This window comes from Chiloscyllium plagiosum, unplaced genomic scaffold, assembly GCF_037043375.1.
Source record: "Chiloscyllium plagiosum isolate Xiang-an unplaced genomic scaffold, Cpla_swu_hap1 HiC_scaffold_12, whole genome shotgun sequence".
Lineage (NCBI taxonomy): Eukaryota > Metazoa > Chordata > Chondrichthyes > Orectolobiformes > Hemiscylliidae > Chiloscyllium > Chiloscyllium plagiosum.
In genome coordinates, this window is record NW_028270150.1 from 1,402,886 (window position 1) to 1,474,974 (window position 72,089).

The 72,089-nt window shown below is 50.2% G+C and overlaps 1 pseudogene; it reads left to right on the plus strand.

The window, feature by feature from the left end:
- Window positions 1-18,187: 18,187 nt before the first annotated feature.
- Window positions 18,188-22,715, plus strand: LOC148148476 (putative G protein-coupled receptor 139; annotated as a pseudogene).
- The last annotated feature ends 49,374 nt before the right edge of the window (window positions 22,716-72,089 follow it).

Consider the following 72,089-nt stretch of genomic DNA (forward strand, 5'->3'; position numbering starts at 1 on the left):
TGTTTGTGAGAGAAGGATATCAGACAGGGTTTGTGTGTGAGAGAGAGGGATATCAGACAGTATTCTTGTGTGAGAGAGATGGATATCAGACAGGGTTTGTGCGTGAGAGAGAGGGATATCAGACAAGGTTTTAGTGTGAGGAATAGGGATATCGGACAGGGTTTTTGTTTGAGAGAGAGGGATATCAGACAGGGTTTGTGTGTGAGAGACAGGGATATCAGATCGGGTTTGTGTGCGAGGAAGAGGGATATCAGACAGGGTTTTTGTGTGAGGAATAGGGATATCGGACAGGGTTATTGTGTGTGAGAGTTGGACATCAGTCATGATTTGTGTGAGAGAGTGTGGGATATCTGACAGGGTTTGTGTGTGAGAGAGAGGGATATCAGACAGGGTCGGTGTGTGAGGGAGAGGGTTATCTGACAGTGTTTGTGTGTGAGAGAGAGGTATATCAGACTGGGTTTGTGTGTGAGGAAGAGGCATATCAGACACGGTTTTTGTGTGAGAGAGAGGGATATCAGACAGTGTTTGTGTGAGAGAGAGTTGGACATCAGACAGCGTTTGTGTGTGAGAGCGAGAGATATCAGACAGGGTTTGTGTGTGAGAGATGGATATCTGAGAGCGTCGGTGTGTGTGAGGGAGGGATATCAGACAGGATTTGTATGAGAGAGAGCGTTATCAGACAGCGTTTGTGTGTGAGTGAGAGGGATATCAGACGGGGTCGGTGTGTGAGAGGGAGAGATATCAGACATGGTTTGTGTGTGAGAGAGAGGGATATCAGGCAGGATTTATGTGTGAGAGTGGGATATCAGACAGGGTTTGTGTGTGAGAGAGAGGGATATCAGACAGGGTTTGTGCGAGAGAGAGAGGGATATCAGACAGGGTTTGTGTGTGATAGAGAGGGATATCAGACAGGGTATGTGTGTGTGAGAGAGGGATATCAGACAGGGTTTGTGTGTGAGAAAGATGGATATCAGACGGGGTTTGTGTGTGTGAGAGAGGGATATCAGACAGGGTTGGTGTGTGAGAGAGAGATATCAGACAGGGTCGGATTGTGTGAGAGAGGGATATCAGACAGGGTTGGTGTGTGTGAGAGAGGGATATCAGACAGGGTTTGTGTGTGAGGAAAAGGGTATCAGACAGGGTTTGTGCGTGAGAGAGTGGGATATCAGACAGTGTTTGTGTGTGAGGAAGAGGGATGTCAGACCGGGTATGTGTGTGTGAGAGAGGGATATCAGACAGTGTTTGTGTGTGAGAGAGTTGGACATCAGACAGGGTCGGTGTGTGAGAGAGAGGGATATCAGAGAGGGTTTGTGTGTGAGAGCAAGGGATATCAGGCAGCGTTTGTGTGTGAAAGAGAGGGATATCAGACAGAGTTTGTGTGTGAGAGAGGGGTATCTGAGAGGGTCTGTATGTGAGAGAGAGGGATACCAGACAAGGTTGGTATGCGTGAGAGAGATATCAGACAGGGTTTTGTGTGAGAGAGAGGGAGATCAGACAGGGCTGGTGTATGTGAGAAAGATATCAGACAGGATTTGTGTGTGTGAGAGAGATATCAGACGGGGTTTGTGTGTGAGAGAGGGATATCAGACGGGGTTTGCGTGTGAGAGAGGGATATCAGAGAGGGTCGGTTTGTGTGAGGGAGCGATATCAGACAGGATTTGTATGAGAGAGAGGGTTATCAGACAGGGTTTGTGTGTGAGGAAGAGGGATATCAGACAGGATTTTTGTGTGAGAGAGAGGGATATCAGACAGTGTTTGTGTGTGAGAGAGAGGGATATCAGACAGGGTTCATGTGTGAGGAAGAGGGATATCAGACAGGATTTTTGTGTGAGAGAGTGATATCAGACAGTGTTTTTGTGTGAGAGAGTTGGACATCAGACAGGTTCGGTGTGTGAGAGAGAGGGATATCAGACAGAGTTTGTGTGTGAGAGAGGGGTATCTGAGAGGGTCTGCATGTGAGAGAGAGGGATATCAGACAATGTTGGTATGCGTGAGAGAGATATCAGACAGGGTTTGTGTGTGAGTGAGAGGGATATCAGACAGGGTTTGTTTGTGAGAGAGGGGTGTCAGAGTGGGTCTGTATGTGAGGGAGAGGGATATCAGACAAGGTTGGTATGCGTGAGAGACATATCAGACAGGGATTGTGTGTGAGAGTGAGGGTTATCAGACAGGATTTATGTGTGAGAGAGGGATATCAGACATGGTTTGTGTGTGAGAGAGAGGGATATCAGACAGGGTTTGTGTGTGAGAGAGAGGGATATCAGACAGGGTTTGTGTGTGAGAGAGTGGGATATCAGACAGGATTTATGTGTGAGAGAGGGATATCAGACATGGTTTGTGTGTGTGAGAGAGGGATATCAGACAGGGATTGTTTGTGAGAGAGAGGGATATCAGACAGGGTTTGTGTGTGAGAGAGAACGATATCAGACTGGTTCGGTGTTTGGGAGAGAGAGATATCAGACAGGGATTGTGTGTGTGAGAGAGGGATATCAGACAGGGTTTGTGTGTGTGAGAGAGGGATATCAGACAGGGTTGGTGTGTGAGAGAAGGATATCAGACAGGGTTTGTGTGTGAGAGAGAGGGATATCAGACAGGGTTCTTGTGTGAGAGAGAGGGATATCAGACAGGGTTTGTGCGTGAGAGAGTGGGATATCAGACAGGGTTTGTGTGTGAGAGAGAGCGTTATCAGACAGGGTTTGTGTGTGAGTGAGAGGGATATCAGACGGGGTCGGTGTGTGAGAGGGAGAGATATCAGACATGGTTTGTGTGTGAGAGAGAGGGATATCAGGCAGGATTTATGTGTGAGAGAGGGATATCAGACATGGTTTGTGTGTGAGAGAGAGGGATATCAGACAGGGTTTGTGTGTGAGAGAGAGGGATATCAGACAGGGTTTGTGTGTGAGAGAGAGGGATATCAGACAGGGTATGTGTGTGTGAGAGAGGGATATCAGACAGGGTTTGTGTGTGAGAGAGATGGATATCAGACAGGGTTTGTGTGTGAGAGAGAACGATATCAGACTGGTTCGGTGTTTGAGAGAGAGGGATATCAGGCTGGGTTTGTGTGTGTGAGAGAGCGATATCAGACAGGGTTTGTCTGTGTGAGAGAGGGATATCAGACAGGGTTGGTGTGTGAGAGAGAGATATCAGACAGGGTCGGTGTGTGTGAGAGAGGGATATCAGACAGGGTTGGTGTGTGAGAGAGAGATATCAGACAGGGTCAGTGTGTGTGAGAGAGGGATGTCAGACAGGGTTTGTGTGTGTGAGAGAGGGTTATCTGACAGGATGTGTGTGTGAGTGAGAGGGATTTCGGACAGGGTTTGTGTCTGAGGAAGAAGGATATCAGATAAGGTTTGTTTGTGAGAGAAGGATATCAAAAAGGGTTTGTGTGTGTGAGAGAGGGATATCAGACAGGGATTGCGTGTGAGAGAGGGATATCAGACAGGGTTTGTGCATGAGAGAGTGGGATATCCTACAGGGTTTTTGTGTGAGATAGAACGATAGCAGACAGAGTCGGTGTGTGAGAGAGAGGGATATCAGACAGGGTTCATGTGTGAGGAAGAGGGATATCAGACAGGATTTATGTGTGAGAGAGTGATATCAGACAGTGTTTTTGTGTGAGAGAGTTGGACATCAGACAGGGTCGGTGTGTGAGAGAGAGGGATATCAGACAGGGTCGGTGTGTGAGAGAGAGGGATATCAGACAGGGTTTGTGTGTGACAGCAAGGTATACCAGGCAGCGTTTGTGTGCGAAAGAGAGGGATATCAGACAGAGTTTGTGTGTGAGAGAGGGGTATCTGAGAGGGTCTGTATGTGAGAGAGAGGGATACCAGACAAGGTTGGTATGCGTGAGAGAGATATCAGACAGGGTTTGTGTGTGAGTGAGAGGGATATCAGACAGGGTTTGTTTGTGAGAGAGAGGGAGATCAGACAGGGTTTGTGTGTGAAAGAGAGGGATATCAGACAGAGTTTGTGTGTGAGAGAGGGGTATCTGAGAGGGTCTGCATGTGAGAGAGAGGGATTTCAGACAACGTTGGTATGCGTGAGAGAAATATCAGACAGGTTTTGTGTGTGAGTGAGAGGGATATCAGACAGGGTTTGTTTGTGAGAGAGGGGTATCAGAGTGGGTCTGTATGTGAGGGAGAGGGATATCAGACAAGGTTGGTATGCGTGAGAGAAATATCAGACAGGGATTGTGTGTGAGAGAGAGGGATATCAGTCAGCACTTGTGTATGAGAGAAAGATATCAGACAGGATTTGTGTGTGAGAGTGGGATATCAGACGGGGTTTGTGTGTGAGAGAGGGATATCAGAGAGGGTCGTTGTGTGTGTGGGACCGATATCAGACAGGATTTGTATCAGAGAGAGGGTTGTCAGACAGGGTTTGTGTGTGAGTGAGAGGCATATCAGACAGGTTCGGTGTGTGAGAGGGAGGGATATCAGACATGGTTTGTGTGTGAGAGTGAGGGATATCAGACAGGATTTATGTGTGAGAGAGGGATATCAGACATGGTTTGTGTGTGAGAGAGAGGGATATCAGACAGGGTTTGTGTGTGAGAGAGAGGGATATCAGACAGGGTTTGTGTGTGAGAGAGAGGGATATCAGACAGGATTTATGTGTGAGAGAGGGATATCAGACATGGTTTGTGTGTGTGAGAGAGGGATATCAGACAGGGATTGTTTGTGAGAGAGAGGGATATCAGACAGGGTTTGTGTGTGAGAGAGAGGGATATCAGACTGGTTCGGTGTTTGAGAGAGAGAGATATCAGACAGGGATTGTGTGTGTGAGAGAGGGATATCAGACAGGGTTTGTGTGTGTGAGAGAGGGATATCAGACAGGGTTGGTGTGTGAGAGAGAGAGATATCAGACAGGGTCAGTGTGTGTGAGAAAGAGATATCAGACAGGGTCGGTGTGTGTGAGAGAGGGATATCAGACAGGGTTCTTGTGTGAGAGAGAGGGATATCAGACAGGGTTTGTGCGTGAGAGAGTCGGATATCAGACAGGGTTTTTGTGTGAGAGGGAACGATATCAGACAGAGTCGGTGTGTGAGAGAGAGGGATATCAGACAGGGTCGGTGTGTTTGAGAGAGGGATATCAGACAGGATTTTTGTGTGAGAGAGAGGGATATCAGACAGGGTTTGTGCGTGAGAGAGTCGGATATCAGACAGGGTTTGTGCGTGAGAGAGTCGGATATCAGACAGGGTTTTTGTGTGAGAGGGAACGATATCAGACAGAGTCGGTGTGTGAGAGAGAGGGATATCAGACAGGGTCGGTGTGTTTGAGAGAGGGATATCAGACAGGATTTTTGTGTGAGAGAGTGATATCAGACAGTGTTTTTGTGTGAGAGAGTTGGACATCAGACAGGGTCGGTGTGTGAGAGAGAGGGATATCAGACAGGGTTTGTGTGTGAGAGCAAGGTATATCAGGCAGCGTTTGTGTGTGAGAGAGGGGTATCTGAGAGGGTCTGCATGTGAGAGAGAGGGATATCAGACAATGTTGGTATGCGTGAGAGAGATATCAGACAGGGTTTGTGTGTGAGTGAGAGGGATATCAGACAGGGTTTGTTTGTGAGAGAGGGGTGTCAGAGTGGGTCTGTATGTGAGGGAGAGGGATATCAGACAAGGTTGGTATGCGTGAGAGACATATCAGACAGGGATTGTGTGTGAGAGTGAGGGTTATCAGACAGGATTTATGTGTGAGAGAGGGATATCAGACATGGTTTGTGTGTGAGAGAGAGGGATACCAGACAGGGTTTGTGTGTGAGAGAGAGGGATATCAGACAGGGTTTGTGTGTGAGAGAGAGGGATATCAGACAGGATTTATGTGTGAGAGAGGGATATCAGACATGGTTTGTGTGTGTGAGAGAGGGATATCAGACAGGGATTGTTTGTGAGAGAGAGGGATATCAGACAGGGTTTGTGTGTGAGAGAGAACGATATCAGACTGGTTCGGTGTTTGGGAGAGAGAGATATCAGACAGGGATTGTGTGTGTGAGAGAGGGATATCAGACAGGGTTTGTGTGTGTGAGAGAGGGATATCAGACAGGGTTGGTGTGTGAGAGAGAGAGATATCAGACAGGGTCAGTGTGTGTGAGAAAGAGATATCAGACAGTGTCGGTGTGTGTGAGAGTGGGGTATCAGACAAGGTTTGTTTGTGAGAGAAGGATATCAGACAGGGTTCTTGTGTGAGAGAGAGGGATATCAGATAGGGTTTGTGCGTGAGAGAGTGGGATATCAGACAGGGTTTTTGTGTGAGAGGGAACGATATCAGACAGAGTCGGTGTGTGAGAGAGAGGGATATCAGACAGGGTCGGTGTGTGTGAGAGAGGGATATCAGACAAGGTTTGTTTGTGAGAGAGTGATATCAGACAGGGTTTGTGTGTGAGAGAGAGGGATATCAGACAGTATTCTTGTGTGAGAGAGATGGATATCAGACAGGGTTTGTGCGTGAGAGAGAGGGATATCAGACAAGGTTTTAGTGTGAGGAATAGGGATATCCTATTGTCTGAGAGAGAGGGATATCAGACAGTGTTTGTGTGTGAGAGAGGGATATCAGACAGTGTTTGTGTGTGAGAGAGTTGGACATCAGACAGGGTCGGTGTGTGAGAGAGAGGGATATCAGACAGGGTTTGTGTGTGAGAGCAAGGGATATCAGGCAGCGTTTGTGTGTGAAAGAGAGGGATATCAGACAGAGTTTGTGTGTGAGAGAGGGGTATCTGAGAGGGTCTGTATGTGAGAGAGAGGGATACCAGACAAGGTTGGTATGCGTGAGAGAGATATCAGACAGGGTTTGTGTGTGAAAGAGAGGGAAATCAGACAGGGCTGGTGTATGTGAGAAAGATATCAGACAGGATTTGTGTGTGTGAGAGAGATATCAGACGGGGTTTGTGTGTGAGAGAGGGATATCAGACGGGGTTTGTGTGTGAGAGAGGGATATCAGAGAGGGTCGGTGTGTGTGAGGGAGCGATATCAGACAGGATTTGTATGAGAGAGAGGGTTATCAGACAGGGTTTGTGTGTGAGGAAAAGGGATATCAGACAGGATTTTTGTGTGAGAGAGAGGGATATCAGACAGGGTTTGTGTGTGAGAGAGAGGGATATCAGACAGGGTTTGTGTGAGAGAGAGAGGGATATCAGACAGGGTTTGTGTGTGATAGAGAGGGATATCAGACAGGGTATGTGTGTGTGAGAGAGGGATATCAGACAGGGTTTGTGTGTGAGAAAGATGGATATCAGACAGGGTTTGTGTGTGAGAGAGAGGGATATCAGACAGGGTTTGTGTGTGAGAGAGAGGGATATCAGACTGGTTCGGTGTTTGAGAGAGAGGGATATCAGGCTGGGTTTGTGTGTGTGAGAGAGGGATATCAGACAGGGATTGTGTGTGACAGAGGGCTATCAGACAGGGATTGTGCGTGAGAGAGTGGGATATCAGACATGGTTTGTGTGTGAGAGAGAGGGATATCTGACAGGATTTGTGTGTGAGGAAGCGGGATATCAGACAGGGTTTTTGTGTGAGAGAGAGGGTTATCGGACAGTGGTTGTCTGTGAGAGAGTTGAACATCAGACATGGTTTGTGTGTGAGAGAGAGGGATATCTGACAGGATTTGTGTGTGAGAGCGAGGGATAACAGACGGGGTTTGTGTGTGAGAGAGGGATATCAGAGAGGGTCGGTGTGTGTGAGGGAGGGATATCAGACAGGATTTGTGTGAGAGAGAGGGTTATCAGACAGGGTTTGTGTGTACGTGAGAGGGATATCAGACAGGGTCGGTGTGTGAGAGGGAGGGATATTAGACAGGGTTTGTGTGTGAGAGAGAGGGATATCAGACAGGGTATGTTTGTGTGAGAGAGGGATATCAGACAGGGTTTGTGTGTGAGAGAGAGGGATATCAGACAGGGTTTGTGTGTGAGAGAGAACGATATCAGATTGGTTCGGTGTTTGAGAGAGAGGGATATCAGGCTGGGTTTGTGTGTGTGAGAGAGGGATATCAGACAGGGTTTGTCTGTGTGAGAGAGGGATATCAGACAGGGTTGGTGTGTGAGAGAGAGATATCAGACAGGGTCGGTGTGTGTGAGAGAGGGATATCAGACAGGGTTGGTGTATGTGAGAGGGGGATATCAGACAGGGTTTGTGTGTGAGGAAAAGGGTATCAGACATGATTTTTGTCTGAGAGAGAGGGATATCAGACAGTGTTTGTGTGTGAGAGAGGGATATCAGACAGTGTTTGTGTGTGAGAGAGTTGGACATCAGACAGGGTCGGTGTGTGAGAGAGAGGGATATCAGACAGGGTTTGTGTGTGAGAGCAAGGGATATCAGGCAGCGTTTGTGTGTGAAAGAGAGGGATATCAGACAGAGTTTGTGTGTGAGAGAGGGGTATCTGAGAGGGTCTGTATGTGAGAGAGAGGGATACCAGACAAGGTTGGTATGCGTGAGAGAGATATCAGACAGGGTTTGTGTGTGAGAGAGAGGGAAATCAGACAGGGCTGGTGTATGTGAGAAAGATATCAGACAGGATTTGTGTGTGTGAGAGAGATATCAGACGGCGTTTGTGTGTGAGAGAGGGATATCAGACGGGGTTTGTGTGTGAGAGAGGGGTATCTGAGAGGGTCTGCATGTGAGAGAGAGGGATATCAGACAATGTTGGTATGCGTGAGAGAGATATCAGACAGGGTTTGTGTGTGAGTGAGAGGGATATCAGACAGGGTTTGTTTGTGAGAGAGGGGTGTCAGAGTGGGTCTGTATGTGAGGGAGAGGGATATCAGACAAGGTTGGTATGCGTGAGAGACATATCAGACAGGGATTGTGTGTGAGAGTGAGGGTTATCAGACAGGATTTATGTGTGAGAGAGGGATATCAGACATGGTTTGTGTGTGAGAGAGAGGGATATCAGACAGGGTTTGTGTGTGAGAGAGAGGGATATCAGACAGGGTTTGTGTGTGAGAGAGTGTGATATCAGACAGGATTTATGTGTGAGAGAGGGATATCAGACATGGTTTGTGTGTGTGAGAGAGGGATATCAGACAGGGATTGTTTGTGAGAGAGAGGGATATCAGACAGGGTTTGTGTGTGAGAGAGAACGATATCAGACAGGGTTGGTGTGTGAGAGAGAGAGATATCAGACAGGGTCAGTGTGTGTGAGAAAGAGATATCAGACAGGGTCGGTGTGTGTGAGAGTGGGGTATCAGACAAGGTTTGTTTGTGAGAGAAGGATATCAGACAGGGTTTGTGTGTGAGAGAGAGGGATATCAGACAGGGTTCTTGTGTGAGAGAGAGGGATATCAGACAGGGTTTGTGCGTGAGAGAGTGGGATATCAGACAGGGTTTTTGTGTGAGAGGGAACGATATCAGACAGAGTCGGTGTGTGAGAGAGAGGGATATCAGACAGGGTCGGTGTGTGTGAGAGAGGGATATCAGACAAGGTTTGTTTGTGAGAGAAGGATATCAGACAGTATTCTTGTGTGAGAGAGATGGATATCAGACAGGGTTTGTGCGTGAGAGAGAGGGATATCAGACAGGGTTTGTGTGTGAGAGACAGGGATATCAGATCGGGTTTGTGTGCGAGGAAGAGGGATATCAGACAGGGTTTTTGTGTGAGGAATAGGGATATCGGACAGGGTTATTGTGTGTGAGAGTTGGACATCAGTCATGATTTGTGTGAGAGAGTGTGGGATATCTGAAAGGGTTTGTGCGTGAGAGAGAGGGATATCAGACAGGGTCGGTGTGTGAGGGAGAGGGTTATCTGACAGGGTTTGTGTGTGAGAGAGAGGTATATCAGACAGGGTTTGTGTGTGAGGAAGAGGGATATCAGACACGGTTTTTGTGTGAGAGAGAGGGATATCAGACAGTGTTTGTGTGAGAGAGAGTTGGACATCAGACAGCGTTTGTGTGTGAGAGCGAGAGATATCAGACAGGGTTTGTGTGTGAGAGATGGATATCTGAGAGCGTCGGTGTGTGTGAGAGAGGGATATCAGACAGGGTTTGTGCGTGAGAGAGTCGGATATCAGACAGGGTTTTTGTGTGAGAGGGAACGATATCAGACAGAGTCGGTGTGTGAGAGAGAGGGATATCAGACAGGGTCGGTGTGTGTGAGAGAGGGATATCAGACAAGGTTTGCTTGTGAGAGAAGGATATCAGACAGGGTTTGTGTGTGAGAGAGAGGGATATCAGACAGTATTCTTGTGTGAGAGAGAGGGATATCAGACAGGGTTTGTGCGTGAGAGAGAGGGATATCAGACAAGGTTTTAGTGTGAGGAATAGGGATATCGGACAGGGTTTTTGTTTGAGAGAGAGGGATATCAGACAGTGTTTGTGTGTGAGAGAGGGATATCAGACAGTGTTTGTGTGTGAGAGAGTTGGACATCAGGCAAGGTTTGTGTGTGAGAGACAGGGATATCAGATCGGGTTTGTGTGTGAGGAAGAGGGATTTCAGACAGGGTTTTTGTGTGAGGAATAGGGATATCGGACAGGGTTTTTGTGTGAGAGAGAGGGATATCAGACAGTGTTTGTGTGTGAGAGAGTTGGACATCAGGCAAGGTTTGTGTGTGAGAGACAGGGATATCAGATCGGGTTTGTGTGTGAGGAAGAGGGATTTCAGACAGGGTTTTTGTGTGAGGAATAGGGATATCGGACAGGGTTTTTGTGTGAGAGAGAGGGATATCGGACAGGGTTTTTGTGTGTGAGAGTTGGACATCAGTCATGATTTGGGTGAGAGAGAGTGGGATATCTGACAGGGTTTGTGTGTGAGAGAGAGGGATATCAGACAGGGTCGGCGTGTGAGGGAGAGGGTTATCTGACAGGGTTTGTGTGTGAGAGAGAGGTATATCAGACAGGGTTTGTGTGTGAGGAAGAGGGATATCAGACACGGTTTTTGTGTGAGAGAGAGAGTTGGACATCAGACAGCGTTTGTGTGTGAGAGCGAGGGATATCAGACAGGGTTTGTGTGTGAGATGGATATCAGAGAGCGTCGGTGTGTGTGAGGGAGGGATATCAGACAGAATTTGTATGAGAGAGAGGGTTATCAGACAGGGTTTGTGTGTGAGCGAGAGGGATATCAGACATGGTTTGTGTGTGAGAGAGAGGGATATCAGGCAGGATTTATGTGTGAGAGAGGGATATCAGACATGGTTTGTGTGTGAGAGAGAGGGATATCAGACAGGGTTTGTGTGAGAGAGAGAGGGATATCAGACAGGGTTTGTGTGTGAGAGAGAGGGATATCAGACAGGGTATGTGTGTGTGAGAGAGGGATATCAGACAGGGTTTGTGTGTGAGAGAGATGGATATCAGACAGGGTTTGTGTGTGAGAGAGAGGGAAATCAGACAGGGTTTGTGTGTGAGAGAGAGGGATATCAGACAGGTTCGGTGTTTGAGAGAGAGGGATATCAGGCTGGGTTTGTGTGTGTGAGAGAGGGATATCAGACAGGGTTTGTCTGTGTGAGAGAGGGATATCAGACAGGGTTGGTGTGTGAGAGAGAGATATCAGACAGGGTCGGTGTGTGTGAGAGAGGGATATCAGACAGGGTTGGTGTGTGAGAGAGAGATATCAGACAGGGTCAGTGTGTGTGAGAGAGGGATGTCAGACAGGGTTTGTGTGTGTGAGAGAGGGATATCAGACAGGGTTTGTGTGTAAGAGAGAGGGATTTCGTACAGGGTTTGTGTGTGAGGAAGAAGGATATCAGATAAGGTTTGTTTGTGAGAGAAGGATATCAAAAAGGGTTTATGTGTGTGAGAGAGGGATATCAGACAGGGATTGTGTGTGAGAGAGGGATATCAGACAGGGTTTGTGCATGAGAGAGTGGGATATCCTACAGGGTTTTTGTGTGAGATAGAACGATAGCAGACAGAGTCGGTGTGTGAGAGAGAGGAATATCACACAGGGTTTGTGTGTGAGAGAGAGGGATATCAGACATTGTTTGTGTCTGAGAGAGTTGGACATCAGGCAAGTATTGTGTGTGAGTGCAAGGGATATCGGGCAGGGTTTGTGTGTGAGAGAGGGATATCAGACGGGGTTTGTGTGTGAGAGAGAGGGTTTTATCAGACAGGGCTTGTGTGTGAGTGAGAGTGATATCAGACAGGGTCAGTGTGTGAGGGGGAGAGATATCAGACAGGATTTGTGTGTGAGAGAGAGGGATATCAGACAGGATTTGTGTGTGAGAGAGGGATATCTGACGGGGTTTGTGTGTGAGAGAGAGGGTTTTATCAGACAGGGTTTGTGTGTGAGTGAGAGTGATATCAGACAGGGTCAGTGTGTGAGGGGAAGAGATATCAGACAGGATTTGTGTGTGAGAGAGAGGGATATCAGACAGGATTTGTGTGTGAGGGAGAGCGTTATCTGACAGTATTTGTGTGTGAGAGGGAGGGATTTCGGACAGGGTTTGTGTGTGAGGAAGAGGAATATCAGACAAGTTTTGTGTGTGAGTGAAGGATATCAAAAAGTGTTTGTGTGTGTGACAGAGGGATATCAGACAGGGTTTTTGTGTGAGAGAGAACGATATCTGACAGAGTCGGTGTGTGAGAGGGAGGGATATCACACAGGGTTTGTGTGTGAGGAATAGGGATATCAGACAGGGTTTTTGTGTGAGAGAGAGGGATATCGGACAGGGTTTTTGTGTGAGAGAGAGGGATATCAGACAGTGTTTGTGTGAGAAAGAGTTGGACATCAGACAGCGTTTGTGTGTGAGAGCGAGGGATATCAGACAGGGCTTGTGTGTGAGAGATGGATATCAGAGAGCGTCGGTGTGTGTGAGGGAGGGATATCAGACAGAATTTGTATGAGAGAGAGGGTTATCAGACAGGGTTTGTGTGTGAGTGAGAGGGATATCAGACGGGGTCGGTGTGTGAGAGGGAGAGATATCAGACATGGTTTGTGTGTGAGAGAGAGGGATATCAGGCAGGATTTATGTGTGAGAGAGGGATATCAGACAGGGTTTGTGTGTGAGAGAGAGGGATATCAGGCAGGATTTATGTGTGAGAGAGGGATATCAGACATGGTTTGTGTGTGAGAGAGAGGGATATCAGACAGGGTATGTGTGTGAGAGAGATGGATATCAGACAGGGTTTGTGTGTGAGAGAGAGGGAAATCAGACAGGGTTTGTGTGTGAGAGAGAGGGATATCAGACAGGGTTTGTGTGTGAGAGAGATGGATATCAGACAGGGTTTGTGTGTGAGAGAGAGGGATATCAGACAGGGCTTGTGTGTGAGAGAGATGGATATCAGACAGGGTTTGTGTGTGAGAGAGAGGGAAATCAGACAGGGTTTGTGTGTGAGAGAGAGGGATATCAGACAGGTTTGGTGTTTGAGAGAGAGGGATATCAGGCTGGGTTTGTGTGTGTGAGAGAGGGATATCAGACAGGGTTTGTCTGTGTGAGAGAGGGATATCAGACAGGGTTGGTGTGTGAGAGAGAGATATCAGACAGGGTCGGTGTGTGTGAGAAAGGGATATCAGACAGGGTTGGTGTGTGAGAGAGAGATATCAGACAGGGTCAGTGTGTGTGAGAGAGGGATGTCAGACAGGGTTTGTGTGTGTGAGAGAGGGATATCAGACAGGGTTTGTGTGTAAGAGAGAGGGATATCAGACAGGGTTTGTGTGTGAGGGAGAGGGTTATCTGACAGGATGTGTGTGTGAGAGAGAGGGATTTCGGACAGGGTTTGTGTGTGAGGAAGAAGGATATCAGATAAGGTTTGTTTGTGAGAGAAGGATATCAAAAAGGGTTTATGTGTGTGAGAGAGGGATATCAGACAGGGATTGTGTGTGAGAGAGGGATATCAGACAGGGTTTGTGCATGAGAGAGTGGGATATCCTACAGGGTTTTTGTGTGAGATAGAACGATAGCAGACAGAGTCGGTGTGTGAGAGAGAGTAATATCACACAGGGTTTGTATGTGAGGAAGAGGGATATCAGACAGGGTTTGTGTGTGTGAGAGAGGGATATCAGACATTGTTTGTGTCTGAGAGAGTTGGACATCAGGCAAGTATTGTGTGTGAGTGCAAGGGATATCGGGCAGGGTTTGTGTGTGAAAGAGAGGGACATCAGACAGGGTTTGTGTGTGAGAGAGGGGTATCTGAGAGGGTCTGTATGTGACAGAGAGGGATATCAGACAAGGTTGGTATGCGTGAGAGAGATATCAGACAGGGTTTGTGTGTGAGAGAGAGGGATGTCAGACAGGGCTGGTGTATGAGAGAAAGATATCAGACAGGATTTGTGTGTGAGAGAGGGATATCAGACGGGGTTTGTGTGTGAGAGAGAGGGTTATCAGACAGTGGTTTATATGAGAGAGAGGGTTATCAGACAGGGTTTGTGTGTGAGTGAGAGTGATATCAGACAGGGTCGGTGTGTGAGGGGGAGAGATATCAGACAGGATTTGTGTGTGAGAGAGAGGGATATCAGACAGGATTTGTGTGTGAGGGAGAGCGTTATCTGACAGTATTTGTGTGTGAGAGGGAGGGATTTCGGACAGGGTTTGTGTTTGAGGAAGAGGAATATCAGACAAGTTTTGTGTGTGAGTGAAGGATATCAAAAAGTGTTTGTGTGTGTGACAGAGGGATATCAGACAGGGTTTTTGTGTGAGAGAGAACGATATCTGACAGAGTCGGTGTGTGAGAGGGAGGGATATCACACAGGGTTTGTGTGTGAGGAATAGGGATATCAGACAGGGTTTTTGTGTGAGAGAGAGGGATATCGGACAGGGTTTTTGTGTGAGAGAGTGGGATATCAGACAGGGTCTGTGTGTGAGGGAGAGGGTTATCTGACAGGTTTTGTGTGTGAGAGAGAGGGATTTCGGACAGGATTTGTATGTGCGGAAGAGGGATATCAGACAAGATTTGTGTGTGAGAGAAGGATATCAGACAGGGTTTGTGTGTGTGAGAGTTGACATCAGTCATGATTTGTGTGAGAGAGAGTGGGATATCTGACAGGGTTTGTGTTTGAGAGAGAGGGATATCAGACAGGGTCGGTGTGTGAGGGAGAGGGATATCAGACAGGGTATGCGTGTGAGAGTGGGATATCAGACAGGGTTTTTGTGTGAGAGAGTGGGATATCAGACAGGGTTTTTGTGTGAGAGAGAACGATATCAGACAGGGTTTGTGTGTGAGAGAGGGGTATCTGAGAGGGTCTGTGTGACCCTCTCAGAGGGATATCAGACAAGAGAGAGAGATATCAGACAGGGTTTGTGTGTGAGAGAGAGGGATGTCAGACAGGGCTGGTGTATGAGAGAAAGATATCAGACAGGATTTGTGTGTGAGAGAGGGATATCAGACGGGGTTTGTGTGTGAGAGAGGGATATCAGAGAGGGTCGGTGTGTGTGAGAGAGAGGGATATCAGACTGGATTTGTATGAGAGAGAGGATTATCAGACAGGGTTTGTGTGTGAGTGAGAGTGATATCAGACAGGGTCGGTGTGTGAGGGGGAGAGATATCAGACAGGATTTGTGCATGAGAGAGAGGGATATCAGACAGGATTTGTGTGTGAGGGAGAGGGTTATCTGACAGGATTTGTGTGTGAGAGAGAGGGATATCAGACAGGGTTTGTGTGTGAGAGAGAGGGATATCAGACAGGGTATATGTGTGATAGAGATGGATATCTGACAGTGTTTGTTTGTGAGAGAGAGGGATATCAGACAAGGTGTGTGTGTGAGAGAGGGTTATCAGACAGGATTTGTGTGGGAGAGAGAACGATATCAGACTGGTTCGGTGTTTGAGAGAGAGGGATATCAGGCTGGGTTTGTGTGTGTGAGAGAGGGATATCAGACAGGGTTTGTCTGTGTGAGAGAGGGATATCAGACAGGGTTTGTCTGTGTGAGAGAGGGATATCAGACAGGGTTGGTGTGTGAGAGAGAGATATCAGACAGGGTTTGTGTGTGAGAGAGAGGGATATCAGACTGGGTTTGTGCGTGAGAGAATGGGATATCTGACAGGGTTTGTGTGTGAGAGAGAGGGATATCAGACAGGATTTTGTGTGAGGGAGAGGGATATCAGACAGGATTTGTGTGTGAGAGAGAGTTATATCAGACAGGGTTTGTGTGTGAGGGAGAGGGATATCAGACAGGATTTGTGTGTGAGAGAGAGGGATTTCGGACAGGGTTTGTGTGTAAGGAAGAGGGATATCAAACAAGGTTTGTGTGTGAGAGAGAGGGGGATATCATAGAGGAGTTTGTGTGTGAGAGAGGGGAATGTCAGACAGGATTTGTGTGTGAGAGAGAGGGATATCAGACGGGGTTTGTGTGAGAGAGAACAATATCAGACAGAGTCGCTATGTGCGAGAGAGGAATATCAGACAGGGTCAATGTGTGAGAGAGAGGGTTATTAGACCGGGTTTGTGTGTGAGAGAGAGGAATATCAGACTGGGTTTGTGTGTGAGAGAGAGGGATATCAGACAGGGTTTGTGTATTAGAGAGAGGAATATCAGACAGGGCTTGTGTGTTAGAGTGTGTTATCGGACAGGGTTTCCGTGTGAATTAAAAATACCCAGCAGGTTTTTTTTGGCTTGTGGAGAAAGTGAAGTCGGAGTGGGTCCATGGTGTTCTAGTTAGCTGGGCAGAATCCTGGCTGGACTGCAGGAGACAGAGAGTTGTAGTGGAAGGGAGCTTCTCAAAATGGAGCCCTGTGACCAGTGGTGTTCCACACTGATCCGTGTTGGGACCACTGCTGTTTGTGATAGACATAAATGGTCTGGAGGAAGGTAAAGGTGCTCTGATTAGCAAGTTTGCAGATGGCACTAAAACTGGTGGAGTAGCAGATAGTGAAGACGACTGTCAGAGAATGCAGCAGAATATAGATAGATGGGAGAGTTTAGTGGAGAAATGGCAGATGGAGTTCAATTTGGGCAAATGTGAGGTGATGCATTTTGAAAGATGCAATTCAAGAACAAATGACAAGATAAGTGGGAATGTCCTGGGGAAAATTAATATACAGAGAGATCTGGGTGTTCAGATCCCTGAAGGTGGCAACAGAGATCAGTAAAGTGGTCAAGAAGGCATACGGCATGCTGTCCTTCATTGGACGGGGTATGGAGTACAAGAGCTGGCAGGTCATGTTACAGTTGTATAAGACTTTGGTTTGGCCACATTTGGAATACTGCGTCCAGTTCTGGTCACCACATCACCAAAATGATGTGGATGCTTTGGAGAGGGTGCAGAAGAGATTCACCAGAATGTTGCCTGGAATGGAGGGTGCTAGCTATGAGGAGAGGTTGAGTAGATTAGGTTTATTTTCATTAGAAAGTCGGAGGTTGAGGGGGAAACCTGATTGAGGTCTACAAAATCATGAGATTTTATATAGATAGGGTGGATAGCAAGAAGCTTTTTCCCAGAGAGGGGTCATAATTACTAGGGGTCACGAGTTCAAGGTGAGAGGGGAAAGGTTTAGGGGAGATATGTGTGGACAGTTCTTCACTCGGAGGGTGGTGAGTGTCTGGAATGCGTTGCCAGCGGAGATGGTAGAGGTGGGCACGATAGCATCGTTTAAGATGTATCGAGACTGATACATGAATGGGCAGGGAGCAGAGGGACACAGCTCCTTAGACAATAGGAGATAGATTTAGATAGAGGATCTGGATCAGGGCAGGCTTGGAGGGCTGAAGGGCTGAAGGGCCTGTTCCTATGCTGTAATTTTCTTTGGTCTTTGCTCTTTGTGTGTGTGTGTGAGAGAGAGAGATATCAGACAGGGTTTGTGTTTGAGAAGGTGCCCCCCCCCCGACACACATGCCCCCTCACCACCACCCCACCTTCACACACACACACACACACACACACATCAGTTGGTGAATTAGTGTCTGATGCTGCACTGTGAAGTTGGTAATGCACCTTCATCACTTCACTGAATGCCCACAGCAGAACCACATGGAATCTAACTCCTGCCTAGTCATCATCACAATGAATGACTTCAATAAAGGGACATGAGACCTTGAGGTATGTCAATGCTCTTTACAATAACATTCTAATTTCTCGGAGGATGTAGCTCAATTTTGTTTGGAAACCAAAAATTTCCAGCGTTGGGAATTATTTACCTCAATTTCTCAACTAAACACTTGAGCACAAACTTCACTCCAGTTTGAAATCTGTTTTTTTTTAAATGGAAGTGTAACTCTCTCATCCCAGAGGAGGTCCACCAGCCTAGAAATTGATTTCAGTGGGAATGCACAGCCTCCGAGATTAATCGGGAGAGATTCTCTGCAGCTAACTGATTGTCTCGTACAGGACAGCATGGAAACATTCTATACCATCAAGAAAATCTATTATCCAATTCTTGCTATTATTGGGATACCTGGTGAGTAACTTTAACTAAAGAACGTGTATAAGTCCATGTGTGAGGAGCGCTCTGAGTGCATTCTGTGAATGTCCGTGTTACAGATTGGCCAGAGTTTTCCGTTCTACCAGTGTCCGCTCAGTGAGTTACTTTCCTGAATCCTGAATTTATTCTTATGACTTAAAATGGGGCTGGAGGCTTCAGATTTGTGTTTGCTTTTGTGTTTTTTGTTCGGATTCTTATGACCCCAACAAATCATACACCTACGTTTGTAACCTACCGCCTCTCTGAATGTGAGCTATTCATTCACTAATGGAACAAAGTGTGCAAATGAATAGAAACCAGTAGGAGGTCTGGCAGCATCTGTGGACTGAGAAACAGTTTGGTGCTCAGTAGAACTCTCCTTCAGGGCTGAAGTGTACAGAGAGCTCAGAAAGAGAAGTTCTTATTTGAAATCATTTGTGGGATGTGAGCATTGTAGCTGGACCCGACATTTATTGCCCATCCACAGTTACCCTTGAGAAAGTGGGGGTGAGCTGCTTGTGGAACCACTGCAGTCCATGTGCTGTACGTAGACCCACAATCAGGAAGGAAAGTCCAGAATTCTGACTCAGTGACACTGAAGGAACATGGATATGTATTCACATCAGGATTGGGAATGGCTTGGATGGGAACTTGCAGGGGCGGTGTTCCCATGTACTGTATCTGCTGCCCTTGTCCTTTAGAAGGAAGGGGCTGTGAGACTGGAAGGTGTATGACAATGTTGCACAGGAGTTGTGCTGTAGCTGAAAACACTGATGTACTGCCATTTACAAAGGAGAAATATTCACTGCATTAATGGGCCTAACAGAGAGCCTCTGGTCACTGCCAAAGAACATTGAGCCTGGCATCAACAATGACAGAGGCCTTTGTAAAGAAGTTGGAAGCAGGGTTTCCACATGTGACAAAGTGGTGATAAACCCATGTAGACCCAGTCATGATTGTTATGGGCCAGATCAAACCCCATCAAAACATATAAAGGATACAACCGACGCCCTAACTTTGATCTTATTTAAAGGTAAGTGGAAGGCGTTGCGTTCCAGGTGTGATTTGTTTGGTAAGACTATTGGCTTTAAGCAAAACACTCTTTATGATTATCCTACAGTTGAAATACAAATAAAAAAGAATTGGTATACCTTTAACTCTTTAAAAGGCTTAATACAACGGTATACTATTTCACTAAGACTCATCTACTGTTCCAATGTTGCAGTAGCCCATAAACACAGCCTTGGCAAAGGCAAATTCAGTACAACAGATTTCCCTCACTTGCTGTTTCCATTTCAGTCCAAGAGAAAGGAAAACCAGACAGAATGAATTTAGCAATAGAGAATTCAAACTTTTTGCAGCAGCAGAGAGAGAGAGAGAGAGACAGAGACAAACAGACAGATAGAGAGAGTGCGAGAGACAGAGAGAGAGAGAGAGAGAGTGAGAAACAGACAGAGAGAGAGAGTGCGAGAGACAGAGACAGAGAGAGAGAGACAGAGACAGAGAGAGAGAGAGAAACAGACAGAGAGAGAGAGTGCGAGAGACAGAGAAAGAGACAGAGAGAGAGAGGGAGAGAGCTGTATCTCACAGCTTCAACTCCAAAAAGACCAACTACAACAAATTAAAGTAAAAATTAAAACCCTCGAACTGTGATAGGCTGACTGCACCCACTCATTCTATTTTGTCCAAGTTTAAAAAGCCCAAAGCTATTCATTCTGCTTTTCATAGAGCAGACACCAGGGCACGAGGTTGATTACATCTCTATTCAAGAGAAACTGGAAAGAACAAATCTTCTATAAACCCACATCTTGTCACATGCTGTATGTCTGATGATCACGTTAAACTTCAAGTGGGAGTGTGGGGAAGGCAATGATTAGGAACATTTGTCACTGAGTATGGTTTGGTGGGTAATTTCTGGGAAGTGATGTTGCTATTCATCAGCTGCAGGGATCCTTCTTGGTGGTAGAGCTGGTGGGTTTGAAAAGTACTTTCAGAAGACTGTTGCTGGTTTGCATCTATAAATGGTGGAAGCAGTATGCATCATCAGTGTGTGCGGTGAATGATTGAGGATCTAGTGTCTCTCTAGCTGGCTGCTTTGTCCTGAATGGTGTCATGGCTCTTGAATGTTGTTGGAGCTGCCCCCATCCAGGCCAATGGGGAGTATTCCATCACACTCCTGGCCTGTGCCTTGTAGATGGTGGACAGGCTTTGGGGAGTCAGGAGGTGAGTTACTTGCTGCAGGATTCCCAGCCTGTGATCTGCTCTTGACACCACAATTTTGAGTGACTGAGAAAAGTGAAAGACAATATTTCGGCGTCAATGTATTACTGGGAACATCCATCAGCTCTACAGGATTCCACTGGAGTGAATCAAATTTGTTTTTTTTTCTGAAATGTGTGTTTCAGATGGATGCTCCCTGTATCCCATTGTGCTTTCTTTATTTTATGAATTCGATCAGTTGAGAAGTCTTTATGCTGATTGTTGACTTTATCATGTCATGAGTCACTGGGATAGAGTACAGAAATCAAGCATTGCTGTTCATGTCATTGTTATAAAAGTTAAAGAATTTATAAAAGCACACAAAATTAAATACCTTTATATTTTTCAGGTCTGATGAATTCCCAGGGAAACATTTATTTACTATTTACTAAAAATTATACTGCTGGACAATCTGTATACAATTCTCTTTAGTGCAAGGTCTCAGTACTATAGTGTGATTTGAAATGTGTTGTTTATTTATTGCTAATTTGCTTTCCTCCCAAAACAAAGTCTTGTAGCTCTGTGGATCAGGAATGCTGCCTTTGCTTCTGGTGCTTTTACACAGACAATTGGTTATGGTTATAGAATCATACAGTTCTAGTACAATTCAATGTGGATCCCTGATTAAATGTCCTAGCGGTAGTAACTGGTACTAATCTCGGCACTTTGATGAATGAATCCAGACTCTGCTCACAGTCATAGTAACTGCAATTATACTGAACATGTGAAAACCTGTGGATGAGCTAATTTCTGATTTTACTCCATAAATTTGTGGTTCCATGGGCATCTACAGGTCTCTCATTTTTTTATGTCCCCTTGCTTACAATAACTGCATATTTGTCATTGTGTATTAATCATTTTTATACAGGGAAGTTATAACTGAAACATTTCCCACAATGAATCATTGTGTACAGGACTCCATTCGAAAAATTTGTAAAAAAAACTCAGCAAGGCAAGATTCATGATTGAATCTCATAGTGGGGAGTGAACCAGAGCAAAAAGAGAAAGGAGGATCATATAAGCAGCAGCACAATGTAATGCTCCATAATATGATAATAAAACATGTTCTTGTTGGAACTCCTGTCACCATGAACTTCCTTGGTTTGGGTTAGGGTTAGGATTGAGATTCAAAACACTATCCTTCAACAACAAAAAATATACTAATTGTTTTTTGAAAAGTCATGGCATTGCTGTCTGGTTCAGGCATCATTAATTTCCAGTCTGTAAACCTTTCTTTTTCTTACAGTTAACATAGTGGCTATTGTGATCCTGTCTCATCGAAAGTGTGGCCTCTCATCATGCACCACCTGTTACCTGGTGGCCATGGCAATGGCTGATCTATTACTCATTATCACAGAAGTCTTCCTGAGCCAGATCAATTATTATTATTTCCCAGGATCTTTCCTGAACATCACACCTGTATGCAGTATTATGAGCATGCTGATTCGTGCAGCCACAAACTGTTCAGTCTGGTTTACTGTGACTTTCTCCTTTGACCGATTTGTGGCCATTTGTTGCCAGAAGCTAAAAACCAAATATTGCACTGAGAAAACTGCAACACTGGTTCTAGCAACAACCTGCATTATGCTCTGTTTAAAAAATGTCCCCTTCTACTTTATATATAAACCTGGACAGATAATTGATAATGTACCATGGTTCTGAGATGTAAAACCAAATTGTTTCACTGATCCTGAATGGGTGGTATTTGGCTGGTTTGATAAAATCTTGACCCCATTGTTACCATTCACTTTAATTCTGTTGCTCAATGCTCTGACAGTCAGACATATTTTAGTTGCTAGTCAGGTTCGTCAGGGACTGAAGGGTCAGAACAAGGGAGAGAATCACAATGACCCAGAAGTGGAGAGCAGGAGGAAGTCTGTGATTTTACTCTTCACCATATCTGGCATCTTTATACTTCTGTGGTTGGTGTATATTATCGAATTCTTATATTACATCACTGCAGGAACAGATCCTGGAGGTTACAATAATTCTGAATACATATTTCAACAAGTTGGATACATGCTGCTGAATTTAAGTTGCTGCACAAACACATTTATTTACATGGCAACACAGTCCAAGTTCAGAGAGCAACTCAGTAGCATTTTGAAATATCTACCAAGTTCAATTCTTGGATTTTTTGCTGAAGGAAGTATCCGAGAGATCATTGACTCACCAGAACGAAGGACCCGATACCCAACATGAGCAAAACTAATGTAGTGTACAAAATACCATGCAAGGACTGCACAAAACACTACATAGGACAAACAGGAAGACAGCTAACAATCCGCATACATGAACATCAACTAGCCACGAAATGACACGACCAGCTATCCTTAGTAGCCACACACGCAGACAACAAGCAACATGAATTTGACTGGGACAACACTACTATCATAGGGCAAGCCAGACAGAGAACAGCCAGGGAATTCCTAGAGGCATGGCATTCATCCACAAACTCCATCAACAAACACATCGACCTGGACCCAATATACCAACCACTACAGTGGACATCTGAAACTGACAACCGGAAGCGGCAGGGACAGACCCCTATAAACACCGGAGGAAACATCAAAGAAGCGCTTCGCAGGAGGCTCCCAAGCACTGATGATGTCGCCTAGCCAGGGGACGAAACGTTTGCAACAAAAACTTCCAGCTCGGCGAACAGAACCACAGCAAAGGAAGGATGAAGTCCTCATCCTAGACTTCCATACACTGCATGAGGCCAGGAACTACAGTGGGACAGCCAGAGAGCTCAGGGCATTGTGCTTGGAAGAAACGTTTGGGGATTTCAAAGAAAGGAAGGGAGCAGTTAACAAGGAAGGTTGCCTCAAATAATGGTGCAATGGGAAGAGTAACGCGTGCTGATCGTGAATGCATGAACCTGGATGACATGGAGAGATTGATTCCTTCAGGAGGTTCCCAGAGATTCCAGGAGAGTGGATGTGTTTACTGATTGAAGCCACAATGGATGTGAGGGAAATGCTGGAAGATGTGATGCTGTATAGTGAGGCTGTTCAGGCAGAGTTTGAGAACAAGGGGATCTGTATCATAAATACGAGGTGTTTGGCGTTTTATGTCTGCATCGGACAGGAAGGATGATTGATCACAGATTTCCAGATACGTTTCCTTCCTTCCCTTTGGTATAGTTAATGAGTAAGCTAATGTTAATGGGATCGGAGTAGAGGTGATATGTCCATAAAGGAGTCCACAATGAAAAGGAAGGTAGTAAGGGAGAAAGAGAGAAACATCTGGAGTTTGATGCTGCACAGAGAGTGCCAGAAAGTTAGATAAAAACAGGCCACAGTTTGCTTTTGCAAATGGACATGAGGGATACGGTGAATTAACACTGATGTGCATGTTTGGAAAACTAAGCCTCTGCTCCCATTAGTTACCTAATACCAGCTCATTACTCAATCTTAATTCCATCAGGGAACTTCAAACCAATGGAATCCAGATGAATAAAGTCAAGTGCCCACAAAGAGATGGAAAGTAAGATTATTGGCAGGTTGAAAATATATAAGTGGAGAGTCGTTCATTTCTTGTTTGTTTAACACACTGTAACAATCTTCAAAAGTGGATTAGATTAGATTCCCTACAGTGTGGAAATAGGCCCTTCAGCCCAACAAGTCCACACTGACCTCTGAAGAGTAACCCACCCAGACCCCTACACTCACCCCTGGCTAATCCACCTAAAGCTACAGGTAATTTAGCATGGCTAATTCATCTGACCTACACATCTTTGGACTATGGGAGGAATCCGGAGCACCTGGGGGGAACCCACACAGACACGGGAAGAATGTGCAAACTCCACACAGTCGCCCAAGGCAGGAATTGAACCTGGGTTCCTGGCACTGTGAGGCAGCAGTGCTAACCACTGAGCCACCGTGCCACCCCATGGAGTTAGTTTGTCTGAACCGTGAGGTTCTTCTGAACCTGTGGACAGTGCATTAAATAGAGGTTTAGAGATGCAGGAAGAACAGCTGTTTACAATAGTACATGGATTACAACTGGATTCACAATTAGATTTTGCTTCTCCCTTTCACAGAATTCAATAAACATGAATGCGCCTTCAACTCTTACAATACTGAATCGCACCTTTCTGATTCTACCTTTCAGAGAAGTCCCAAGTGAGCTCCTCCACCATTTCCATCCAATTCACTACCCTTATTCTCCAATCAAATAACTTAACTCAGACACACTGATCTTAAAGAACAATAAAACACAAATAAAACATTTATTTCATTTCTGTTTCTGAATACTCAATGACACCGAGTTGGTGTTCCAATACCTAAACCATGAGACATCATCTGCTTCTGGTGAGTGTCTTTGTTCTGTGAGAAGGAGCAGCATGAGCCTATGGGACCTCATCATTGTACTTTGGGTATACTTTCTGCTCAGTCTGTAGCATCCCAGCCTGTGGGAGCAGTGCAGTGGGAAAGATTCCTCTTGTGGATTGGAATTGTCCTTTCAACACACTGTTCCAGGTTAGTCACAGAGCAACAGGAATTCTGAATTCGACCCTGAAAAGTACATTCATTGAAGGAGGAAGAACGAGAAAACAGTTGAAAGCTGATGAGGACAGCAGTGTTTCTGTCCTTAACTCGGCACCACATTTTATTCTGTGCTTCATAAAACTACAAACTGCAGCTCAACCCAGTCCTTCTGTCCCACCATACAACGGGAAAATCTGACACCTTCTCAGAAGTACAATGAGAATTCACTATGAACAACTACAGGCAGATCAGTTTGACACCAGTCCTGTGTACATTTGGAATAAACTTAGAGCAGATCAACACTAATCCAACTAGAGAGGGCAGATCTGTTCAAAGAGAGTGAGTGTAGATTTAGACAAATGTGAAGGGTTCTGATGAGATAAAAGTGTTTCAGAAGTTGTTACATAAGAGGCTGGATAAAAAAACTGAAGCTATTGTAATAAATGGGTCAAGGTCACCGTGGAGAAATAATGTGTTCGGACAGAAAATGCTGAATGATCATAAACTACTGCAACTTGCAGTTTAACAGAACGGAGACCAAGAACTTTTGGCAGGATGAGTATTTTATTATTGTTTTTTTTCTGTGTACAAATGAAACAGACCTTCAAGTATCAAGACAAAACAAAAATCAACATTTCTTTTGACACCAAACTTGGAATTGACTTAGATACTGAGGATGATACCGGACAACAGCATTGATACACGTACAGGCTGTTAGTAATATACCCAGTAAACAGCAGGAAGTAGCGGGAGAATTGTACAGACTGAAGGCTGTTCAGGCAGAGTTTGGGAACAAGGGAATCTGTATCATAAACACGAGATGTTTGGTGCTTCACGTCTGCATTGGAAAGAAAGAATGATTGATCACAGATTTCCAGATACTTTTCCTTCCTTCCCTTTGGTATAGTTAATGCGACAGCTAATGTTAATGGGATCGGAGTAGAGGTGATATGTCTATAAAATAGTCCACAATGAAAAGGAAGATAGTAAGGGAGAAAGAGAGAAACATCTGGAGTTTGATGCTGCACAGAGAGTGCCAGAAAGTTAGATAAAAACAGGCCACAGTCGATGGGACCAGGCAGCTCTGTGATGCAGGACTCTGTACACCAAAGTCTGTTCCCCAGGACACACACCGAAAACAAACATCACCTGCACCTGAAGGACCATCAATTCAATGAAAGACACTCTGGTTTGAGCGAAATTTGTTGGTCTTTGGCTTTCAAAGATAGATTAAAGATAGTGCAGGATAGGCATGTCCCGGTGAAGGCAAAGGATAGGAAAGGCAAGATTTGTGAACCATGGATGACAGGAGAAATTGTACGACTAGCCAAGAGGAAAAGGGAAGTGTACATAAGGTCGAGGCAGCTAAGAACAGAACGGGCCCTGGAGGAATATCGGAAGAGGAGGACAAGTCTTAAACAAGGAATCAAGCGGGCGAAAAGGGGTCATGAAATAGCTTCAGTGAGCAGAGTAAAGGAGAATCTCAAAGCATTTTATTCATATATAAGAAGCAAGTGGGTAACTAGAGAAAGGATTGGTCCACTAAAGGATAATGAAGGAAGGCTGTGTGTCAAACCTGAGAGAATTGGTAAGATTCTGAATGATTACTTTGCATCAGTGTTCACTGAGGAGAGGAACATGATGAATGTTGAGATTAGAGACAGAAGTTTGATTAATCTGGATCACGTTGGCATAAGTAGGGAAGATGTGTTGGGTAGGCTACAGGTTATTAAGGTGGACAAATCCCTAGGACCAGATGGGATCTATCCCATGTTGATGAGGGAGGCGAGAGAGGAAATAGCTGGGGCTCTGAGAGATATCTTTGTGGCGTCCTTAAATACAGGTGAGGTGCCAGAGGACTGGAAGGTTGCTCATGTTGTCCCCCTGTACAAGAAGGGTAGTAGATATATTCTGGGTAAGTACAGACCAGTGAGCCTGACGTCGGTGGTGGGGAAGTTGCTGGAGAAAGTACTGATGGATAGGATCTATTTATATTTAGAAAAGAATGGGCTTATCAGTGATAGGAACATGGTTTTGTGTGTGGGGAGATCATGCCTTACCAACTTGATAGAGTTCTTTGAGGAAGTGACCAAGTTGTTAGATGAAGAAAGGACTGTTGATGTCATATACATGGACTTTAGTAGGGCGTTTGATAAGGTTCCCCATTGTAGACTAATGGAGAAAGTGAAGTCACATGGTGTGCAGGGTGTTCTAGCTAGGAGGATAAAGAACTGGTTGAGCAACAGGAGACAGAGAGTAGTAGTTGAAGGGAGTTTCTCGAAATGGAGAAAGGTGACCAGTGGTGTTCCACAGGGGTCAGTATTGGGGCCACTGTTGTTTGTAATATACATAAATGATCTAGAAGAGGGTACTGTTGGTATGATCAGCAAGTTTGCAGATGTCACAAAGATTGGTGGAGTAGCAGAAAGCATAAGGGACTGTCAGAGAATACAGGAGGATATAGATAGACTGGAGAGTTGGGCGGAAAAGTGGCAGATGGCTTTCAATCCAGACAAATGTGAGGTGATGCATTTAGGCAAGTCTAATTCTAGAGCAAATTATACAATGAACGGAAGAGCCTTGAGAAAAGTTGATGAGCAGAGAGATCTGGTAGTGCAGGTCCATTGTACTCTGAAGGTCGTTGCACAGGTGGATAGAGTGGTCAAGAAGGCATATGGTATACTTGCCTTTATTGGACGGGGTATTGAGTATAAGAGCTGGCAGGTCATGTTAACATCGTACAAGACATTGGTTCGGCCGCATTTAGAATATTGCATTTAGAATTTGTCGCCACATTACCAAAAGGATGTGAATGTTTTGGAGAGGGTGCAGAGAAGGTTTATGAGGATGTTGCCTGGTATGGAAGGTGCAATAGACAATAGACAATAGGTGCAGGAGTAGGCCATTCTGCCTTTGAGCCAGCACCACCATTCAATATAATCATGGCTGATCATCCTTAATCAGTATCCTGTTCCTGCCTTATCTCCATAACCCTTGATTCCACTATCTTTGAGAGCTCTATCCAACTCTTTCTTAAATGAATCCAGAGACTGGGCCTCCACTGCCCTCTGGGGCAGAGCATTCCACACAGCCACCACTCTCTGGGTGAAGAAGTTTCTCCTCATCTCTGTCCTAAATGGTCTACCCCGTATTTTTAAGCTGTGTCCTCTGGTTCGGGACTCACCCATCAGCGGAAACATGTTTCCTGTCTCCAGAGTGTCCAATCCTTTCATAATCTTATACGTCTCAATCAGATCCCCTCTCAGTCTTCTAAACTCAAGGGTATACAAGCCCAGTCGCTCCAGTCTTTCAGTGTAAGGTAATCCCGCCATTCCAGGAATTGACCTCGTGAACCTACGCTGCACTCCCTCAATAGCCAGAATATCTTTCCTCAAATTTGGAGACCAGAACTGCACACAATACTCCAGGTGTGGTCTCACCAGGGCCCTGTACAGCTGCAGAAGAACCTCTTTGCTTCTATACTCAATTCCTCTTGTTATGAAGGCCAGCATGCTATTAGCCTTCTTCACTACCTGCTGTACCTTCATTGACCGGTGTACAAGAACACCCAGATCTCTCTGTACTGCCCCTTTACATAAATTGATTCCATTGAGGTAGTAGTCTGCCTTCCTGTTCTTGCCACCAAAGTGGATAACCATACATTTATCCACATTAAACTGCCTCTGCCATGCATCTGACCACTCACCTAACTTGTCCAGGTCATCCTGTAATCTCCTAACATCCTTCTCACATTTCACCCTGCCACCCAGCTTTGTATCATCAGCAAATTTGCTAATGTTATTGCTGATACCATCTTCTATATCATTAACATATATTGTAAAAAGCTGCGGTCCCAGCACGGATCCCTGCGGTACCCCACTGGTCACCACCTGCCATTCCGAAATGGAGCCGTTTATTTGTTTCCTGTCTTTGTTTCCTGTCAGCCAACCAACTTTCAATCCAAGTTAGTACTTTGCCCCCAATACCAAGCGCCCTAATTTTGCTCACTAACCTCCTATGTGGGACTTTATCAAAAGCTTTCTGAAAGTCCAGGTACACTACATCTACTGGATCTCCCTCGTCCATCTTCAGAGTTACATCCTCAAATAATTCCAGAAGATTAGTCAAGCATGATTTTCCCTTCATAAATCCATGCTGACTCTGACCTATCCTGTTACTACTATCCAGATGTGTCGTAATTTCATCCTTTATAATAGACTCCAGCATCTTTCCCACCACTGAGGTCAGACTAACTGGTCTATAATTTCCTGCTTTCTCTCTCCCACCTTTCTTAAAAAGTGGTACAACATTAGCCACCCTCCAATCCACAGGAACTAATCCCGAATCTATCAAACTCTGGAAAATAATCACCAACGCATCCACGATTTCTCGAGCCACCTCCTTCAGTACCCTGGGATGCAGACCATCAGGCCCCGGAGACTTATCAACCTTCAGACCTAACAGTCTCTCCAACACAAATTCCTGGCACATATAAATTCCCTTCAGTTCAGGTCCTTCAGCCACTGTTACCTCAGGGAGATTGCTTGTGTCTTCCCCAGTGAACACAGATCTGAAGTACCAATTCAACTCTTCTGCCATTTCTTTGTTCCCCATAATATATTCCCCTGTTTCTGTCTTTAAGGGCCCAATTTTTGTCCTAACCATTTTTTTGCCTTGCACATACCTAAAAAAACTTTTACTATCCTCCTTTATATTCTTGGCCAGTTTACCTTCGTGCCTCATTTTTCCTCTGCGTATTTCCTTCTTAGTAATCCTCTGTTGTTCTTTAAAAGCTTCCCAGTCCTCCGTTTTCCCACTTATCTTTGCTATGTTATACTTTTTCTCTTTTAACTTTATATGTTTCTTAACTTCCCTCGTCAGCCACGGCCGCCCATGCCTCCTCCTGGGATCTTTCTTCCTTTTTGGAATGAACTGATCCTGCACCTTCTGCATTATACACAGAAATATCCGCCATTGTTCCTCCACGGTCATCCCTGCTAAGGTATTGCACCATTGAACTTTGGCCAGCTCCTCCCTCATAGCTCCATAGTTCCCTTTATTCAACTGAAATATTGTCACTTCCGATTGTACCCTTTCCCTCTCAAATTGCAGATTGAAGCTTATTGTATTATGGTCACTACTTCCCAATGGCTCCTTCACTTCGAGGTCTCTGACCAATTCTGGTTCGTTACACAATATCAGATCCAGAATTGCCTTCTCCCTGGTTGGCTCCAGCACCAGCTGCTCTAAGAATCCATCTCGGAGGCACTCCACAAAGTCTCTTTCTTGTGGCCCAATACCATCCTGATTCTCCCAGTCTACCTGCATGTTAAAATCCCCCATAACAACTGTAGTGACATCTTTGCGACAGGCCAATTTCAGCTCCTGATTTAACTTACATCCGACATCCAGACTACTGTTTGGGGGCCTGTAGATGACTCCCAAGAGGGTCTTTTTACCCTTAGAATTTCTCGGCTCTATCCACACTGACTTTACATCCCCTTACTCTAGGTCCCCCCGCGCAAGGGACTGAATATCGTCCCTTACCAACAAGGCCACCCCACCCCCTCTGCCCGTCAGTCTGTCCTTACGATAGCACGTGTATCCTTGAATATTCATTTCCCAGGCCCTGTCCACTTGAAGCCACGTCTCAGTTATCCCCACAATATCGTAACTGCCAATTTACAAAAGAGCCTCAAGCACATCCATCTTATGTCTAATGCTTCGTGCATTCATGTATAGTATTTTTAATTTGTTACTGCTCTCACCCTTCGCATCAACTCCTATTTCACTCAACCTTACAGCATGATCCCTTTCCGAGTTTTCTGCCTTGTTGATATAGTTGTCGTTCTTGACTTCTCTTGTTCTAACTTTCCCTTCAATTTCCTTCTTAAACATCCAGCTTGTCCCCTCCCCCCCGCTACTTAGTTTAAATGTAGCGGTGTTGCTGTAGAAACCCTGCCTGCCAGAATGCTGGTCCCTAACCTATTAAGGTGCAAACCGTCTCTCTTGTAGAATTTATGTTTACCACAAAACATACCCCAGTGATCCAAGAACTTAAATCCTTGCTTCCTGCACCAGTTCCCCAACCACACATTCAAGTCCATTATCTCCCTGTTTCTGGCCTCTCCAGCCCGAGGAAGTGGAAGCAAACCGGAGATAACCACCCTGGACGTCCTGCTTTTCAGCCTTCTTCCTAGTTCTCCGAAGACCCGCTGTAGTATGTTCCTCCTCTTCTTCCCGACATCATTTGTGCCGACATGTACCACCACCTCTGGCTCTTCACCTTCGTCCTTGAGGATTTCCTGCACTCTGTCTGTGATGTCTTTAACCCTGGCACCAGGGATGCAACACACCATCCTTAAATCCCGTCTGCTGCCACAAAAACCCCGGTCAGTTCCTCTCACGATGGAGTCCCCTATTACCACGGCTCTGTGCGATGTCCGACTCTTCCGCTTTGCCTCCACGCCAACTTTTGATTGACAGACCTGGCACCTCGCGGACTGGCAGTGTCATCTGTTTCCAAAAGATTCAACTTGTTCCTGACAGGTACTTCTCCCAGGGTCTCTTGCACCTGTCTCCTCTCCGCCTTCCTCATCGTCTGCTCTCTTCTGCTCTCTTCTGGCATGATAGGTGTAATAACATCGCTGAAGGTCTTGTCCAGAAAGATCTCGTTCTCTCGGATGAGCCTAAGGTCCTCGAGTTCTTTCGTCAGCGGTGCAATATGCTCTGTCAGTAGCTGAACGTGCACACACTTTCCACACTTATACGAGCCAGACACACCAGAGTCGTTGACCTCCCACATCAAGCACGTAGCGCACTGAACCAGCTGGGCAGTCATGTCTTCACCCTCTTCAACTGTGGCGTGATCACTTCACTCAACCTCCTTGTCAAAGAGTCCTGAGCTGAAGCCTCATTCTTCAATCCACAGGAACCTCCATGGACCCTCTTTTTGGGGCAAGTCTATGGACTTTTAATTTAGGTTAGAGGAGGAGGGAGGGAGGGAGGCCCTACTTTGTAGGACCTGGGGTCTAGAACACACCCACTCAAATAACAATCACTTACCTTCCCGACTGGCTTTGCGCTCTGCCTTCAGTTCCGCCCAGCTCCCACCGCTCTGTGATGTGAAAAGCCTCATGCTCAATGTTAGCAGTCAAAGTCATAGATATACAGCACCGAAACAGACCCTTCATTCCAGATAACCCAAACTAATCTAGTCCCACCTGCCAGCACCTGGCCCATATCCCTCCAAACCCTTCCTATTCATGTACCAATCCAGATGCCTTCTGAATGTTGCAATTATAGTAGCCTCCACCACATCCTCTGGCAGCTCATTCAATACACGCACCACCCTCTGCGTGAAAAAGTTGCCCCTTAGGTCTCTTTTATCTTTCCTCCTCACCCTAAAACAATGTCTTCTAATTCTGGACTCCCCCATCCCAGGTAAAAGATTTTGTCTATTTATCCGACCCATGCCCCTCATGATTTTATAAACTTGTATAATGTCATCCCTAGCTAGCTATGAAGAGAGGTTGAGTAGGTTCGGTTTATTTTCATTAGAAAAAAGGAGATTGAGGGGGGACCTGATTGAGGTTAATAAACTCATGAAGGGTATAGACAGGGTGGACAGAGACAAGCTTCTTCCCAGGGTGAAGGATTCAATAACCAGAGGTCACACTTTCAAGGTGAGAGATGGAAAGTTTAAGGGGGATACACACAGTAAGTACCTCACACAGAGGGTGGTAGGTGTCTGGAACGCGTTGCCAGCAGAGGTGGTAGAGGCAGGCACGGTAGATTCATTTAAGATGCGTCTGGACAGATGTATGAGTAAGTGGGGATCAGAGGGATACAGATGCTTAGGAATTGGGTGACAGGTTTAGACGGTGGATTTAGATCGGATCAGGCTTGGAGGGCCGAAGGGCCTGTTCTTGGGCTGTAAATTTTCTTTGTTCTTTGTTCATTGTCTCCCAAAACAAAGTGGTGGCCAACCAAGTGTTGCAGTCTGGTTCATTCCAAGGTCTGCGAGAACATAATGAGAGATGCACTTCAGTTTGGGACAGCTGCTGCCAAGGCACAGTGGGGAACAACCACTGTTTGAGGTCTTTCTGACAAAGTTAAATGGGAGCCTGTTGATGACATCAATCTCATTGGCTGGGACCACGAGAAGGAATTCGCACACGGGATGTGCTCTCCATAATGGGCTTGGGAGGGGGTGGAATTGGGATTGGATTCTGCATATGGATCAGACTGCTCTACATCAACAGAAAGGGTCCTGATCAGATCTGGAGTCAGGCTGGGCAGACCACACTCTCTTGCCTTGTTTGCATGTTGTAAAGAGATTTTTCCTAAGTCCATCAGGAAGGTTGGCAGCCTGAGTGGGGTGAATATTCCAGGTAATAGAGGCCTGCAGGTCAAAACATTCCTGTGCATGGATGACGTCACTGTTTTCTGTTCAGATCCACTGTCATTGCACAGACTCATGAGCATCTGCGACCTGTTTGAACTGGCCACAGGCACCAAGGTAACTTGAGGCAAGAGCGAGGTCTTGTTCTTTGGGAACTGGGCTAACTGATCCTTTATTTCCTTCATTGTCCGAACAGATGACCTAAAGGAGCTGGGAATATGGTTCCGAGAGACTGGGGAGTGCGCAAAATCTTAGGAGAAGTACCTTGACAACAAACAACACAAAGTTGTCTTTTAGCGCCCTGCTCCCTCTACATTGCAGTGAAAATCGTGGGCCCCAGGCGTGAGGGATTCTCTCTGTTACTGTACATGGTGCAGATCTGGCCAATCCCACAACACAGTGACCACATCTACCTTCCACTTCATCTCAACATTGCATTGGATATTCATTATTGTGGTAGGCATTCACCGTCGCTTGTACATAAGCACCGTTCATATTAACTTATAATTAATTAAATCAAAAAAGACAAGTTAAAGAGAGTCCAACTTCTCTTCTCTACTACAAAAGCCCAGTTCCACCAGATTCCTGCTCTGGGCTTTCACAGCCCACTCCCTGCTGCAGAGACAGTGTCCCACTCCGGGCTTTCCCAGACCTCACTGTGCTGCAGAGACTGTGTCCCATTCCGGGCTTTCCCAGACTTCACTGTGCTGCAGAGACTGTGTCCCATTCCGGGCTTTCCCAGACTTCACTGTGCTGCAGAGACAGTGTCGCACTCCGGGCTGTCCCAGACCACACTGTGCTGCAGAGACTGTGTCCCACTCTGGGCTTTCCCAGGCCACACTGAGCTGCAGAGGCAGAGTCCCACTCCGGGCTTTCCCACCCACACTGTGCTGCAGAGGCTGTGTCCCACTCCGGGCTTTCCCAGACCACACTGTGCTGCAGAGACTGTGTCCCATTCCGGGCTTTCCCAGACCACACTGTGCTGCAGAGATAGTGTCCTACTCCGGGCTTTCCCAGACCACACTGTGCTGAAGAGATAGTGTCTCACTCTGGGCATTCCCACACCTCACTGAGCTGCAGACATAGTGTCCCACACTGGGCTTTCCCAGACCACACTGTGCTGCAGAGACTGTGTCCAAATCCGGGCTTTCCCAGACCACACTGTGCTGCAGAGTCAGTGTCCCACTCCGGGCGTTCCCAGACCACTCTGTGCTGCAGAGTCAGTGTCCCACTTCGGGCTTTCCCAGACCACTCTGTGCTGCAGAGTCAGTGTCCCACTTCGGGTTTTCCCAGACCACTCTGTGCTGCAGAGTCAGTGTCCCACTTCGGGCTTTCCCAGGCCACACAGTGCTGCAGAGACAGTGTCCAATTCCCAGCTTTCCCAGACCACTCTGTGCTGCAGAGGCAGTGTCCCACTTCGGGCTTTCCCAGGCCACACTGTGCTGCAGAGACAGTGTCCAATTCCGGGCTTTCCCAGAGCACACTGTGCTGCAGAGACAGTGTCCCACTCTGGGCTTTCCCAGACCACACTGTGCTGAAGAGACAGTGTCCCACTCTGGGCTTTCCCAGACCACACTGTGCTGCAGAGACAGTATCCCACTCTGGGCTTTCCCAGACCACACTGTGCTGCAGAGACAGTATCCCACTCCGGGCTTTCACAGACCACACTGTGCTGAAGAGACAGTGTCCCACTCTGGGCTTTCCCAGACCACACTGTGCTGCAGAGACAGTGACCCACTCTAGGCTTTCCCAGACCACACTGTGCTGCAGAGACAGTGTCGCACTCCGGGCTTTCCCAGACCACACTGTGCTGCAGAGACAGTGTCCCACTCTGGGCTTTCCCAGACCACACTGTGCTGCAGAGACAGTGTCCCACTCCGGGCTTTCCCAGGCCACACTGTGCTGCAGAGACAGTGTCCCACTCTCTGCTTTCCCACACCACACTGTGCTGCAGAGACAGTGTCCCACTCCGGGCTTTCCCAGACCACACTGTGCTGCAGAGACAGTGTCCCACTCTGGGCTTTCCCAGACCACACTGTGCTGCAGAGATAGAGTCCCACTCTCTGCTTTCCCACACCACACTGTGCTGCAGAGACAGTGTCCCACTCCGGGCTTTCCCAGACCACACTGTGCTGCAGAGACAGTGTCCCACTCTGGGCTTTCCCAGACCACACTGTGCTGCAGAGATAGAGTCCCACTCTGGGGGTTCCCAGACCACACTGTGCTGCAGAGACAGTGTCCCACTCCGGGCTTTCACAGACCACACTGTGCTGCAGAGACAGTGTCCCACTCTGGGCTTTCCCACACCACACTGTGCTGCAGAGACAGTGTCCCACTCTGGGCATTCCCAGACCACACTGTGCTGCAGAGACAGTGTCCCACTCTGGGCTTTCCCACACCACACTGTGCTGCAGAGACAGTGTCCCACTCTGGGCATTCCCAGACCACACTGTGCTGCAGAGACAGTGTCCCACTCTGGGCTTTCCCACACCACACTGTGCTGCAGAGACAGTGTCCCACTCTGAGCTTTCCCAGGCCACATTGTGCTGCAGAGAGAGTGTCCCACTCCGGGCATTCCCAGTCCACACTGTGCTGCAGAGACAGTTTCCGACTCTGGGCTTTCCCAGATCACACTGTGCTGCAGAGACTGTGTCCCACTCCGGGCTTTCACAGACCACACTGTGCTGCAGAGACAGTGTCCCACTCCGGGCTTTCCCAGACCTCACTGTGCTGCAGAGACTGTGTCCCATTCCGGGCTTTCCCAGACTTCACTGTGCTGCAGAGACTGTGTCCCATTCCGGGCTTTCCCAGACTTCACTGTGCTGCAGAGACAGTGTCGCACTCCGGGCTGTCCCAGACCACACTGTGCTGCAGAGACTGTGTCCCACTCTGGGCTTTCCCAGGCCACACTGAGCTGCAGAGGCTGTGTCCCACTCCGGGCTTTCCCAGACCACACTGTGCTGCAGAGACTGTGTCCCATTCCGGGCTTTCCCAGACCACACTGTGCTGCAGAGATAGTGTCCTACTCCGGGCTTTCCCAGACCACAGTGTGCTGAAGAGATAGTGTCTCACTCTGGGCATTCCCACACCTCACTGAGCTGCAGACATAGTGTCCCACACTGGGCTTTCCCAGACCACACTGTGCTGCAGAGACTGTGTCCCATTCCGGGCTTTCCCAGACCACACTGTGCTGCAGAGACAGTGTCCCACACCGGGCTTTCCCAGACCACACTGTGCTGCAGAGACAGTGTCCCACTCTGGGCATTCCCAGACCACACTGTGCTGCAGAGACAGTGTCCCACTCTGGGCTTTCCCAGACCACACTGTGCTGCAGAGACAGTGTCCCACTCCGGGCTTTCCCAGACCACACTGTGCTGCAGAGACAGTGTCCCCCTCTGGGCTTTCCCAGACCACTCTGTGCTGCAGAGTCAGTGTCCCACTTCGGGCTTTCCCAGACCACTCTGTGCTGCAGAGTCAGTGTCCCACTTCGGGCTTTCCCAGGCCACACAGTGCTGCAGAGACAGTGTCCAATTCCCAGCTTTCCCAGACCACTCTGTGCTGCAGAGGCAGTGTCCCACTTCGGGCTTTCCCAGGCCACACTGTGCTGCAGAGACAGTGTCCAATTCCGGGCTTTCCCAGAGCACACTGTGCTGCAGAGACAGTGTCCCACTCTGGGCTTTCCCAGACCACACTGTGCTGAAGAGACAGTGTCCCACTCTGGGCTTTCCCAGACCACACTGTGCTGCAGAGACAGTATCCCACTCTGGGCTTTCCCAGACCACACTGTGCTGCAGAGACAGTATCCCACTCCGGGCTTTCACAGACCACACTGTGCTGAAGAGACAGTGTCCCACTCTGGGCTTTCCCAGACCACACTGTGCTGCAGAGACAGTGACCCACTCTAGGCTTTCCCAGACCACACTGTGCTGCAGAGACAGTGTCGCACTCCGGGCTTTCCCAGACCACACTGTGCTGCAGAGACTGTGTCCCATTCCGGGCTTTCCCAGACCACACTGTGCTGCAGAGACAGTGTCCCACACCGGGCTTTCCCAGACCACACTGTGCTGCAGAGACTGTGTCCCATTCCGGGCTTTCCCAGACCACACTGTGCTGCAGAGACAGTATCCCACTCTGGGCTTTCTCAGACCACACTGTGCTGCAGAGACTGTGTCCCATTCCGGGCTTTCCCAGACCACACTGTGCTGCAGAGACTGTATCCCACGTTGGGCTTACCCAGACCACACTGTGCTGCAGAGACAGTGTCCCACTCCGGGCTTTCACAGACCACACTGTGCTGCAGAGACAGTGTCCCACTCTGGGCATTCCCAGACCACACTGTGCTGCAGAGACAGTGTCCCACTCTGGGCTTTCCCAGACCACATTGTGCTGCAGAGACAGTGTCCCACTCTGGACTTTCTGGCACCACACTGTGCTGCAGAGACAGTGTCCAAATCCGGGCTTTCCCAGACCACACTGTGCTGCAGAGTCAGTGTCCCACTCTGGGCGTTCCCAGACCACTCTGTGCTGCAGAGTCAGTGTCCCACTTCGGGCTTTCCCAGACCACTCTGTGCTGCAGAGTCAGTGTCCCACTTCGGGCTTTCCCAGACCACTCTGTGCTGCAGAGTCAGTGTCCCACTTCGGGCTTTCCCAGGCCACACAGTGCTGCAGAGACAGTGTCCAATTCCCAGCTTTCCCAGACCACTCTGTGCTGCAGAGTCAGTGTCCCACTTCGGGCTTTCCCAGGCCACACTGTGCTGCAGAGACAGTGTCCAATTCCGGGCTTTCCCAGAGCACACTGTGCTGCAGAGACAGTGTCCCACTCTGGGCTTTCCCAGACCACACTGTGCTGAAGAGACAGTGTCCCACTCTGGGCTTTCCCAGACCACACTGTGCTGCAGAGACAGTGACCCACTCTAGGCTTTCCCAGACCACACTGTGCTGCAGAGACAGTGTCGCACTCCGGGCTTTCCCAGACCACACTGTGCTGCAGAGACAGTGTCCCACTCTGGGCTTTCCCAGACCACACTGTGCTGCAGAGACAGTGTCCCACTCCGGGCTTTCCCAGGCCACACTGTGCTGCAGAGACAGTGTCCCACTCTCTGCTTTCCCACACCACACTGTGCTGCAGAGACAGTGTCCCACTCCGGGCTTTCCCAGACCACACTGTGCTGCAGAGACAGTGTCCCACTCTGGGCTTTCCCAGACCACACTGTGCTGCAGAGATAGAGTCCCACTCTGGGGGTTCCCAGACCACACTGTGCTGCAGAGACAGTGTCCCACTCCGGGCTTTCACAGACCACACTGTGCTGCAGAGATAGAGTCCCACTCTGGGGGTTCCCAGACCACACTGTGCTGCAGAGACAGTGTCCCACTCTGGGCTTTCCCACACCACACTGTGCTGCAGAGACAGTGTCCCACTCTGGGCATTCCCAGACCACACTGTGCTGCAGAGACAGTGTCCCACTCTGGGCTTTCCCACACCACACTGTGCTGCAGAGACAGTGTCCCACTCTGGGCTTTCCCAGACCACACTGTGCTGCAGAGACAGTGTCCCACACCGGGCTTTCCCAGACCACACTGTGCTGCAGAGACTGTGTCCCATTCCGGGCTTTCCCAGACCACACTGTGCTGCAGAGACAGTATCCCACGTTGGGCTTACCCAGACCACACTGTGCTGCAGAGACAGTGTCCCACTCCGGGCTTTCACAGACCACACTGTGCTGCAGAGACAGTGTCCCACTCTGGGCATTCCCAGACCACACTGTGCTGCAGAGACAGTGTCCCACTCTGGGCTTTCCCAGACCACATTGTGCTGCAGAGACAGTGTCCCACTCTGGACTTTCTGGCACCACACTGTGCTGCAGAGACAGTGTCCAAATCCGGGCTTTCCCAGACCACACTGTGCTGCAGAGTCAGTGTCCCACTCCGGGCGTTCCCAGACCACTCTGTGCTGCAGAGTCAGTGTCCCACTTCGGGCTTTCCCAGACCACTCTGTGCTGCAGAGTCAGTGTCCCACTTCAGGCTTTCCCAGACCACTCTGTGCTGCAGAGTCAGTGTCCCACTTCGGGCTTTCCCAGGCCACACAGTGCTGCAGAGACAGTGTCCAATTCCCAGCTTTCCCAGACCACTCTGTGCTGCAGAGTCAGTGTCCCACTTCGGGCTTTCCCAGGCCACACTGTGCTGCAGAGACAGTGTCCAATTCCGGGCTTTCCCAGAGCACACTGTGCTGCAGAGACAGTGTCCCACTCTGGGCTTTCCCAGACCACACTGTGCTGAAGAGACAGTGTCCCACTCTGGGCTTTCCCAGACCACACTGTGCTGCAGAGACAGTGACCCACTCTAGGCTTTCCCAGACCACACTGTGCTGCAGAGACAGTGTCGCACTCCGTGCTTTCCCAGACCACACTGTGCTGAAGAGACAGTGTCCCACTCTGGGCTTTCCCAGACCACACTGTGCTGCAGAGATAGAGTCCCACTCTGGGGGTTCCCAGACCACACTGTGCTGCAGAGACAGTGTCCCACTCCGGGCTTTCACAGACCACACTGTGCTGCAGAGACAGTGTCCCACTCTGGGCTTTCCCACACCACACTGTGCTGCAGAGACAGTGTCCCACTCTGGGCATTCCCAGACCACACTGTGCTGCAGAGACAGTGTCCCACTCTGGGCTTTCCCACACCACACTGTGCTGCAGAGACAGTGTCCCACTCCGGGCATTCCCTGACCACACTGTGCTGCAGAGACAGTGTCCCACTCTGGGCTTTCCCACACCACACTGTGCTGCAGAGACAGTGTCCCACTCTGAGCTTTCCCAGGCCACATTGTGCTGCAGAGAGAGTGTCCCACTCCGGGCATTCCCAGTCCACACTGTGCTGCAGAGACAGTTTCCGACTCTGGGCTTTCCCAGACCACACTGTGCTGCAGAGACTGTGTCCCACTCCGGGCTTTCACAGACCACACTGTGCTGCAGAGACAGTGTCCCACTCTGGGCTTTCCCAGGCCACACTGTGCTGCAGAGACAGTGTCCCACTCTGGGCATTCCCAGACCACACTGTGCTGCAGAGACAGTGTCCCACTCTGGGCTTTCCCAGGCCACACTGTGCTGCAGAGACAGTGACCCACTCTGGGCTTTCCCAGACCACACTGTGCTGCAGAGACAGTGTCCCACTCCGGGCTTTCCCAGACCACACTGTGCTGCAGAGACAGTGTCCCCCTCTGGGCTTTCCCAGACCACACTGTGCTGCAGAGACAGTGTCCCAATCTGGGCTGTCCCAGACCACACTGTGCTGCAGAGACAGTGTCCCACTCAGGGCTTTCCCAGACCACACTGTGCTGCAGAGACAGTGTCCCACTCCGGACTTTCTGGCACCACACTATGCTGCAGAGGCAGAGTCCCACTCTGAGCTTTCCCAGACCACACTGTGCTGCAGAGGCAGAGTCCCACTCTGGGCTTTCCCAGACCACACTGTGCTGAAGAGACAGTGTCCCACTCTGGGCTTTCCCAGACCACACTGTTCTGCAGAGACAGTGACCCACTCTAGGCTTTCCCAGACCACACTGCTGCAGAGACAGTGTCCCACTCCGGGCTTTCCCAGACCACACTGTGCTGCAGAGACAGTGTTCCACTCTGGGCTTTCCCACACCACACTGTGCTGCAGAGACAGTGTCCCACTCCGGGCTTTCCCAGACCACACTGTGCTGCAGCGACAGTGTCGCACTCCGGGCTGTCCCAGACCACACTGTGCTGCAGAGACAGTGTCCCACTCTGTGCTTCCCCAGACCACACTGTGCTGCAGAGACAGTGTCCCACTCTGGGCTTTCCCAGACCACACTGTGCTGCAGAGACAGTGTCCCACTCCGGGCTTTCCCAGGCCACACTGTGCTGCAGAGACAGTGTCCCACTCTCTGCTTTCCCACACCACACTGTGCTGCAGAGACAGTGTCCCACTCCGGGCTTTCCCAGACCACACTGTGCTGCAGAGATAGAGTCCCACTCTGGGGGTTCCCAGACCACACTGTGCTGCAGAGACAGTGTCCCACTCCGGGCTTTCACAGACCACACTGTGCTGCAGAGACAGTGTCCCACTCTGGGCTTTCCCACACCACACTGTGCTGCAGAGACAGTGTCCCACTCTGGGCATTCCCAGACCACACTGTGCTGCAGAGACAGTGTCCCACTCTGGGCTTTCCCACACCACACTGTGCTGCAGAGACAGTGTCCCACTCTGGGCATTCCCAGGCCACACTGTGCTGCAGAGACAGTGTCCCACTCTGGGCTTTCCCACACCACACTGTGCTGCAGAGACAGTGTCCCACTCTGAGCTTTCCCACACCACACTGTGCTGCAGAGACAGTGTCCCACTCTGTGCTTCCCCAGACCACACTGTGCTGCAGAGACAGTGTCCCACTCTGGGCATTCCCAGACCACACTGTGCTGCAGAGACAGTGTCCCACTCTGGGCTTTCCCACACCACACTGTGCTGCAGAGACAGTGTCCCACTCTGAGCTTTCCCAGGCCACATTGTGCTGCAGAGAGAGTGTCCCACTCCGGGCATTCCCAGTCCACACTGTGCTGCAGAGACAGTTTCCGACTCTGGGCTTTCCCAGACCACACTGTGCTGCAGAGACTGTGTCCCACTCCGGGCTTTCACAGACCACACTGTGCTGCAGAGACAGTGTCCCACTCTGGGCTTTCCCAGGCCACACTGTGCTGCAGAGACAGTGTCCCACTCTGGGCATTCCCAGACCACACTGTGCTGCAGAGACAGTGTCCCACTCTGGGCTTTCCCAGACCACACTGTGCTGCAGAGACAGTGTCCCACTCCGGGCTTTCCCAGACCACACTGTGCTGCAGAGACAGTGTCCCACTCTGGGCATTCCCAGACCACACTGTGCTGCAGAGACAGTGTCCCACTCTGGGCTTTCCCAGACCACACTGTGCTGCAGAGACAGTGTCCCACTCCGGGCTTTCCCAGACCACACTGTGCTGCAGAGACAGTGTCCCCCTCTGGGCTTTCCCAGACCACACTGTGCTGCAGAGACAGTGTCCCAATCTGGGCTGTCCCAGACCACACTGTGCTGCAGAGACAGTGTCCCACTCAGGGCTTTCCCAGACCACACTGTGCTGCAGAGACAGTGTCCCACTCCGGACTTTCTGGCACCACACTATGCTGAAGAGACAGTGTCCCACTCTGGGCTTTCCCAGACCACACTGTTCTGCAGAGACAGTGACCCATTCTAGGCTTTCCCAGACCACACTGCTGCAGAGACAGTGTCCCACTCCGGGCTTTCCCAGACCACACTGTGCTGCAGAGACAGTGTTCCACTCTGGGCTTTCCCACACCACACTGTGCTGCAGAGACAGTGTCCCACTCCGGGCTTTCCCAGACCACACTGTGCTGCAGCGACAGTGTCGCACTCCGGGCTGTCCCAGACCACACTGTGCTGCAGAGACAGTGTCCCACTCTGTGCTTCCCCAGACCACACTGTGCTGCAGAGACAGTGTCCCACTCTGGGCTATCCCAGACCACACTGTGCTGCAGAGACAGTGTCCCACTCTGGGCTTTCCCAGACCACACTGTGCTGCAGAGACAGTGTCGCACTCCGGGCTGTCCCAGACCACACTGTGCTGCAGAGACAGTGTCCCACTCTGGGCTATCCCAGACCACACTGTGCTGCAGAGACAGTGTCCCACTTCGGGCTTTCCCAGGCCACACAGTGCTGCAGAGACAGTGTCCAATTCTGGGCTTTCCCAGACAACAATGTGCTGCAGAGATGGTGTCACACTCTGGGCATTCCCAGACCACTCTGTGCTGAAGAGACAGTGTCCCACTCTGGGCTTTCCCAGACAACAATGTGCTGCAGAGATGGTGTCACACTCTGGGCATTCCCAGACCACTCTGTGCTGAAGAGACAGTGTCCCACTCTGGGCTTTCCCAGACCACTCTGTGCTGAAGAGACAGTGTCCCACTCTGGGCTTTCCCAGACCACACTGTGCTGCAGAGGCAGAGTCCCACTCTGGGCTTTCCCAGACCACACTGTGCTGAAGAGACAGTGTCCCACTCTGGGCTTTCCCAGACCACACTGTGCTGCAGAAACAGTGTCCCACTCTGGGATTTCCCAGACCACACTGTGCTGCAGAGACAGTGTCCCACTCCGGGCTTTCCCAGACCACACTGTGCTGCAGAGATAGAGTCCCACTCTGGGCATTCCCAGATCATACTGTGTTGCAGAGACAGTGTCCCACTCTGGGATTTCCCAGACCACACTGTGCTGCAGAGACAGTGTCCCACTCCGGGCTTTTCCAGACCACACTGTGCTGTAGAGATAGTGCCCCACTCTGGGCATTCCCAGGCCACACTGTGCTGCAGAGACAGTGTCCCACTTCGGGCTTTCCCAGGCCACACTGTGCTGCAGAGACAGTGTCCAATTCCGGGCTTTCCCAGAGCACACTGTGCTGCAGAGACAGTGTCCCACTCTGGGCTTTCCCAGACCACACTGTGCTGCAGAGACAGTGTCCCACTCTGGGCTTTCCCAGACCACACTGTGCTGCAGAGACAGTGTCCCACTCTGGGCTTTCCCAGACCACACTGTGCTGCAGAGACAGTGTCCCACTCTGGGCTTTCCCAGACCACTCTGTGCTGCAGAGACAGTGTCCCACTCTAGGCTTTCCCAGACCACACTGTGCTGCAGAGACAGTGTCGCACTCCGGGCTTTCCCAGACCACACTGTGCTGCAGAGACAGTGTCCCACTCTGGGCTTTCCCAGACCACACTGTGCTGCAGAGACAGTGTCCCACTCCGGGCTTTCCCAGACCACACTGTGCTGCAGAGACAGAGTCCCACTCCGGGCTTTCCCAGGCCACACTGTGCTGCAGAGACAGTGTCCCACTCTCTGCTTTCCCACACCACACTGTGCTGCAGAGACAGTGTCCCACTCCGGGCTTTCCCAGACCACACTGTGCTGCAGAGACAGTGTCCCACTCTGGGCTTTCCCAGACCACACTGTGCTGCAGAGATAGAGTCCCACTCTGGGGGTTCCCAGACCACACTGTGCTGCAGAGACAGTGTCCCACTCCGGGCTTTCACAGACCACACTGTGCTGCAGAGACAGTGTCCCACTCTGGGCTTTCCCACACCACACTGTGCTGCAGAGACAGTGTCCCACTCTGGGCATTCCCAGACCACACTGTGCTGCAGAGACAGTGTCCCACTCTGGGCTTTCCCACACCACACTGTGCTGCAGAGACAGTGTCCCACTCTGGGCTTTCCCAGGCCACACTGTGCTGCAGAGGCTGTGTCCCACTCCGGGCTTTCCCAGACCACACTGTGCTGCAGAGACTGTGTCCCATTCCGGGCTTTCCCAGACCACACTGTGCTGCAGAGATAGTGTCCTACTCCGGGCTTTCCCAGACCACAGTGTGCTGAAGAGATAGTGTCTCACTCTGGGCATTCCCACACCTCACTGAGCTGCAGACATAGTGTCCCACACTGGGCTTTCCCAGACCACACTGTGCTGCAGAGACTGTGTCCCATTCCGGGCTTTCCCAGACCACACTGTGCTGCAGAGACAGTGTCCCACACCGGGCTTTCCCAGACCACACTGTGCTGCAGAGACTGTGTCCCATTCCGGGCTTTCCCAGACCACACTGTGCTGCAGAGACAGTATCCCACTCTGGGCTTTCTCAGACCACACTGTGCTGCAGAGACTGTGTCCCATTCCGGGCTTTCCCAGACCACACTGTGCTGCAGAGACAGTATCCCACGTTGGGCTTACCCAGACCACACTGTGCTGCAGAGACAGTGTCCCACTCCGGGCTTTCACAGACCACACTGTGCTGCAGAGACAGTGTCCCACTCTGGGCATTCCCAGACCACACTGTGCTGCAGAGACAGTGTCCCACTCTGGGCTTTCCCAGACCACATTGTGCTGCAGAGACAGTGTTCCACTCTGGACTTTCTGGCACCACACTGTGCTGCAGAGACAGTGTCCAAATCCGGGCTTTCCCAGACCACACTGTGCTGCAGAGTCAGTGTCCCACTTCGGGCTTTCCCAGACCACTCTGTGCTGCAGAGTCAGTGTCCCACTTCGGGCTTTCCCAGGCCACACAGTGCTGCAGAGACAGTGTCCAATTCCCAGCTTTCCCAGACCACTCTGTGCTGCAGAGTCAGTGTCCCACTTCGGGCTTTCCCAGGCCACACTGTGCTGCAGAGACAGTGTCCAATTCCGGGCTTTCCCAGAGCACACTGTGCTGCAGAGACAGTGTCCCACTCTGGGCTTTCCCAGACCACACTGTGCTGAAGAGACAGTGTCCCACTCTGGGCTTTCCCAGACCACACTGTGCTGCAGAGACAGTGACCCACTCTAGGCTTTCCCAGACCACACTGTGCTGCAGAGACAGTGTCGCACTCCGGGCTTTCCCAGACCACACTGTGCTGCAGAGACAGTGTCCCACTCTGGGCTTTCCCAGACCACACTGTGCTGCAGAGACAGTGTCCCACTCCGGGCTTTCCCAGGCCACACTGTGCTGCAGAGACAGTGTCCCACTCTCTGCTTTCCCACACCACACTGTGCTGCAGAGACAGTGTCCCACTCCGGGCTTTCCCAGACCACACTGTGCTGCAGAGACAGTGTCCCACTCTGGGCTTTCCCACACCACACTGTGCTGCAGAGATAGAGTCCCACTCTGGGGGTTCCCAGACCACACTGTGCTGCAGAGACAGTGTCCCACTCCGGGCTTTCACAGACCACACTGTGCTGCAGAGACAGTGTCCCACTCTGGGCTTTCCCACACCACACTGTGCTGCAGAGACAGTGTCCCACTCTGGGCATTCCCAGACCACACTGTGCTGCAGAGACAGTGTCCCACTCTGGGCTTTCCCACACCACACTGTGCTGCAGAGACAGTGTCCCACTCTGGGCATTCCCAGACCACACTGTGCTGCAGAGACAGTGTCCCACTCTGGGCTTTCCCACACCACACTGTGCTGCAGAGACAGTGTCCCACTCTGAGCTTTCCCAGGCCACATTGTGCTGCAGAGAGAGTGTCCCACTCCGGGCATTCCCAGTCCACACTGTGCTGCAGAGACAGTTTCCGACTCTGGGCTTTCCCAGATCACACTGTGCTGCAGAGACTGTGTCCCACTCCGGGCTTTCACAGACCACACTGTGCTGCAGAGACAGTGTCCCACTCTGGGCTTTCCCAGGCCACACTGTGCTGCAGAGACAGTGTCCCACTCCGGGCTTTCCCAGACCACATTGTGCTGCAGAGACAGTGTCCCACTCTGGGCTTTCCCAGGCCACACTGTGCTGCAGAGACAGTTTCCGACTCTGGGCATTCCCAGACCACACTGTGCTGCAGAGACAGTGTCCCACTCCAGGCTTTCCCAGACCACATTGTGCTGCAGAGACAGTGTCCCCCTCTGGGCTTTCCCAGACCACACTGTGCTGCAGAGACAGTGTCCCAATCTGGGCTGTCCCAGACCACACTGTGCTGCAGAGACAGTGTCCCACAACGGGCTTTCCCAGACCACACTGTGCTGCAGAGACTGTGTCCCATTCCGGGCTTTCCCAGACCACACTGTGCTGCAGAGACAGTATCCCACGTTGGGCTTACCCAGACCACACTGTGCTGCAGAGACAGTGTCCCACTCCGGGCTTTCACAGACCACACTGTGCTGCAGAGACAGTGTCCCACTCTGGGCATTCCCAGACCACACTGTGCTGCAGAGACAGTGTCCCACTCTGGGCTTTCCCAGACCACATTGTGCTGCAGAGACAGTGTCCCACTCTGGACTTTCTGGCACCACACTGTGCTGCAGAGACAGTGTCTAAATCCGGGCTTTCCCAGACCACACTGTGCTGCAGAGTCAGTGTCCCACTCCGGGCGTTCCCAGACCACTCTGTGCTGCAGAGTCAGTGTCCCACTTCGGGCTTTCCCAGACCACTCTGTGCTGCAGAGTCAGTGTCCCACTTCAGGCTTTCCCAGACCACTCTGTGCTGCAGAGTCAGTGTCCCACTTCGGGCTTTCCCAGGCCACACAGTGCTGCAGAGACAGTGTCCAATTCCCAGCTTTCCCAGACCACTCTGTGCTGCAGAGTCAGTGTCCCACTTCGGGCTTTCCCAGGCCACACTGTGCTGCAGAGACAGTGTCCAATTCCGGGCTTTCCCAGAGCACACTGTGCTGCAGAGACAGTGTCCCACTCTGGGCTTTCCCAGACCACACTGTGCTGAAGAGACAGTGTCCCACTCTGGGCTTTCCCAGACCACACTGTGCTGCAGAGACAGTGACCCACTCTAGGCTTTCCCAGACCACACTGTGCTGCAGAGACAGTGTCGCACTCCGGGCTTTCCCAGACCACACTGTGCTGCAGAGACAGTGTCCCACTCTGGGCTTTCCCAGACCACACTGTGCTGCAGAGATAGAGTCCCACTCTGGGGGTTCCCAGACCACACTGTGCTGCAGAGACAGTGTCCCACTCCGGGCTTTCACAGACCACACTGTGCTGCAGAGACAGTGTCCCACTCTGGGCTTTCCCACACCACACTGTGCTGCAGAGACAGTGTCCCACTCTGGGCATTCCCAGACCACACTGTGCTGCAGAGACACTGTCCCACTCTGGGCTTTCCCAGACCACACTGTGCTGCAGAGACAGTGTCCCACTCTGGGCATTCCCAGACCACACTGTGCTGCAGAGACAGTGTCCCACTCTGGGCTTTCCCACACCACACTGTGCTGCAGAGACAGTGTCCCACTCTGAGCTTTCCCAGGCCACATTGTGCTGCAGAGAGAGTGTCCCACTCCGGGCATTCCCAGTCCACACTGTGCTGCAGAGACAGTTTCCGACTCTGGGCTTTCCCAGACCACACTGTGCTGCAGAGACTGTGTCCCACTCCGGGCTTTCACAGACCACACTGTGCTGCAGAGACAGTGTCCCACTCTGGGCTTTCCCAGGCCACACTGTGCTGCAGAGACAGTGTCCCACTCTGGGCATTCCCAGACCACACTGTGCTGCAGAGACAGTGTCCCACTCTGGGCTTTCCCAGACCACACTGTGCTGCAGAGACAGTGTCCCACTCCGGGCTTTCCCAGACCACACTGTGCTGCAGAGACAGTGTCCCCCTCTGGGCTTTCCCAGACCACACTGTGCTGCAGAGACAGTGTCCCAATCTGGGCTGTCCCAGACCACACTGTGCTGCAGAGACAGTGTCCCACTCCGGACTTTCTGGCACCACACTATGCTGCAGAGGCAGAGTCCCACTCTGGGCTTTCCCAGACCACACTGTGCTGAAGAGACAGTGTCCCACTCTGGGCTTTCCCAGACCACACTGTTCTGCAGAGACAGTGACCCACTCTAGGCTTTCCCAGACCACACTGCTGCAGAGACAGTGTCGCACTCCGGGCTTTCCCAGACCACACTGTGCTGCAGAGACAGTGTTCCACTCTGGGCTTTCCCAGACCACACTGTGCTGCAGAGACAGTGTCCCACTCTGGGCTTTCCCAGACCACACTGTGCTGCAGCGACAGTGTCGCACTCCGGGCTGTCCCAGACCACACTGTGCTGCAGAGACAGTGTCCCACTCTGTGCTTCGCCAGACCACACTGTTCTGCAGAGACAGTGTCCCACTCTGGGCTTTCCCAGACCACACTGTGCTGCAGAGACAGTGTCTCACTCCGGGCTTTCCCAGGCCACACTGTGCTGCAGAGACAGTGTCCCACTCTCTGCTTTCCCACACCACACTGTGCTGCAGAGACAGTGTCCCACTCCGGGCTTTCCCAGACCACACTGTGCTGCAGAGACAGTGTCCCACTCTGGGCTTTCCCAGACCACACTGTGCTGCAGAGATAGAGTCCCACTCTGGGGGTTCCCAGACCACACTGTGCTGCAGAGACAGTGTCCCACTCCGGGCTTTCAAAGACCACACTGTGCTGCAGAGACAGTGTCCCACTCTGGGCTTTCCCACACCACACTGTGCTGCAGAGACAGTGTCCCACTCTGGGCATTCCCAGACCACACTGTGCTGCAGAGACAGTGTCCCACTCTGGGCTTTCCCACACCACACTGTGCTGCAGAGACAGTGTCCCACTCTGGGCATTCCCAGACCACACTGTGCTGCAGAGACAGTGTCCCACTCTGGGCTTTCCCACACCACACTGTGCTGCAGAGACAGTGTCCCACTCTGAGCTTTCCCAGGCCACATTGTGCTGCAGAGAGAGTGTCCCACTCCGGGCATTCCCAGTCCACACTGTGCTGCAGAGACAGTTTCCGACTCTGGGCTTTCCCAGACCACACTGTGCTGCAGAGACTGTGTCCCACTCCGGGCTTTCACAGACCACACTGTGCTGCAGAGACAGTGTCCCACTCTGGGCTTTCCCAGGCCACACTGTGCTGCAGAGACAGTGTCCCACTCTGGGCATTCCCAGACCACACTGTGCTGCAGAGACAGTGTCCCACTCTGGGCTTTCCCAGACCACACTGTGCTGCAGAGACAGTGTCCCACTCCGGGCTTTCCCAGACCACACTGTGCTGCAGAGACAGTGTCCCACTCTGGGCATTCCCAGACCACACTGTGCTGCAGAGACAGTGTCCCACTCTGGGCTTTCTCAGACCACACTGTGCTGCAGAGACAGTGTCCCACTCCGGGCTTTCCCAGACCACACTGTGCTGCAGAGACAGTGTCCCCCTCTGGGCTTTCCCAGACCACACTGTGCTGCAGAGACAGTGTCCCAATCTGGGCTGTCCCAGACCACACTGTGCTGCAGAGACAGTGTCCCACTCAGGGCTTTCCCAGACCACACTGTGCTGCAGAGACAGTGTCCCACTCCGGACTTTCTGGCACCACACTATGCTGAAGAGACAGTGTCCCACTCTGGGCTTTCCCAGACCACACTGTTCTGCAGAGACAGTGACCCATTCTAGGCTTTCCCAGACCACACTGCTGCAGAGACAGTGTCCCACTCCGGGCTTTCCCAGACCACACTGTGCTGCAGAGACAGTGTTCCACTCTGGGCTTTCCCACACCACACTGTGCTGCAGAGACAGTGTCCCACTCCGGGCTTTCCCAGACCACACTGTGCTGCAGCGACAGTGTCGCACTCCGGGCTGTCCCAGACCACACTGTGCTGCAGAGACAGTGTCCCACTCTGTGCTTCCCCAGACCACACTGTGCTGCAGAGACAGTGTCCCACTCTGGGCTTTCCCAGACCACACTGTGCTGCAGAGACAGTGTCCCACTCTGGGCTTTCCCAGACCACACTGTGCTGCAGAGACAGTGTCGCACTCCGGGCTGTCCCAGACCACACTGTGCTGCAGAGACAGTGTCCCACTCTGGGCTATCCCAGACCACACTGTGCTGCAGAGACAGTGTCCCACTTCGGGCTTTCCCAGGCCACACAGTGCTGCAGAGACAGTGTCCAATTCTGGGCTTTCCCAGACAACAATGTGCTGCAGAGATGGTGTCACACTCTGGGCATTCCCAGACCACTCTGTGCTGAAGAGACAGTGTCCCACTCTGGGCTTTCCCAGACCACACTGTGCTGCAGAGGCAGAGTCCCACTCTGGGCTTTCCCAGACCACACTGTGCTGAAGAGACAGTGTCCCACTCTGGGCTTTCCCAGACCACACTGTGCTGCAGAAACAGTGTCCCACTCTGGGATTTCCCAGACCACACTGTGCTGCAGAGACAGTGTCCCACTCCGGGCTTTCCCAGACCACACTGTGCTGCAGAGATAGAGTCCCACTCTGGGCATTCCCAGATCATACTGTGTTGCAGAGACAGTGTCCCACTCTGGGATTTCCCAGACCACACTGTGCTGCAGAGACAGTGTCCCACTCCGGGCTTTTCCAGACCACACTGTGCTGCAGAGACAGTGTCCCACTCTGGGCATTCCCAGACCACACTGTGCTGCAGAGACAGTGCCCCACTCTGGGCATTCCCAGGCCACACTGTGCTGCAGAGACAGTGTCCCACTCTGGGCATTCCCAGGCCACACTGTGCTGCAGAGACAGTGTCCCACTCTGGGCTTTCCCAGACCACACCGTGCTGCAGAGACAGTGTCCCACTCCGGACTTTCTGGCACCACACTGTGCTGCAGCGACAGTGTCGCACTCCGGGCTGTCCCAGACCACACTGTGCTGCAGAGACAGTATCCCACTCTGTGCTTCCCCAGACCACACTCTGCTGCAGAGACAGTGTCCCACTCCGGGCTTTCCCAGACCACACTGTGCTGCAGAGACAGTGTCGCACTCTGGGCTGTCCCAGACCACACTTTGCTGCAGAGACAGTGTCCCACTTCGGGCTTTCCCAGGCCACACAGCGCTGCAGAGACAGTGTCCAATTCCGGGCTTTCTCAGACCACAATATGCTGCAGAGATGGTGTCACACTCTGGGCATTCCCAGACCACTCTGTGCTGAAGAGACAGTGTCCCACTCTGGGCTTTCCCAGACCACACTGTGCTGCAGAGACAGTGTCCCACTCTGGGATTTCCCAGACCACTCTGTGCTGAAGAGACAGTGTCCCACTCTGGACTCTCCCAGACCACACTGTGCTGCAGAGGCAGAGTCCCACTCTGGGCTTTCCCAGACCACACTGTGCTGCAGAGATAGTGTCCCACTCTGGGCTTTCCCAGACCACACTGTGCTGCAGAGACAGTGTCCCACTCTGGGCTTTCCCAGACCACTCTGTGCTGAAGAGACAGTGTCCCACTCTGGGCTTTCCTAGACCACACTGTGCTGCAGAGGCAGAGTCCCACTCTGGGCTTTCCCAGACCACACCGTGCTGAAGAGACAGTGTCCCACTCTGGGCTTTCCCAGACCACACTGTGCTGCAGAGACAGTGTCCCACTCTGGGATTTCCCAGACCACACTGTGCTGCAGAGACAGTGTCCCACTCCGGGCTTTCCCAGACCACACTGTGCTGCAGAGATAGAGTCCCACTCTGGGCATTCCCAGATCATACTGTGTTGCAGAGACAGTGTCCCACTCTGGGATTTCCCAGACCACACTGTGCTGCAGAGACAGTGTCCCACTCCGGGCTTTTCCAGACCACACTGTGCTGCAGAGATAGTGCCCCACTCTGGGCATTCCCAGGCCACACTGTGCTGCAGAGACAGTGTCCCACTCTGTGCTTTCCCAGACCACACTGTGCTGCAGAGACAGTGACCCACTCCGGGCTTTCCCAGCCCACACTGTGCTGCAGAGACAGTGTCCCACTCCGGGCTTTCCCAGACCACACTGTGCTGCAGAGACAGTGTCCCACTCCGGGCTTTCCCAGACCACACTGTGCTGAAGAGACAGTGTCCCACTCCAGGCTTTCCCAGACCACTCCGTGCTGCAGAGACAATGTCGCACTCTGGGCGTTCCCAGACCACACTGTGCTGCAGAGACAGTGTCCCACTCTGGGCTTTCCCAGACCACCCTGTGCTGCAGAGATAGTGTCCCACTCCGGGCTTTCCCACACCACACTGTGCTGCAGAGACAGTGTCCCAATCTGCGATTTCCCAGATCAGACTGTGCTGCAGAGACAGTGTCCCACTCTGGGCTTTCCCAGACCACACTGTGCTGCAGAGATAGTGTCCCACTCTGGGATTTCCAAGACCACACTGTGCTGCAGAGACAGTGTCCCACTCCGGGCTTTCCCAGACAACACTGTGCTGCAGAGACAGTGTCCCAATCTGCGATTTCCCAGATCACACTGTGCTGCAGAGACAGTGTCCCACTCCGGGCTTTCCCAGACCACACTGTGCTGCAGAGACAGTGTCCCACTCTGGGCTTTCCCAGACCACACTGTGCTGCAGAGACAGTGTCCCACTCCGGGCTTTCCCAGACCACACTGTGCTGCAGAGAGAGTGTCCCACTCCGGGCTTTCCCAGCCCACACTGTGCTGCAGAGACAGTGTCCCACTCCGGGCTTTCCCAGACCACACTGTGCTGCAGAGAGAGTGTCCCACTCCGGACATTTTGGCACCACACTGTGCAGCAGAGATAGTGTCCCAATCCGGGCTTTCCCAGACAACACTGTGCTGCAGAGACAGTGTCCCACTCCGGGCTTTCCCAGACCACACTGTGCAGCAGAGATAGTGTCCCAATCCGGGCTTTCCCAGACAACACTGTGCTGCAGAGACAGTGTCCCACTCTGCGATTTCCCAGATCACACTGTGCTGCAGAGACAGTGTCCCACTCTGCGATTTCCCAGATCACACTGTGCTGCAGATACAGTGTCCCAATCTGCGATTTCCCAGACCACACTGTGCTGCAGAGATAGTGTCCCACTCTGGGATTTCCAAGACCACACTGTGCTGCAGAGACAGTGTCCCAATCCGGGCTTTCCCAGACAACACTGTGCTGCAGAGACAGTGTCCCACTCCGGACTTTCTGGCACCACACTGTGCAGCAGAGATAGTGTCCCATTCTGGGCTTTCACACCCCACACTGTGCTGCAAAGACAGTGTCCCACTCCGGGCTGTCCCAGACCACACTGTGCTGCAGAGACAGTGTCCCACTCTGGGCTTTCCCAGACCACACTGTGCTGCAGAGACAGTGTCCCACTCTAGGCTTTCCCAGACCACACTGTGCTGCAGAGACAGTGTCCCTCTCTGGGCTTTCCCAGACCACACTGTGCTGCAGAGACAGTGTCCCACTCCGGATCTTCCCAGACCACACTGTGCTGCAGAGACAGTGTCCCACTCCGGATCTTCCCAGACCACACTGTGCTGCAGAGACAGTGTCCCACTCCGGATCTTCCCAGACCACTCCGTGCTACAGAGACAGTGTCCCACTCCGGACTTTCCCAGACCACACTGTGCTGCAGAGACAGTGTCCCACTCCGGGCTTTCCCAGACCACTCCGTGCTGCAGAGAGACTCAACCAGTTTGGGTTTCCTCTCCCACAGCTTGCCCCTGAGAGTCCGAGCTGATCTGATGGTCTGGGATGCAGTGTGACCACAGTGACTCTGGATAAGCCTGCGTAGAATGTATCCATCATCACCCTCATCCTGATGGCCACCTTTGTGTGCAGCTGCATCAAGCTGTGCAGGAACCTTTGTCACTATGTCCTGGAGCTCGATCCATCCCCAGTGATCCTCAGGATGGGACTGGAGTCAGTGCCGTGGAATACTGCAATTCCTTGGACCATTCTGTATCACCTTTGTCCTTCGTGGAGAAATGTGGGCGGCACGGTGGCACAGTGGTTAGCACTGCTGCCTCACAGCACCAGAGACCCGGGTTCAATTCCCACCTCAGGCGACTGACTGTGTGGAGTTTGCACGTTCTCCCCGTGCCTGCGTGGGTTTCCTCCGGGTGCTCCGGTTTCCTCCCACAGTCCAAAGATGTGTAGGGTCAGGTGAATTGGCCATGCTAAATTGCCCGTAGTGTTAGGTAAGGGGTAAATGTAGGGGTATGTGTGGGTTGTGCTTCGGCGGGTCGGTGTGGACTTGTTGGGCCGAAGGGCCTGTTTCCACACTGTAATGTAATCTAATCTAAATCTAAAACAACATAGTGTGCAAATCCATCAACAAGTGGTCAGTACAGCGTGGTCTTGAGACCCTGCGGCAAAAGGAGATGGTGGATTTTGTCAAGCAGTTCCCTGAGGAGTCTGTCAAAGCCGTTTGGCAGAACGCCTCATCATCAGAAGTTCCCAAAAAACACTGAGGCATTGCTCAGCTTGTGGTGGGAACGGCACTCGCTGTGAAATCCTCCGTGTCCACTGCACTGTCTGCTCCAACGCATGCTCCCCTTGAAGTGGCTCCGGGTTGGTGTTAAGGGGAGGGGGTGTTGCCTGGAGGGGGCTTTGGTGGGGTCACACACCTCCTATTGAATGGCCCTTTGCAAAGGGAAGCCTGGAGAAAGTTGCAGCGGTTTATGTCGAGATTCATCCCGAGCAGCTCCGTGATCCTAGAATCCCAACAGTGTGGAAACAGGCCCTTCAGCCCAACAAGTCCACACCGACCGTCCAAACAGTAACCCACCCAGGCCTATTCCCTTACCATATACTTACCCCTGATGAATGCACCTGAACTGCACATCCCGGAACACTCTGGGCAGTTTAGCATGACCAATTTCCCCTAACCTGCACATCTTTGGATTGTGGGACGAAACCGGAGCACCCGGAGGAAACCCACGCAGACACAGGGAGAATGTGCAAACTCACACAGACAGTTGCCAGAGGCTGGAATTGAACCCGGGTCTCTGGAGCTGTGAGGCAGCAGTGCTAACCACTGTGCCACCGTGCCGCCCCCAGTGATGCAGGATGCATAGAACATAGAGCATTTCAGCGCACTACAGGCCCTTCAACTCTCGATGTTGCGCTCACCTGTGGAACCAATCTGAAGCCCATCTAACATACATTATTCCATTATCATCCATATGCCTATCCATTGACCATTTAAATGCCCTTTAAGTTGGAGAGTTGACTACTGCTGCAGGCAGGGTGTTCCACTCCCCTACTACTCTCTGAGTAAAGAAACTACCCCTGACATCTGTCTTATATCTATCACTCCTCAATTTAAAGCTATGCCCCCTCATGCTAGCCATCGCCATCCAGGGAAAAAGATTCTCACTGCCCACCCTATCTAACCCTCTGATTATCTTATGTGTCTCAATTAAGTCACCTCTCAACCTTCTTCTCTCTAATGAAAACAGTCTCAGGTCCCTCAGCCTTTCCTTGTCAGACCTTCCCTCCATACCAGGCAACATCCCGGTAAATCTCCTCTACACCCTTTCCAAAGTTTCCACATCCACATTTAATGCATGGAATGTGTTGCCAGCGGTGGTGGTGGAAGCAGAGTCATTGGGGACATTTTAGTGACTGCTGGACATGCACATGGATAGCAGTGAGTTGAGGGATGTGTAGGTTAAGTTATTATATTTTACATTAGGATTAACCCTCAGCACAACATCGTGGGCCAAAGGGCCTGTTCTGTGCTGTACTTTTCTATGTTCTATCCTTCTTATAATGTGGTGACCTGAACTGGACACAGCACTCCAAGTGCTGACGCACCAGAGTTTTGTAGAGCTGCAGGGGAAGGTGGTGTGCCTATATATCTGAACATAAATCAGCTGTTTAATGTGATTATTCAACTGAGCAATAATCAGCTGGGTACTACAGTTCCTAAATTCAGCAATAATTAGATACGTATGCTGATTATTTAAGTGAACAAATGAAGAACAATTTGGTTTTGCTTGATTTCAAAAGATGTCAATATTATACAAAATCTAAAACTGAGGTCCATGAGGAACAGTGGACATCAGCAGCAGGAGAATTACACTTTGCACGACTCATCAGTAATCTGTCCCTCGTATGTGACTGGATATAGGGAGAGACTGGATAGGCTGGGGCATTTTCCCTGCAGCGTGAGAGGCTACGGGGTGAACTTGCAGAGAATTTTATATCTTAATGTTATACTGGTAAATTATGTTGTAATTTTTATATGTGACACCCTTGTAAATTTTATCTGCATCTTTTCTACTTTAACAACTTTTGTGCTAAACCAATGCCCTGTACCAAGGTGATATGCCCAACTCCGATATTCAATGATCTGACCAATGAAAGCGAGCGTGCCAAATGCCTTCTTCACTACCCTGTCTGACTGCTACTCCACTTCAAAGGAATTATATATCTACACCCAAGGTCCCTCTGTTCAACAACATTCCCCAGGGCCCTACCATCTTGGAACCAGAGGGGGTTCTCCTAGATTATTAATGAAGGTGGTGTCCAATACTAGTCCGAAGGTGAACAGTGCTGATTGTAAACTCCGTACACATTCCCAGTTGTCTGACAATCTCCACTGGCCTTCCTTCAGCAACACAAAGTGATCTGAGGGAATGGTGACCTTGGCACTCACATCCAGCTTCGAGTTAAAAGGATATTACCGGACTGTGAAGAAACTGTGGGAAATCCAGGTCTCACACATATTCTCAGATCGACAAACAGAGATTGAGAGGTCACAGAGTAAGATGAGACAAGAGAGAGAGGAGAGAAGGTTGAAGGGGTAAGACACAGACAGGGTTTAGAAAGAGAAAGTAAAGGGATAGAGAGATGTGAGGAGTAACAGAAGGGCAGACTTGCAGAAAGACAGAGAGAGACAGACGGAAACAATGGAAGTATAGGGATACAGGGAATGAGAAATTGAGACTGGCTTATAGAGATAGAATGGCAGAAGCAGACAGAGAAAGAGAAAATTCCTGATGAAGGGCTTTTGCCCCAAATGTCGATTTTCCTGCACCTCGGATGCTGCCGGACCTGCTGTGCTTTTCCAGCAACACTCTGATCTAGACCCTGATCTCCAGGATCTGCAGTCCTCACTTTTGCCCAGACAGCAATGACATCACAATGACCATGACACAAACAACATTCATAACAGACCAATAGAGAGCCATTGTATAGGTCACAATGACCAATAGGAAAGCCTTACTCACACTGTGATCTGCCTGGTTCTATGGGTTCACTGAGCTGTGAGATCAAGCAGGGACTTGAGTTAGGCTGTAGGCCCAGCTCAGGGATCTATCACCATGCAACATCTCATGGATCCAGCATGGCAGTTCAGGACAACTTTGGGAGCGTGTACACACAGGGAACAGGTCAGAGCTCCCTGCACCATACTCCCTCAGGCCGTGCTGTCGGTTACATAGTAACACCCGAAACCCAGACCGGAACCTTGGTAAGAACACTCCAATCTCAGTGTTTGTGACATAAACGTAGAGGGCCAGCAGTTCTGGCACCTATTGATGAAGGCGATGGCTTCCTCCTTGGAGATGATGTTGATGATGAGCATAATTGGACCAAAAGCCTCCTACTGCATTACTGCATCCAGTTCCTTTACAACTACCAGGACTATTGGAGCTGGGAGCAGATGGTGCAGGGTCAATGCGGAACCAAAGAGCAGGAAAAACACGCAAGGCTCATATCATTGTAAAGAACAGGATATGGGAAAGAATATGACAGACACTGTGGGGAACGTGATGGGAATGAGGAAGGAAGACACATAGGAATAGGTCAGGGGACGCCATTCAGCTGATCAAGCCAATCCCTCCATCCAATATGATCATGATAGGTCAAACAATACAGGGCTATTGCTTACCCAATCCCCATAACCCTGCACATCGCGCAGCATCGGAAATCAATCAATCTTGACATTAACCACGCCTTCAACTCTCCATCAGAGAATGGTTTTTATTGGTTCATGGGATGAGGATGTCACTGTTTGGGATAACATTTATTACCCAGAGAGGCAATCCCTAATTGCCCAGAGAGCAGTTAAGAGTCAACCCCATTGCTATGGGTCTGGAGGCACATGTAGGCCAGATCAGGTAAAGATTAAAACATTCAGATTCTCTGAGTAACGAAACTTCTTATCTGTCATTCCAAAATAATGATGCATGATTTTGGATTCCACATACAGTAGAAACATCTTACCACTATATGGTCGGAGGTTCAGTACTGAGGGAGTGCTGCACTGTCAGAGGGTCAGTACTGTTGGGGCACTGCACTACCAGAGAATCAGTACTGAGGGAGCAATGAAATGTTGGAGGGTCAATACTTAGGGAGTGCCGCAGTGTCAGCGGGACAGTACTGAAGGAGTGCTGCACTGTCAGAGAGTCAGTACTGAGGGAGTGCTTCACTGTCAGAGGGTCAGTGCTGAGGGAGCACTGCACTGTTGCAGGGTCAGTGCTGAGGGAGTGCACTGTCAGAGGGTCAGTACTGAGGGAGTGCCGCACTGTCAGAGGGTCAGTACGGAGGGAGTGCTTCACTGTCAGAGGGTCAGTGCTGAGGGAGTGCTGTACTATCAGAGGGTCAGTGCTGAGGGAGTGCCGCACTGTCAGAGGATCAGTACTGAGGGAGCACTGCGCTATTGCAGGGTCAGTGCTGAGGGAGTGCCGTACTGTTAGAGGGTCAGTACTGAGGGAGCACTGCGCTGTTGCAGGGTCAGTACTGAGGGAGTGCCGCACTGTCAGAGGGTCAGTGCTGAGGGAGTGCTGCACTGTCAGAGGGTCAGTACTGAGGGAGTGCCGCACTGTCAGAGGGTCAGTACTGAGGGAGTGCCGCACTGTCAGAGGGTCAGTACTGAGGGAGCACTGCACTGTTGCAGGGTCAGTACTGAGGGAGTGTCGCACTGTCAGGGAGTCAGTGCTGAGGGGGTGCTGCACTGTCAGAGGGTCAGTACTGAGGGAGCACTGCGCTGTTGCAGGGTCAGTACTGAGGGAGTGCTGCACTGTCAGAGGGTCAGTGCTGAGGGAGTGCTGTGCTGTTGCAGGGTCAGTGCTGAAGGAGTGCCGTACTGTCAGAGGGTCAGTACTGAGGGAGTGCCGCACTGTCAGAGGGTCAGTACTGAGGGAGTGCCGCACTGTCAGAGGGTCAGTACTGAGGGAGTGCCGCACTGTTGCAGGGTCAGTACAGAGGGAGTGTCGCGCTGTCAGAGAGTCAGTACTGAGGGAGTGCTGCACTGTCAGAGGGTCAGTACGGAGGGAGTGCTACACTGTCAGAGGGTGAGTACTGAGGGAGTGCCGCACTGTCGGAGGGTCAGTGCTGAGGGAGTGCCGTACTGTCAGAGGGTCAGTACTGAGGGAGTGCCACACTGTCAGAGGGTCAGTACTGAGGGAGTGCTTGCTTTGTCAGCAGGTCAGTATTGAGGTAGTACTAAATTGTTGGAGGATCAATACTGAGGGTGCGCTGAACTGTGATAGGGACACGGTAATTCATTGGGTCAGTAATGCTGACTGGAACAGGGATATGGTATTTAATTCACTGACTCAGTAAAACTGACTGGTTTCTCCCACAGTCCAAAGAGGTACACATTAGATGGATTGGCCATGCAAAATTGCGTATAGTGTCCAGAGATATGCTGGCAAGCTGGATTAGCCATGGAAAACGTAGGGTTAACGGGATAGTGTAGGAGGTGGGATATTCCTCTTAGGGTTGGTGTGACTCAATGGGCTGAATGCCATTCTTCCACACTGTAAGAATTCTAGTAGGTTCACTGATGTATCTGGATGGACAGTGACAATAAGGGGGTGGTCAGTGATGTATCTGGATGGACAGTGACAATATGTGGGTGGTCAGTGATGTATCTGGATGGACAGTGACAATACGTGGGTGGTCAATGATGTATCTGGATGGACAGTGACAATAAGTGGGTGGTCAGTGATGTATCTGGATGGACAGTGACAATATGTGGGTGGTCAGTGATGTATCTGGATGGACAGTGACAATACGTGGGTGGTCAGTGATGTATCTGGATGGACAGTGACAATATGTGGGTGGTCAGTGATGTATCTGGATGGACAGTGACAATATGTGGGTGGTCAATGATGTAATTGGATGGACTGTGAGAATATGTTTCTGGTCCCTGATGTATCTGGATGAACAGTGACATTCAGTGGGTGGTCAGTGATGTATCTGGATGGGCAGTGACAATAAGTGTGTGGTCAGTGATGTATCTGGATGGAGAGTGACAATAAGTGGGTGGTCTGTGATGTATCTGAATGGACAGTTACAATAAGTGGGTGGTCAGTGATGTACCTGGATGGACAGTGACAATATGTGGGTTGTTACTGATGTTCCTGGATGGACAGTGACAATTAGTGGGTGGTCAGTGATGTATCTGGATGGACAGTGACAATAAGTGGCCCATCACTGATGTATCTGGATGGACAGTGAAAATATGTGGGTGGTCTGTGATGTATCTGGATGGACAGTTACAATGAGTGGGTGGTCAGTGATGTTTCAGGAAGGACAGTGACAATAAATGCATGACCCTGATGTATTTGGATGTACAGTGACCATATGCGGGTCGTCAGTGATATATCTGGATGTACAGTGACAATTAGTGGGTGGTCAGTGATGTATCTGGATGTACAGTGACAATATGTGGGTTGTCACTGATGTTCCTGGATGGACCGTGACAATTAGTGGGTGGTCAGAGATGTATCTGGATGGACAATGACAATATGTGGGTCGTCACTGATGTTCCTGGATGGACAGTGACTATAAGGGGGTGGTCAGTGGTGTATCTGGATGGGCAGTGACAATAAGTGGGTGGTCAGTGATGTATCTGGATGGACAGTGACAATATGTTTCTGGTTCCTGATGTATCTGGATGGACAGTGACATTCAGCGGGTGGTCAGTGATGTATCTGGATGAACAGTGACATTCAGCGGGTGGTCAGTGATGTATCTGGATGAACAGTGACATTCAGCGGGTGGTCAGTGATGTATCTGGATGAACAGTGACATTCAGCGGGTGGTCAGTGATGTATCTGGATGGACAGTGACAATATGTTTCTGGTTCCTGATGTATCTGGATGAACAGTGACATTCAGCGGGTGGTCAGTGATGTATCTGGATGTACAGTGACAATAAGTGGCCCATCACTGATGTATCTGGATGCTCAGTGACAATAAGTGGGTGGTCAGTGATGTATCTGGATGGACAGTGACAATAAGTGGGTGGTCAGTAATGTATCTGGATGTAAAGTGACAATAAGTGGCCCATCACTGATGTATCTGGATGGACAGTGACAATAAGGGGGTGGTCAGTGATGTATCAGGAAGGACAGTGACAATAAGTGGGTGGTCTGTGATGTATCTGGATGGACAGTGACAATATGTGGGTGGTCAATGACGTATCTGGATGGACAGTGACAAAAAGTGGGTGGTCAGTGATGTATCTCGATGGACAGATACAATAGGTGGCTGGTCAGTGATGTATCTGGATCGACTGTGACAATTAGTGGGTGGTCAGTGATGTATCTGGATGGACAGTGACAATAAGTGTCAGGTCAGAGATGAATCTGGATATACAGTTACAATAAGTGGGTGGTCAGTGATTTATCTGGATGGACTATGACAGTATGAGGCTTGTCACTGATGTTCCTGGATGGACAGTGACAATAAGTGGGTGGTCTGTGATGTATCTGGATGGATAGTGACAATAGGTAGGTGGTCAGCGATGTATCAGGAAGAACAGTGACAATAAGTGGGTGGTCTGTGATGTATCTGGATGGACAGTGACAATATGCGGGTTGTCACTGATGTTCCTGGATGGACAGTGACAATAAGTGGGTGGTCAGTGATGTTTCTGGATAGACAGTCACAATACGATGGTTGGTCAGTAATGTATCTGGATGGACAGTGACATTCAGCAGGTGGTCAGTGATGTATCTGGATGGACAGTGACAATATGTGGGTCGTCACTGATGTTCCTGGATGGACAGTGACTATAAGGGGATGGTCAGTGATGTATCTGGATGGACTGTGACAGTTAGTGGGTGGTCAGTGATGTATCTGGATGGACAGTGACAATATGTTTCTGGTCCCTGATGTATCTGGATGGACAGTGACATTCAGTGGGTGGTCACTGATGTACCTGAATGGACAGTGAAAATATGTGCATGTTCTGTGATGTATCTGGATGGACAGCGATAATAAGTGGGTGGTCAGTGATGTATCTGGATGGACAGTGACAATACGCGGGTCATCAGTGATGCATCTGGATGGACAGTAACAACACGCTGGTGTTCGCTGATGTATCTGGATGGACAGTGACAATAGGTGGGTGGTCAGTGATGTATCTGGATGGACAGTGACAATAAGTGGGTGGTCAGTAATGTATCTGGATGTAAAGTGACAATAAGTGGCCCATCACTGATGTATCTGGATGGACAGTGACAATGAGTGGGTGGTCTGTGATGTATCTGGATGGACAGTAACAACACGCTGGTGTTCGCTGATGTATCTGGATGGACAGCGACAATAAGTGTGTGGTCAGTGATGTATCTGGATGGACAGTGACAATAAGTGGGTGGTCTGTGGTGTATCTGGATGGACAGTGACAATAAGCAGGTGGTCAGTGATGTATCTGGATGGACAGTGACAATAAGTGTTAGGACAGTGATGTATCTGGATGGACAGTGACAATAAGTGGGTGGTCTGTGGTGTATCTGGATGGACAATGACAATATGTGGGTCGTCACTGATGTTCCTGGATGGACAGTGACAATAAGGGGGTGGTCAATGATGCATCAGGAAGGACAGTGACAATAAGTGGGTGGTCTGTGATGTATCTGGATGGACAGTGAAAATAAGTTGGTGGTCAGTGATGTATCTGGAAGGACAGTGACAATAAGTAGCTGGTCCCTGATGTATCTGGATGGACAGTGACAATATGTGGGTGGTCAGTGATGTATCCGGATGGACTGTGACAATAAGTGGGTGGTCAGTAATGTATCTGGATGTACAGTGACAATATGTGGCCCATCACTGATGTATCTGGATGGACAGTGAAAATATGTGGGTGGTCTGTGATGTATCTGGATGTACAGTGACCATATGCGGGTGGTCAGTGATGTTTCTGGATGGACAGTAACAATTAGCAGATGGTCAGTGATGTTTATGAATGGACAGTGACAATATGTGGGTGGTCAGTAATGTATCTCGATGGACAGTGACAATAAGCAGGTGGTCAGTGATGTATTTGGATGGACAGTGACAATTAGTGGATGGTCAGTGATGTATCTGGATGGACAGTGACAATTAGTTGGTGGTCAGTGATGTATTTGGATGGACAGTGACAATAAGTGGGTGGTCAGTGATGTATCTGGATGGACAGTGACAATACGTGGGTGGTCAGTGATGTATCTGGATGGACAGTGACATTTAGCGGATGGTCAGTGATGTATCTGGATGGACAGTGACAATAAATGGGTGGTCAGTAATGTATCTCGATGGACAGTGACAATTAGTGGGTGGTCAGTGATGTATTCGGATGGACAGTGACAATTAGTGGATGGTTAGTGATGTATCTGGATGGACAGTGACATTCAGCGGGTGGTCGTTGATGTGTCTGGATGGACAGTGACAATACGTGGGTGGTCAGTGATGTATCTGGTTGGACAGTGACAATAAGTGGGTGTTCAGTGATGTATCTGGATGGATAGTGACAATAAGTGGGTGTTCACTGATGTATCTGGATGGACAGTGACAATAAGGGGGTGGTCAGTGATGTATCTGGTTGGACAGTGACAATAAGTGGGTGGTCAGTGATGTATCTGGATGGATAGTGGCATTAAGGGGGTGTTCACTGATGTATCTGGATGGACAGTGACAATAAGGGGGTGGTCAGTGATGTATCTGGATGGATAGTGGCAATAAGGGGGTGGTCAGTGATGTATCTGGTTGAACAGTGACAATAAGGGGGTGGTCAGTGATATATCTGGATGGACAGTGACAATAAGTGTGTGCGAGATATGCGGCTGTCCAGCCCCATCTCCGGCACTTTTATTTCCCTTCCCAGGAACAAAGACACGGAGGAGTCTGTCCAAAACTTTTCATTCAACTTTGCAAAGTCGGGTGCAATGCCTCGTGGGTACACACCCCTTAATAATAATCTCCACACATTATATACACGTAAATGTGGGCTGGGTCTCCTACTGCTGTCTTGACCAACGAGTGCTAGGGTTCCCCATTGTTTTCCTTATTTGGGTTCTGGTGCCTGCGATTATTTTGTTACTCACTTGGCCAATCAGTGTTCGAGCTCCCCGTTCTTTCCTTATATGGATGATGTTGTACAACTGTGGTTAAGGGCGGTCTCTCAGCTATCGAGGAAAGCTGTTACAATTGTTTCATTCATAAAAACATGGGGGAGGTCCGGCACCGGTTTCGAGTGTCTGCTTGTGTTTACTATAAGGTAGAAAAGACTAAAATGCAGCTAACCGTTTAAAAATTACACTACCCCCTACAAATCCCCCGTGTCTTTTCTTACGGTCTGTAATTGTTAAACCGTAAGTTTCTTCTCCAGGGCGTTTAATAACTCCCGAGCTTGTTCATCAAACTGCCCGTCTCTAATACTACCCCCGCCCAAGAGGGATTCACGTTGTTCCATCTCGAGATTCATTCGTTCAACCTGCCCATAGGGAACATCCCTCTTAGTAAGGGCGGTTTCGATCAGTCGTTGAGTTAATCCCCGGACACAGGGAATAACACAACACCCGAGGGCAGTTAGTACCCCTGCCACCACTATACATGAGACAAGAAAGGGAACGACTACCCCCGTCCATTTACCAAACCAAGCTTCCAACCAGTCCGTGAGGCCAGAGTCGATGCCCAGTTTTCGGCCAGTTCGTCCGCCAATGTGGTGAGTCCATCCAGGGCGCGGGTGATGGACCCATCAGGGGCTGTGTTGTTGGGGATGAAAGTGCAGCACTGAGTGCCTATCATGACACAAACACCCCCCTTCTCTGCCAACATCATGTCTAAGGCCAACCTATTTTCCCACGCCATCCGACTAGTGGCGTCCAGTTGTTCTGCTATTCCTTTCACTGCATCCCGGGTATAATTAATGAACCTCTGCTGATTGTAGTAAATATAATTAATCCAATCCACGTTCTTATTGATGGTCACCCACCAGAACAGTGACGACTCAAAACCCGCCGCTATCTGGTTCCTAGCCTTGTACTCGTCAGGAACACCCCTGGGGACCCCTATGGCATCTAAATATATGTTATCATCGAAAGAGGTCTCCAAAGCTCTGTCAGTTCTTCCACTGGAACGGGGTTGCTCTTGTTTTTCGAATGCCAGGGTGAATGGGATGGCCAATTGAACGATTGCACAAGTGCCCGTCCATTTTCGGGGCAGGGTCGGTCGCAGAACCCTCCCACCACAGTACCACCAGAGGTCTGCCCTAGGCACACGAATGTGGGAGTAATTCCCGCCCCCAGTAGTTTCATTGACCAGCCGAATTGATCCGCTGCACTTGTCAAATGTCCCCACATCGTTGTCCCACTGTAGTCCCGTCCGAGAGACGCAGGCCTGGTGCGTACCCGTTACCCCCGAGAATGATGGCGGGCGGGGCGCCCCCTCAGACTTGACGGGGGGAAACTTCAAACTCAACGGTCGACAAGTGGAGTCGTTCCAGGCCTCTCGGTCCTGGTACAGCCTTATCATGCAGTCCAAGGCTCGTGGGTGTTTCTCCCATCCCAGCGGGAATGGGACCACCTGAGGGTTAGGGCGGGCACCCGTGCATGCGTAGCAATCACTCTTTTTCATGCTCCTCACAGTATATTTGACCCATTCCATCCAGGCATTCGCCTCCCCGTATCCCGTTTCTATTTCAAAGGTCTTTTCCAAATCCGTCACCTCAATTATTCTAATCTTTCCCTGCTCAACGGTGGCGGATGAGCCCCCAGACTCAGCTTCAATGACCGTGATATACGTGCAGCACAGCTGCACCCCCTCCTGTCCTGCCTGGCCCCCAACTCTAATACCCAGTATTGTTCCATTAAGGCTCGCCCCGTTGTTTCCCAAGTTCTTTATGGTCAGATAGAGCGGATTGCACTGATTCTGCCCACAATCCTGTCCAGGGGTGATGGGATCACAGACAACTGACACCATAGCCTGGACCCCGGGGGCTGGAGGCCTATGTATGCCTTCCCTACCATGCAATTGTAATACTAACGCCTGACCCTGGAATCCCCTTTCTCTCTCTAGGTTCCGCTTAGTTTGATTCAGTTCACTTTTAGTCCTACAGGGCACCAACCCACATAGGTCTAAGCTAAATGTCTGTGTTGGCTTGTTGGCAAGCACAGAGATGGAGAACCACTGACAGTCCTCTACTTGTTTTTTCCGGAGGCCAAATTGGGTAACACGCACACTATGACCCAGCCCAAGGATAATGGCAAAGCAAGTTAACAATATGATTGACCGCATTTTGTCGCGACACCTTTAGCCAGAGGGCACAGTTCCTTTAGACTCGCCAAAGTCCGATTAGTTTGTTCTCAGGGTCTCTGTTCCTTAGCTGCCTTTGTCAGAGAGGTTCGTTCATCCTCCGTCGGTTGTGGCACTGGTCCCTTGACTCGAGTGTAATGTGTCCAGCCCTTTTCGGCCGTACGGACAGCCGTTTCGGTCGTCAAAAGTACTAGGAAGGGACCGTCCCAAGTTGGTTCGAGGGTACGTTGCTTCCAGCTTTTAATCAGGACCCACTGACCCGGCTTGATGGTGTGCACCGCAAACTCGAGGGGCGGCGTCTGTGCCAAAAGTCCCTGTTGGCGTAAACGAGATAGAGCAGACCCCAGAGCCACCACATATTTTTGCACAAACATGTCCCGAGACACGAATACAGGAGGTTCCCCTTCGGCCCATGGAACGGGAGGCCAAACAGCATTTTGAAAGGGGAGACGCCCAAATCCCGCCTTGGCTGGGTGCGAATTTGCAATAGGGCAAGGGGTAGGCATTTGGTCCAAGGCAGGCCGATTTCACTAGTGAGTTTGGTTAGCTGCTTTTTGATGGTCTGGTTCATTCTTTCGACCTTGCCCGAGGAGGGGGGATGCCAGGGGGTGTGCAAATCCCAGTCAATCCCCATTGCTTGCACTACATTCTGGAGGACGGTCGAGGTGAAGTGGCTCCCCTGGTCAGAGTCAATAGCGCGGGGTAGCCCAAATCGTGGGATGATTTGTTCGAGTAGAATTTTGCTAACCTGAGTTGCTGTTGCCGTGGCAGTGGGGAAGGCCTCCACCCATCCTGTCAGGTGATCTACTACTACTAATAGATACTTCAGGCGACCTATGGGGGGGAGCTCAGTGTAATCTACCTGGACATACTCAAACGGCCTATAGGCCGGACTCCTACCCCCTTGTCTTGCATGCTGCCGCAGCCCCCTTTTGTTAATCTTTCGACATGTTATGCAATCTCCTGTGACCTGCTTGGCTACCGTGTACAGACCAGGGTGAGCATATCGGCGCAGGAAGGCATCACACAGTTCCTGGACGCCCCAGTGACCCCCTTGGTGTAGACGGGCAATAATGTCCCGCGTCAACGGTCGATTTAGTAGCTGGCGGCCATCGGGTAAGGTCCACTTCCCTTCCCTATCCTTTGTACCCCCCAGAGACACAAGAAGAGTTTCTTCTTTGTCAGTAAACGTGGGCACTTCGGATATCTGGGGAATCCTTACCAGGCAGTTTATTTCTTCCTTCCCCATCCCGGCCAATTTTGCCTGTTCATCTGCCAATTGATTCCCCAGGGTCTCTATTTTATCGTCTTTCTGGTGCCCTTTCACATGTACTACAGCAATCTCTTGTGGCAGCAACAAATCCTCCAAGATCATGGCTACTAGTTCCTCCTTTCTTCTGCTATTTATCATTCCTCTTTCCTTCCAGATCTTCCCAAAGGTGTGTACTACCCCAAAGGCATACTTAGAGTCAGTGTATATTGTCCCGGCTATTCCCTTTAAATTCCTCAAAGCCCGGTGCAAGGCGTACAATTCTCACGTTTGTGCGGACCAGGTATTCGGTAGCCGTCCACTTTCCACTAATTCCCAACCAGTCTCACTAATGACTGCATAACCGTTGTGTCTTTTCCCATCTATCACTCGAGAGGACCCGTCAATGTACCACCGCCTTCCTGCATGTAAGGGGGTATCCCTCAGATCTTCCCTCACTTTACTCTGGTACTCTATTATGTCTGAGCAGCAATGTTCCAGTTCCTCCTCCCCTTCCCCTTTCCAAAGAAAGTCCGCCGGGTTCTGGCAGCCCCCGACTTCTATTCGGAGGTCTTCTCGGTCTAACAATATGGCTTCATATTTCAGAATTCTCGAGTCAGTCAGCCACCTCCCGGCCTTCTGATTCAGGATGGCTCTAACCTGGTGGGGAGTAGTGACTGTCAAGGGGGCCCCGAAAGTCAACTTCCTGCTTTCCTCTACCAGCTTTGCCGTGGCTGCCACCGCTTGGACACACTCCGGCCACCCTCGGGAGACTGGATCCAGGATTTTTGACAGGAAAGCCACGGGCTTCCTTTCTCCCCCCCAATCCTGGGTCAATACTCCAAGAGCGGTTCCCTTTCTGGAGTTCACAAAGAGACGAAATGTCTTAATAAAATCCGGCAAGCTTAAAACAGGTGCGGTCATCAATTTTTCTTTTAGAATTCCAATTAACATTTTCTCCTCCTCCTCCCATTTTATTCTATTGGGTGCCTCCTCAATGAGTTTTAGGTACAAGTCTTTAGTAAGGGGGGCTTAGTCATCTATCCATAACCGACAATAGCCTAAGAGTCCCAAGAACTTCCGCAACTCCCTCTTGGTCGTTGGGAGGCCTAGTTCGATTATTGCCCGCACTCTTTCCGGACTTATTCGTTTCTGTCCCTGGCTTATCAAGTGTCCCAGGTACTTAACCTCTTTCTCGACATATTGGAGCTTCTTCTGACTCACTCTTAACCCCTTCTCAGCTAGGTAATTTAACAGGGCATTAGTCCCAAGTAGGACGTCCTCCTCCGCGGGCCCGGATAAAAGGAGATCGTCCACGTATTGTATAAGCTTAAGGGCCGGGGACAAGGTTAGTCCCTCCAATAATTGTTCCAGAATCTGCCCGAACAGAGTCGGGGACTCAGTGAATCCTTGGGGGAGCACGGTCCACCTGTACTGCTGTTTTCTGCCAGTATCAGGATCCTCCCATTCAAAAGCAAAAGGATCTCTACTGTCCTTGTCCAGGGGACACGCCCAGAAGGCATCCTTTAAGTCTATAACACTAAACCAGCCGTGGTCCGGGGGTATTCGCCCCAGAATAGTGTATGGGTTCGGTACCACAGGGTGCCGTACTTGGACAATTTTATTTACTTCCCTTAGGTCTTGGACCATTCTGTAGCTCCCGTCCGACTTCCGGACCGGCAGGATGGGGGAATTGTATCGTGACATACAGGGCTCTACCAAACCATCTTTTATTAGGTCTTCCATAACTGTCTTCAGACCCTGCCTCCCTTCCCAAGAGATGGGGTATTGGCGCACTCTGACGTCGGGGCTCTGGGGCTTTAATTTTACCTCCACAGGTCGAATTGCGAGTCCCCCCCGGTTCCCTTTGGCGACCCAAACCCTAGGGTCGATCTCTGTCAATCGGGACTCACTAAGGTATGACATGGTAACGGCTAATTCATCCTCTTCTCCCACTTCTATTCGTAATCCGAAATGGACTATCAAATCCCGTCCCAACAACCCATAGGGAAGATGGGGGAGGTGAAGGAGTTCCACCTGGAGCTCCTCCTCCTCCAGCCGCAAGGGTTGTGGTTCAAATATTTTCACATTAAAAACCCCACCCTTAACTCCTGAAATGTTTAATGTTTTAGCTTGGAAGCCAGCCTCCTTGGATGGAGGGGGATTGAGGACCTGCCGGCGCCTGTGTCAACTAAGAAGGTAACATCTTGTCTAAATGGGCCCACCCGTAAATTTACCAGGGGTTCTTGGTAGGCCCGTGTTCCGATCCTCCCCTGACTTCCCTAATCCAGTTGTTCATGCTCCATTTCATACATCCCTTCTCTTTCCCTTTTAAACTCGGGACAATCCCTTTTGAAGTGTCCCAGTTTCCCGCAATGGTAACATCCGGCCAATGGAGGCCGCTCAAATCCATAAAATCCTCCTCTCTCACTTCTGCCCCGTCTCGCTTCTCTCCCTCTCCAACTTTTCTTCGACATTCCTGTTTCCACCCCTTAACCTCCCTCCCCCATTTCCGGTGGATTTACAAGCTTCCCGTACAGCTGCCACCATCATTTTTGTCTTCTGTTTCTCCCTTATTACATCCCTCTGAACGTACACCTTCTGTGCTTCCCGTAATAATTCTGCAACATCTTTTTCAGCCCAATCCTCCAATTTCTGTAATTTCTTCTGAATGTCAGGCCATGACTTAGTCACAAAGTGCACCTTAAGCATGCCCTTGCCTATTTCCCCATCGGGGTCTAAACCTGAATACTTTCGCATGGACTCCCGCAAACGGTCTAAAAACTCACTCGGGGATTCATCCTTTTTCTGTCCAACTTCGAATGCTTTCGCTAAATTCCGCTGTTTGGGCACGCAGGTTTGGATCCCCCTGATTATAAGGCTTCTGAGATCTGTCATATTGGCCCGTCCCCCCGCGTCGTTATGATCCCACCGGGGGTCCTCTAAGGGGTACTTCTGCTCTCCACGCTGAGGGCCGTCCTGATGCTCCCTATCCCAAATGGCCATTGCACTATTCCGGATCATAACAATTTCATCATAATTAAATAGTATTCTCATCATGGCCTGCAGTTCAGCCCATGTGTATATACTGGGCCCCAGAAATTGGTCCAGTTGTATTCCCACACTGACAGGGTCGTCCAGTAGACGGAGTAGTTCGTTACGGAGTTGCCGGATATCCCCAGAATTTAAAGGTTGTACTACGAACCCGGTCCGTTCGTTCCCAAACGGCACCTCTCGTAAGGGGTTCAGCTGTTCAATATTGTCACTCCTCCCAGCTCTCAATTCCTCTTCTCGGCCTTTCCGCATCTCGAGTCGGACTGATTTCCTAGTGCCTGGGGTGGGTTCTGCGCCCCCTCCTGTGCCCCCCCCCCAGCCGTCCCTTCCTCACTGGTCGTAGCCTGCTGGGAATCGGATTTACCCGTCGCAGGAGGGAGGTCCGCGCTGGACACCTGGTCGTGCGCCTGGTCGTACGCCTGGCCGTGCGCGGGTGGTATATACGGGGGCGGGGCGGACGGTGGCAAACCGTCGGTGAGGATGTCCCAAGACTTCTGGGGCTTCCTCGGGTCTGTTTGGGGAATCAGAGGATAGAGACGCGTGGGACTCTCGCTGTCGCCCGCCAACCAGGCGGCGGCGTATTTGCTCTCTTCTGGGTTAAACGGTTGTTTTCTGTTAACATATACATTTAGGATTTGACACACCCAGTCTTCATCAGACCCATAC